The sequence below is a fragment of the Capsicum annuum genome, chromosome 5 (genome assembly GCF_002878395.1).
Source record: "Capsicum annuum cultivar UCD-10X-F1 chromosome 5, UCD10Xv1.1, whole genome shotgun sequence".
NCBI lineage: Eukaryota > Viridiplantae > Streptophyta > Magnoliopsida > Solanales > Solanaceae > Capsicum > Capsicum annuum.
In genome coordinates this window covers 159,319,182-159,391,270 of record NC_061115.1, presented here as the reverse complement: position 1 = coordinate 159,391,270, position 72,089 = coordinate 159,319,182, and the positions used below count along the sequence as shown (strand labels likewise).

The window sequence follows — 72,089 nt, the reverse complement described above, 5'->3', positions numbered from 1 at the left end:
GAAAAAAACAAACTACCAATAATCCTTTCAAGTAAGGAGAGGAGTGACTTTCTAATTGCTAAGCTTGACATCTTAGCCACTGATTTTCACATAATCATGACTAGAGCATTCACTGCTATCAGATACATTCCATGTAAAATTAGTCTTTGAATTCATCCTTTTTGCAAACTCTGGCCTCGATTGAAATTTGGACTTAGAAGTTCATTAGTAATTATGTGGGGGTCGAGGACAATATTGAGGGATTGATGCTTGCCATTGTGCATAAGAAGATAGATTAGTATATGGTTGGGCTCTATATACTGGACATGGAGATGGTAGAATAGAATATAATAGGTTTTGAGAGTGATTATATAGAGCTTGGTTACAAACTTGGGCTTAAAACTGAGGGTAATGCCGATGTGGCCTTCTTGGACATGTCTGTTGTCCAACTACAATAGCAGATGCATCTTCCTCATTATTCTTTCCCCCAATACTTCCTGAACCCCTTTGCATTGCTTGAGTAGTCACTTTTAATGTTGCAAAACTCACAATACGATCGGTCTTAATTCTATCTTCTATCATCTCCCCCATTTTAAGGACCTCTATAAATGGCTTGCCTAATGCAGATAACAAGTGTTGATAATATGCTTCGTCCTATGCTTGAATAAATACCTCCACTATCTTACTTTATTTCATTGGTGGTTTCACCCTAACAGCTTGTTCACGCCATCTAATCGCATACTCTCTAAAACTTTCAGTACTCTTCTTCTTTATATTAGTTAGGGATTTCTCATCAGGAATCAACTCTACATTGTATTGGAATTGTTGCACTAATTCATTAGCCAAGTCATCCCAACTACTTCACTTGTCGATGTCTTAATCAACAAACCATTCTGAAGCTAGACCTGAAAAACTCTCGCTGAAATAAACTATAAAGAATTCTTCCTTCCCTCCAGCGTCCCTTAGCTGGTTACGATAACGCCTCAAATATGCCAATAGGTCCCCATTTCTATCATACTTCTCAAACTTCGGCATTTTAAAACCAAGAGGGGGATTAACACCTAGAAACATGCACAGATCCTTATACGAGATACTTTTATACCCTTCAAGTCCTTGGAAGTTCTTTATAGCCAGTTCTAAACTCTTCAATTTTTTGGTCATTTTCTTTTGTTCTTCTTTCATAAAGGTTTTTCAGCATTAAGAGAAAATTTAGGTGGGTGAGTGTAGCCATATGGACCAGTCGACTTAAATGTGAGATCAGGAGCATAATGTTGATCACCAAAAATATTCAATACAGGGTCACTTATAGAGTGAGGAAGCACAACTGTTGGATGGCCCTTAGAAGTAGGAGCTTTATGTGGGGGAGGAGCTGCAAAAATGGGAATTGTAGATGAAGCGAGTATATGATAGTTTTGTATTGAGGAGTGAGGAAATAAATATTGGAAGTGTTTGGATATTATTGCCCTACAGTAGATCCTGATACATATTGTAGCGTGTTAAAAAAATAGGGAACTGTGTATGTGACACTGAAGGCAAGCTAGAAAGATATTCCAGGTTTTCAGTGGGAAATGAAGGAGGTGGCAACCCATTAGCCCAAGCTCAATGCATTTCTATCATTTGTTGCCTTAATTTTTGAATCTCTTCATTAGCTCCTAAATTCTCATTCCCTAAACTCCGTATCTGATTAGTGACAACAATCCCGGTATCCTTATTGGCCATAACTTTCTCTTCGACTTGGTGCAATAGGAAGGATCAGCCAAAATGCCACAAACCAGTCACCTTAACTAACTGAACAAGAGATAGAAAATGTGTTAGAGTTCAACATTTTCGCAAAATCTTCTCTTTTTTTGTTTCACATTGTTTTCTATTTGAAAAGATCACTGAACCTAAGAAGGGCGCCTACGTATCTCACTCCCGAGAAAGGAGAATCAGGTGTGCGTAGTTCGTGAAGTTTTTTTACAACATGACCGATCAAACTCTCTTTCCTTTTTTCTTTTTCTTTTTCTTGAAACTTTAAGAAGAAAAGAAAATAACAAATTGTCAAAAGAATTGAAGAAAATCTTTTTGAATTTTTTAGCTTTAACATCCCTATCAAAATAAAACCTAGGATTACAAAATAAAAATCTTTTTGGATTTACGATTTTGAATTTTATATGAAAATGAAACTTGAACTTTTTAAAGAAAATCTTTTTGTAGTTTTTTTCTTTTAAAAGATGTATATGACACCTACTCTAAATGAAGAGTGAAGAAAATCTTTTGGAATTTTTTTAAATAAGAACACAGAATCCTAGAAGGGCTGCCTACGTATCTCACTCCCGAAAAAGGAGAATCAAGTGTGCGTAGTTCATCCAGATTGGACAATTAAGGACTAAGTAACAAACTGAACCTAGCTTAAGAGACATGACCAAAGACAGACGATGAACAACGTCAATAAATTTTTTTGGGGTTTTTAATTAGACATTTCACATAAAACTGACACCAACAACTATTGTCACGACCCAAAAATAAGGGTTATGATGGCACTTGTCGCTACATACCTTGAAAAGTAAGCCTATCACCCCAAACTGATAAAAAAAAGGAAAAGACAAAAAAATATCCCAAGGTAATGCTTCTAGAATGAAGTCAAACCATATAAGTAATCATAACAATGAGGAAAGAGCTTATAAAAAATATCAATCATGCCTAAAACCAGGTGTCAATAGCGTAAGAACTACTAATACAATCCAAGAGTCAAATACATCAGAAAAATAACCACAAAAGAAATAATATCTGTCTCCAAATACTAATAAAGACATAAGTACTATACAAAGATAGAGGTGAACTTCGTACGCATGAATATCCAACCACTACCTTGGAAGCTCCAACAATCGCCTGAGTCAAGAAATCTGAGGCGCACTCGAGCTAGGACCTGCACCGAAAGGGTGCAGTAGGCATGAGTACGGTCTACTTGTGCTCAGTAGGTATCATAGGCCGATCAAACAAAGTAGTAAATAAAGCGTACAAAATATACACTAAGGGCACGTCACCTGCAATCAGAAAATGTCTCAGAATGGTAGCCCACACCGCTTGCACTAACAGTTCTAATATATATCACATATATTACAACGACACACCAAGATATAGAACACAAGTATACAATATGTCACATATAAATAGAATAATAGAGAATATGTAGCTACAAGATCACCAAATACAATTAAAGAAAGATAAGACAAATACATAGATGACAAGTCAATAAGGCAATAAAACACAACATAAATACAATAAAGTAAGCGCAATGTATGTGATGATGATGATGCACGAGGTTGTCGCACAACCTTCAGGATCATCGCACAATCTCCGTATACACCTACAGAGCTAAATTTTCCCGACGTAGGACCCATAGGGGGTTCATCAACCCGTATATAATCTACATATCTCATATTTTCTTTCCGGCATATCCCTCGAAAAGGGTTTTATAAGGTGTTACAATATTTTTTTAAAATAAGTGTTGTTAGTGTTTCTCAGATGTTGCCACGGTGGTACCAATGTTTCATGAATGAGTATGATATAAAGATGTAATGCTCACAACCAATCACAATGAGTATTTTCACAATCAATGACATAATATATTTCCACAACCAACCACAATGATACAGTCCCACAACTATATGAGCCAATATCCACTTATTATTTTCGTTTCATCCATGAATTTCTACATGTCTCATATACCAATAAAGTATGAATATAATCACAATAAATCAATGGTACCACATTAAACAACCTAATACAATTATTCACATGTATTCAAGACTATCAATATCACATAGAATCCCTCACGGTCAAACATATCACATAATATCATAATTTCGATAATTACATCACATATAGGGATCCACACGAGCATAACACATAGATAGTCATTTTTCATGATTAGTTCCCACCCTTAACATGTATTTTGTATCATCATTTACTAGCCAATCCAGTCTGAAAGATTTAAGCCATAACCCACCTCGAAAGCCAAAATCGGTCCGCTACACTTGAACCCGCGACCTTAATTTTCACAAAAAATCCTGAACTCTTCTAAAAATATCAAATATGAAATCTACGTGTCAAAACAAAATCAAGTTGACTAGTCCTGAGCCAGGAGATTTTCCTTTGGATAGTTACAACGCTCGTTGAACGGTTCAAGTAGAAGTGAATAGGTAAGAAGTAGAAAGCCGACATCCATATTGACTACTTTGATTCGGGGTCAAAACGGACCCCCAAAATGAGTTTTTGAAAAAGAAGGGCAAAATCAGAACTTTACTTCAAAAACATGTTCCCCATATTTTTAGGAATCTACAGCTGAAAATCCAAGTTAAATCGAGTCAAAACGGGGTTCAAATCGAAGAAAAACCATTTTTGAGCTTTACCAGGTAAAATTTTTGAAATCCAGGTTAAAATCAAGAATCGGAGTTGTTTTAAAGGTTAAATTGATGAAAAACTAGTAATTATAAGATAAAAATATTATTCAAGTGAAAAGAGTGAAATTTTGGTTTAAAATCATGCCTTAAGATTTTTTGGGATTTTGCAAAATTTATCAAGAGATTACTAAGAAAAAGGATGAATTCTTACCTTAAATCCGTAATAAAATCAAGAAATAAGTGTTAATTTAGCTTCTCAAGCTCCCACAAACTTCACCTTTAAGCTCCCAAACTATTTAGTGTTTAACTCCCAAGAGGCAAGATGAAAAATGAGCAAAATAGGTTAAAAAAAAAAGTATTTATAGTGCAGATTTTCATGCAAACGAACTATGCAACCATACTAAATTCGACGCTCCGGAAGCGTTGGCAATATCAGAATTTCCAAAAAATGTTGTTTTTATAAAGTTGACCCCCGAAACTCAAAATTATAATTTTTCAAACTGATTAAAACCCGTAAAATCATACCAAACATGCTAACGCCCTAAAATTGACATTCTGGATTTGCTGGCGAAGTTAGATTTTCCATCTGAGGTCATTTCGATCAAATGTGGGTCCCACACCCATATTTCTAATTTTTCAACTTTTTGATCAATAGGTCGAAATGAGTTAGGGTGCATCGGGACCCGAACAAAGGTCTACCTAGCCTAAAATCGATATTTCGAAGCTGCTGCCGCAGTCCATTTAGCCATCCGTTGTACGGATCAAAAGATATCCACATAAGTCCAAAATAAGGCTCTCGAAGCCATAAAAAAACCCACAATATTGCATAAATGATACCAAAATGCATCGAAAATTATGTCAATCACTCTCACACTCCAGAAATATCATAATGCAACTACGGGGAGGGGTAAAATAGTCAAATCATACAAAATCACAAATTTCATATATTTCATCAAATTTTTAGGTCGTTACAACTCTGAAAGAAAAATCTTTTTTTTATATTTTCGTTATGTGAAATGTACAAAACATCTACCATCTTTTTTGAATTTTTCTTTTATAGAAAGTTCCTATTGAAAAAATCTTTTTTAAAGTTTTTGAATTATGAATGCTAGCTAATGAAAAAGTAAAAGAATTTTTTTTAATGTTTTTGTTTTTGACGAATGAGTTCAAACGGTAAAAATTGTTTTGAAATTTTGAGATTGTGAAAAACGAAAGCCATAAAGGATTCTAAAAAATTATGAAACTCTTTTTTTTACTCACTTTTCTTTTTTCTTTTTTCAATATTTCCTTGCCTACACACTTTCTGGCATATCCTAATACTTGTTTTCCCCAAATCAGTCCGTCAAATGACTCTGTTATCCTTAAAGATGCAATATTTAGTACGTAGGGATGCTTTAGGGGTAAGTCTCTTACAAAGGGCCATGTGGGTACCGCTAGCTCTCAGTATGATGCAGATAAGCATGACCTAAAAGCTGACTTATGTTGGGGTTCATTAACAAGGCCGTTCGGGGGAGCATATGGTCGATAGTGGCTGCGATAGCTTTCCACCCACTCCATACCAGCCGACGGATCCCCCTCCTAAAATAAGAGTGACTCAACTAGTGGTCGTGTACACAGCGTGTACTACAAAACTTGTTGCAGAAAAAGTTGACTCGAGTTATGCAAATGATGTCAGATATAAAGTGGTAACACATAAGAGGAAAAACTGTAAACACGTAGCAAGTAGGCACTTAACAATGATAAAACAAATACAAACAATAACACAAACAATGTCTATACACCCATAATGTCAAACCAAGCCGATATAACTCCAAAAATAAGCTCGAATTCTGGAAAGTATCCCCCGCAGAGTCGTTAGAGCTGTCACACCCCCTTTTTAATCAAAAAGAGATTCATTTTAAGTTTAAAAGGGTTTTATTATTAAGTGACAAAAATAAAAATGTATTTCGAAAAGTATTATTTACATTTAAACTCAGAGTCGCCACTTAGAATTAATCTTATGTGCCAAGTCACCTTTGAAAATCTTTTTTCAGAATAATTGTTGACTCTTTAAAACTGGTTTACGAACAGAGATTCCGGCTGAGAAATTTTGTTGACCAAGGGAAAGGTGTTAGGCACCCCTCGATCTCGTGGTTTGACCACGGTCGCTCTTGTAGTATATCGGCTAATTTTAACAATATGAAGTGAATAGACCTCAAAACGCATAACATAAACAAACCAAACAAACAAAAAATCCAAAAAAGGTTAATGTCCAGCCCAATTATTACAAGACAAAAAAAATGCGAAAATATAAACCTACTCTATTCTAGGCTAATCCTAAACTACGCTCCAATGCTTTACCCGATGCCTCGGGCCTTGATCACGAGTCTCCTTTGTGTACATGATACTTCGGGGCATTTCCCGGTAAATAAGTACAATGTGACCTCGGAGTATTTTCCATCAAATGAATACATTTGATGAAATATAATAGAAGTGGAGAAATCATTGAACACAGACATTTACACATTCAATGATATAGAATCATACGAGTTGCCTACCCTAAAACCAAAAATTTGCCTATTAATTTTGGCCTAAAACATGACACTATCGGGTTCAATAACATAATCAGTATTCATTTCAAATCAGATAACCATCAATAAATCAAACTAATCAATATTCACCTTTGTTAGTTTTCAATTCTCACCCCTCTTTTGTTCTCGAATTATCAATTTCAAATCTTAAACGATATAACGTTTATCACACAATACATAAGCAATGGAACCAACAATGAATAAACACCAAACAACTATTCACCACCAAAAAGGACCAAACAATCACACAAATGTTCAATCGATAACACCGAGTATCATAAAAAAGGAAATAAAAGAGTAAAGATTAGAAATAGACCTCAATTTAGAGTTTTCAAAAAGTGTTGCTCGATACAATAAAGAACCCGCTTCCAATAACCTCAACTCAAATATCTTAATGAACCAATTCCAATGGGAAAATCTCAAAACCCAATCCGAACAAGACTTCACGAAAAACAAATGAAAACCAAAATTGAAGCTTCAAAAGGGAAAACCAGAAGCCCCATATGACTGTTTCCAGTGAGACTTAATCAGAGTCAGCCTAAAACGATCGATTCGAATGAGTTGGTGGCTGAAATTAACGTTTTTCGATGGGATTTAAACTGAAAATAGGGTCGGGAATGACTATTTGATGTGGGATTGGTCAGAATGGAGTTGGACTTCCTGTTTCTCTTACACTGGAGCTCCGTCGAGCTCGGTAATGACGACCATTTGGAGAAAATCAGATGGCTATAGCGTTTTCCATTGAGAACTCACCGAAGAGGTCTCTCTCGCGTTTCTCTCTATTTTCCCCACTGTTTTCTCTTGATCTCACTATCTCTCTTATTTTTTCACTCTCGTCTCGATCTCTCCCACTTAATTTCCTCTTTCTTTCACTATTTTTGCTCCCATGCCAGTGCGTGTGTGCCTATAGAGCTGCATGTGTATTATGTGTAAAAAAGGGAGAGGTAACAGTGTATCCTCTATGGAGTCTCTATGAATGGAAATTGGGAGTACCTATGTATGTGTATATGTATATAGGGGTGGGCATTAGATTTGTTCGGTTTGATTGTTGAATATCGGTTCAATTTTTTGATTTTCAGATTGACGAAAATGAAAACCATAACCAAACCAAAATTATTTCAGTTTGGTTCGGTTTTTACAAATTTGTTTCGGTTATTTTGGATTTTTATTTCGATTTTAAAGATTAAAATAGTGAGCGTTTAAAATTGGTAATTTTTCTAGAAAAATAATCTTTTTTTCAAACCTATTTTTCATTTTCAAATATAATTAATTCAACATGCATGAAATAACCATAAATATCTACCTCATTAAGTCATCACGCCGCAGGCACGCCAACGGTAGCAAATGCCGACAACAGTGACAAACTAAGCAAATAAACTGAGCAAACGACTGTCGTTGGCGATGTTGAAATTTCAAATGAATTGACAAACTGAGGATGGTTGAGCGCTGTTGCAGCCTTCACATTAATGTTAGGGTCTAAAGCAAAGCAGTATATTAGGATTTAGGGTTACTAAATGATTATAATTTATATATTTATATGTTATATCAGATTATATTATATTTTTAATATATTTACATATATATTAAATATTATATATATATATTATAATATATTATTGATATAATTTTGGTTTTTCGGTTTATCCCAATTCTTTTTTTGTAAATCCAAAAACCAAACCGTTTAATCAAATTTCTGAAATTTGAAATTGAAACCAATCCGTAAAACCAAAAAAAAAACCAAAATTAAATTTCAGTTCGATTTTTCAGTTTTTTTGATTTAAACCAAAATATGCCCAGCCCTATATGTATATATTGATGGAATAATCCCTGTGGGTCCTTCTTATGTGAAGTGTGTACATTTTTTTATTTTTTGTATATATAGTGGTGAATGTGAGGGTGAGTATGTAATTCCAGTGGGGTCCCCTTTGTGTATTCTATTTTATGGAAAAGAAAGCGTGAAAGGGTTAGAGGGTAGGGGTAGGGGTGAGAGTGGTAGGGTGGTTAGGATGATATCAAATTTGTTAGGGTGAGGTGTCAAAAATGGTTAAGAGTTTATTGAATTTGTTATTGTGTGGAAATTATTACATGGGTGAAGGTACGTGGTAAGACGGAGGGTAAAGTGGTAAAAAAAATAATTTTGGAGGGACAAAATTACGTGTCTACAGTTGTATCCTTATAGAGAATTGCTTGTAATTCCTAAGGAATAAACGGGAAATAACTCTTACAAGATATTGATCTTTCACGGCTCCAAACAATAATTTTCTATTTTTCATCTTATTTTTTCTAGCATTAGGCAATATATTTTTATCATTTTATACCTTTCTAATCTAAAATTTCAATTTGTGAACTAAGTATAGTCTTAATTTCTCGTTGTTCTTAGGTGTATGGTTTTATTATAATCAAGAGGGTAATTGCAAAAGAAACTAACATCTATTAGTGTTAGATTTAAAGACATAGTTAGAAGGCTAAATTCTATGCTCAATTGAAATAAATTATAGCAATTTGGCTAAGTTTATAAGTAAAACAATTAATCGAATAAACATAAATAGGAAAAAAAAATCATAGAGTCAAATTAATAACAAAAAAGAAAAATGCAATTAACATTCCAAATCAATAAGAAAAACGCTAATCATGGGGATAAAAAGGAGGAAACAATTAAAATGATATTTTCATCCAATGATATATCTGTCTATCTATAGAGAGAGAGACCAATTACTATGAGTCCCATATGCATGAGGCTCATGTTTGATTTGGTAATTTGTTTAAAGATTCTGAACTTATTAGATTTATACTGGCGCTATCTTTACCAATAACGCACATCTGTTCTTCACTATAGTGTTTATATAATTATGCTAGTAAAAATATTCCTTCATTATATAGTGTCTTAGCGCTTAATAATTTTAGTTTATTTTGTTGAAAGAGTTGTATATCTTTATTTACATCCGATATCTCTTCTAGCTGATGTCTTGAGGTCATTTTTGGTCTATTTATTATTTTAGATAACACGTTGATTTTTAATCTGTCTTGGGTAAAGCTTGATCTTGGTTTGTCTGTGGATGTTGAAAAAAGGTTCATGTTTTGGGTTTAGTCGTTTTAGATTTTTTTTCTTTTTGAGGGGTTAATTCTATTTTCTTTAGTTGCTCTATTAATTATTCTATATTTTTGTCTTCTTGGCTAGCTTGTTGTTTTGCTTTTTCTAGATTTCTATTAAGTTCTAACAATAACAGTACTATAATATTATTTTATTTTATAACTATAGATTCAGTTCTTCCTTGAGGTTGGTAGTCTGATAATCCTTCGGGGTTTGGTTGATTTAAGCAGCCTTTTGTAATATGGCTATGTAAAGTTGATCATTTACAGGAATATTATTCATGAGAGTGTTATTTCTTCTAATTGACTAATTTCTTTTCTTATTTTTTGTAGTACTAGTTTTATTTCCAAATTTCTTAAGCTACCATCTTTATCTTTATTAATTAAATCTTTAATTTTCTTTTCTAGTTCCTTTTGTTGAATATTTAGGAAATCAAAATTTTGTTCTATTTTATCTAACAGTTTCTTTTGTTTGTTTTGCAGATCTTCTAATATCTCTAGAGTCTTCAATATTTTAGTATTTTTTTAAACCGCTTCTCCTAGGTTTATTATAAAGTCTATAATAATATTTAATTGTGGGTCTTCTCATGTAATATATGTTCTCCGCTGTTAAAATTACACCTGATAAGATAATTGTCTCTAAAACGTCTATATTTCTTTTCAATAGGAAAGTTTAGATCTAGACACTCTAGGTTCTTTAAGTTATCTATTTTAACACTATTGTTACCCTAACGGGAATGTATCGCTAATACATTATTTTCTAATGGCTTTTATTCTAATATTTCTATATTCCATACAATCTCTAATACCTTATAATCTACACTTTAACAAGTTTATATGCTCTACACAGTTTAATAGATTTATAGGGTCTGAAATTATAATTGCTTCTAATAATTCTATAGTTTCTAATACCTCTATTTGATTTATTAGGGTTTTTTCTATTTTTAGAATTTTGTTTCTTTGTTTCACTTCTTTATATAATTTATTATATGGTCTTTGTATTAGTCTAGCAACAGGATGTGTTTTCATGTAGCTTTCAAAAGTACTAGGGCTTACTTTATCCTAAAGGAATAATTTCTCTACAATGTTCTCTATGAAGCCTTAATTGTTTATTATATCGTTCTATATCACTTCTAATACCTTCTAATTCCAACTTTAAGGCACTTATATATTCTTTTAATAGTCTTGATTCTGGCGTTTTCGATGATTCTAATATTATCAAATAATTACTTAAAATTTTATCTAATTCGATCGGCTTTTCTTTTATTATTATTTCTCGATTTATGTATCAATAAATTAGTTGTATACTTCTAGCCCACGGGTGTGTTCTCATTTATTTCTAAATTTGAGATGTCCTATTAATTATATTCTAGCTGGGATATTATGGTAATTAGCTGATCTCGTCTTATAGGGTCTTCTTTTGTTTTATTAAATCTCTTATATTCTAAATATAGATTATTTAATTTTTCTTCAATCTCTTTGTAGGACCTAGTATTTCTAGGAAGTCTTCTCATTAAGCTAGATAAATAGCGTTTTTTTGTCACAAACTTTCTTTTATTTTTATTTGGTCTTTGTAGTAAAATATTTTAACTTGTACTTCTGTTAATCTATTATCTATTTGTCTTAGTTCTTGATAAATCTCTTCGTCTAGATCTGGCAAAACTTTGAGTAAACTAATATATAACTGTTTTTGTTCTACCAAAACATTATATAAACTTTTATATTCTTTCTTTAAGTTTACAAGATACCAATAATATTCTGAATCTAATATTATTTCCTTTTCGCAGGGTCTAGGTTTTCTCTTATGAATTCTAGAAATATTGTCTGATACCATATGTATTTAGGTCTCCTAGAATCTTGCAACTCTGATACCAAAAAATATAGCAAAATACAAATATAGAAATGTAAATATATAACTGATAAATAGATCACAAAATAGATAATACAAATAATATATAATCAAATATAAGTAAACAAATATCAGTAAACAATAAGATTAAAGCAGCAATGTTGAATTAGATATATTTCTTGAAAATATGGTATAAAATCCTACTTAGTACTCCCTCCTTCGTTATCCCTAGTCATGTGTAGTAGTGAAGTTATCAAAATAAAAGTATATTTTTCTTCCAAAATACTCTTTTTTATACCCTGTTCGTCTCTTTCTCTTCAGTTTTAGGTATTCTAGCAATATCTTCGCTAATCACACCTCGAAACAACACAACAGTCCTTTTAAATCTTCTGTGGACTTTACAAATCCCTAGGAATTTACAAATTAATCCATCGTTACTGCTAAAACACTAGAGACTAACCATATACTGGGGGTATATTTAACAAGTAATTTACAAGAATTCATAAAAAAATTTCACATAACAAACATAATTTACATAGTAGGGAGAAAAAGATACAATGATTTCAAATAACAACTACTTACATGTCTTAAGGTGAAGAGAGGTTTCCCTTTTGGTAGCCCCTACAAAACTTCGCAGCTACGGAGAAAAGAAATTAGATAATATACACAAACTTACTGACTCTCTCTCTTTTTTTTAACAAACTTTAAAAACTAAGAAAGATTTACTCTTGTATTATCTCTACTCTTAAGTTCTTGTGCTCTTTTTTCACTCTGTCTTCTTAAGTCTGATGAAGTGGATTTATAGGTGCCTGGAGGATTTCAATTTTGGACTTCAAATATATTTAAGAAACTTTTGCATACCAGGTATACTTTGTAGGCTTCATCATCACATGGTCATGTTTTCTCTTTAATTCATATCCATCCATTTGTTTTCCACATAGCATCAATCTTTCATCCTTGACGTCATTGCTTATGTCTTGAATTTTTTTCTTTTTATGAGTATCGCCACTGCTTACGCTTCCAAATTGTGTAATGCTTCTGGATCGAAACTCATTCCAGAGTCATCGCCTGCATTTGGGTCTTGAGCGAATTGATCCATAGCTGAGTTATAGTCATCTTCCATTATTGGATCATATTCTTTACTTTCTTTACTTGATAGTCCTAGTCTTATTCTAGTTCTAGGTCTTGTCTCTTCACCTGAGAAAATCTTGGTTCTTGGCTTAGGCTTTGGACTTTCTATTACTATTTCTTTAGGCTGTTCCACTAGCAATTTTTGATAGAGTCTACTACTATTTGTTCTATATTTCTTTTACTACTTTTCTTTCTTCGTAGGTAAAAACCTTTTTTATTTTTGTCTTGGGTAGGCGCTGATGTTCCTTCATCTAATGTTTGAGTACCTGTTGTTTTGAAACTGGCAGGGAGAATTCTCCCTACACTTTTTGGCAAAGTGTCAGCCATTTACGGATTTGATGAGTCTTTACCAGTTACTGTTTGAGCTGGACTAGCTGTATCATTCCCGATACAGTAGTTTTTTTTTGCATTCATTGGGAAATACACACCATTCTTATCCATTTTTAAAGGAGATGGAGAACTCTTCGGAACCATTTGAGTTTCATAGGTTTGCTAAGTCTGCTGGGATAGTTCATAATGAAGAACTTTGATACGATCTTGTAAAATGTCTATATACTCTATCATTTGTCCTTTTTCATTTATAAGGTTTTCATTGTCTTGTCTTAGAGTCTCATTTGCGTGATTTAGTCTTCTAAAAGCTTCGATCATTGAAGAAATTTGATCACAAAATATAATTTTATTTGTGTCCTTTTTATATTATATTGGGAAACTTCTTTCATATTTGGTCTAGTCCATCACCTCTATCCATGTCTGAAATACTCCTTGTGTTTGTCCCCTAAGAACAACATAAAATTTAAATCTTTTAGTGCTATTTTTCTCAGTAAAATAATAACTTACTAGATATTAGTGTCTGTATCAGCACAGACCCAATATATGTTATTTATTGTCTTAATTTATGTGACATAGATAAAATTAAAAATATTTTAAGTTATTAAATTATTGTGATTTATAGTATTTTGTACATAATTTTCAGATAATATATTTTTTTTTTGGTGTTCTAATTTTTGTGGTGCTGATGAAATTTGGAGAGTCAACCAAATTTGTTATATAATTTTTAAATATTTTAAATTTCTAGTTGTTATGATTTATAATACTTTTATTGTAATTTTCACGTAATATAGGTTATTATTTTTGTCCAATTTATATGGCACAAATGAATTTCAAGAGCTGGTCATTGGGGGGTTTACTTTGCATGTGTGTAGTGTTTATGCACCGCAGGCGGGCTTGGATAAGGAGGTGAAAGTGAGTTTTGGGGAGGATTTAGATGAGATGCTGAGAAGCATGCCTAGCTCAGAGAAGATTGTCATAGCAGAGGACTTTAATGGGCACATTGGGGTTTTACCATGAGGCTATGATGATGTGCTGCGTTGATGGAGTTTGAGAGGGCTTTTGGGCTGGTGGTTGTGAACTCGAGTTTTTCGAAGAAATAAGATCACTTGATTACCTTCCGAAGCGTGATAGCCAAGACTTATATTAATATTTTGCTGCTTAGGAAGGGGGTAGGGCCTTTTGTAAGGACTGTAAAGTCATCTCGAGTGAGCATCTTTCGACCCAGAAAGGCTTCTGGTGATGAACTTGATAATCAAGAAGAGCAAGAAGAGAAGGGTCGGGGAGGGCCGACCTAGGATTAAGTGGGGAGGTTTGACACCAGTTAGTGCGCTGGAGATAAGAAAGAAGGTGGCGGGAAGAGAAGTATGGGAGTACGGGAGGGACGTGGATGTTATGTGGGATAGGGCTACCAGTTGCATCACAGAGTCTTCAAGAGAAGTGTTGGGTGTTTCAAAGGGTTGGGCAGGACGACATAAGGGGGACTGGTGGTGGAATGAAGAAGTTAAAAAGAAAGTGGAGAGTAATAAGGGGACGTATGTTAAGTTTATTGAGAGTAAAGATGAGGAGGAGAAATGGGTGGATAGAGAGGTGTACAAAGTAGCGAGGAAAGAGGCCAAGTTAGCAGTTACGGCGGCTAAGACAGCAGCATTTGAGAGCATGTATGTGGGGTTAGAGGAGAAAGACGGTGAAAAGAGATTGTATAGGCTAGCTAAAGCTAGGGAAAGAAAGGATCGTAACCTCGATCTAGTGAAGTGCATTAAGAGAGGGGAGGGGAGAGTTTTGGTACAGGATGTCCACATTAATAAGAGATGGCAGGATTATTTTCATGGTTTATTGAACGAGAAGGGGGACAGAAACATTGAGCTAGGGGAGCTGGAGCACTGGGAGGATAATCAGGATTTTGGTTAGTGTAGATTTTTTAAGGTTGAGGAGGTCAGAGAGGCTATTCATAGGATACGGAGGGGCAGGGCGACAGGGCCTGGCGAAATTTCGATGGATTTTTGGAAGTTTACTGGTGGAGCTAGTTTGAGTTGGTTGACTAATTTGTTTAACGACATTTTCAAGTCTGCAAAAATGCCTGAGGCTTGGAGATGGAGTATGATGATTTCGTTGTATAAAAACAAGGGTGATATTTAGAGTTGCAACAACTATAGAGGTATTAAGCTGTTGAGTCACACTATGAAGATTTGGGAGAGGGTGGTTGAGTGGAGATTGAGGAGGGTCGTGTCCATTTTGGAGAATCATTTTGGATTTATGCCTGGTCGCTCGACGACAGAGGCAATCTACCTAGTGAGAATATTGGTGGAGAAGTATAGGGAAAGGAAGAGGGATTTACACATGGTGTTTATCGACCTGGAGAAGGCTTATGACAAAGTCCCGAGGGAGGTTCTTTGGAGATGCTTGGAGGTGAGAGGGGTCCCGATGGCGTACATCAGAATGATTAAGGATATGTACGAGGAAGGAAAGACTCACGTGAGGATGGTGGGATGAGACTCTGATCATTTCCCAGTAGAGACAAGGTTGCACCAAGGATCGACTCTCAACCCATTTTTATTTGCGCTGGTGACGGATGTGTTGACGTGGAGTATTCAAGATGAGGTGCCTTGGTGTACGTTATTTACAGATGATGTAGTGCTAATTAATGAGACGCGGGGTGTGTGAATAAAAAATTGGAGGTTTGGAGGCAAACCCTCGAATCTAAGGGGTTTCGGTTGAGTAGGTCTAAGACGGAGTATTTAGAATGTAAGTTTAGTGACTTGAAGCAGGAGGACAGAGTGGTGGTGAGGTTGGATTCCCAAGATGTTTGTAAGAGGGATAGTTGTAAGTATCTTGGGTCTATGATTCAGGGGAATGGTGAGATTGATAAGAATGTCTCTAAACGTATTGGAGCAGGTTGGATAAAGTGAAGGCTCACCTCGGGAGTGCTGTGTGATAAGAAGGAGCCCTTAAAGCTTAAAGGAAAGTTCTACAGAGTGGCAGTTCATCAGGCCATTCTGTATGGTACGGAGTATTGGCCAATCAAGAACTCCCATATCCAAAAATTGAAGGTAGCGGAAATGAGAATGTTGCGTTGGATGTGTGGACTTACTAGAGGAAATAGAGGTAGGAATGAGATTATTCGGGAGAAGGTGGGAGTGGCTTCGGTGGAGGACAAGATGCGGGAAGGAAGGCTGCGATGGTTTGAGCATGTGATGAGGAGGGGCACGGATGCCCCAGATCGTAGGTGTGAGAGGCTAGCTTTGGATAGTTTCAGGAGGAGTAGAGGTAGGCCGAAGAAATACTAGAGAGAAGTGATTAGGCAAGACATGGGGCTGTTACAGCTTTCTGAGGACATGACTCTAGATAAGAAGGTGTGGAGGTCGCGGATTAGGGTAGAAGGTTAATTCGTGTGTGGGTTATAGCTAGTAGTTAGGGAGCTCTGGTGTAGCGGGCTTAGTAAGCTTATGACTGTGCTCACTGGTAGGAGCCGTTAATGTATACTACTATGAGGGGGTGGCCTTTTATTATTTCATATTTACTGTTTTTTATTTTCATATTGCTCTTGTTTTCATGTCTCTCTTAGCTCTATTTGTATTATTTCTCATTTCTTATCTCGGTTATGCCATCCATTCTGCTTCAGGTATTACTCTGACCGTGTTAACTATTCTTGATCTTAAGCCGGGGGTCTATCGGAAATAGCCTCTCTACTTTTTCAGAAGTAGCGGTATGGACTGCGTACATTTTAGCCTCCCTAGACCCCACTTGGTGGTATTTCACTGAGTTTGTTGTTGTTGTAAATGAATTTCAAGAGCCAACTAATTTTTTATATGTTCTTTTAAATGTTTTAAGTGATAAATTATTTGGATTTACCATACCTTTTAGGGAAAATAGTCTCAAATATATCTAAACTTTGACGAAATTTGTTGTAACACATCTGAACTTTGCGGGGTCCTATTATCCCCTAGCTATCTATCAATATATTTTAGTGACATTTATAAGTTAATAAAAAAATAAAAAATGCTAAAAAAATTATAAAAGGGAATTTAGTGTAAATAATTGTCAATAAAATACTCTAATAAATAGTCTAGGGGGTCATAGTACTCCCACAAAGTTTGGGCGTTTATAATAAATTTCGTTAAAGTTTAAGCAAATTTGAGAGCATTTTTCCTACTTTTTACGTAATTTTTACATAATATATATTACTCCTTCTGTTTCAACTTATGTGATACAAATGATATCTCAGTAAATCAAATCTTTTATAAGGATTCTACACATTTTGGTTCTTAATTATTATAATTTATCTTTTAAAAAAAAATGAGTTTTACATGATAGATGTTACTTTATTTTTCTACATTTATATAGATGAAATTTCGAGAATTAACTAACTTTTTATATGTTTTAAAATATTTTATGTTTTAAATTAAAATTTATAATTGTTTATATAATTTTCAAAAATATAATAATTTTATTTTTTTATTTTTTTTTAAAAAAAAAAAAGAGAAATGGGATGTCCCAAGCAATAAACAGAATATGTTCTGGCCTTTTTATCCAAAATTACAATAGTAAAGTCATATAAAGCAAATTTGTACAATATCTTTAAAATATCAATACTAATAAATTGATAGACGTACCGTTACCATGTAAAAAAAGGGCAAGACGCACACATGTTGACGAATATATTTGTGTTTCTCCACTCTTCTATATAGTACTAATATATATATATACATTCTTTTATTATATAAGAGCGAGTTGGGCGATTGAAGCAGACTGCTCTTCGTTGACATGCCTACTTCAGCTGCTTGCTTCGTAATTTTACTATATCACCTTTAATTAATTATTATAAGTTATTTACATATTAACAAATTAGTAATATTTGATAAAAAATAAAATAGACATTTATGACATGTCTGATTCAGCTTCTTCAATCATAATTTTACTAAATACCACTCTAATTAATTATTATAATTCATCTAAATATTAAAAAATATATATTTAATAAAAAAAAGGTAAAATAGATATAAAATGATAAGTTAACTCTCGATGTTTTAAATTAACTTCACGTCTTATATGAGGCCCACTTAATTTCTTTTCACAAGTATTTTTTATAATAATTTTGTTATATCACTTCTAATTAGTTGTTGTGAGCCATTTAAGACATGTTTGTTTCGCTGTTTTAATCGTGATTTTACTATATCACCCCTAATTAATTATTATGGTCTAGGCATTATGTCACTTAAATTGGAATATAAACAAAAGTTTTATAAATCACAATAATGAAAAATTTATATTAATTAAAAAATGTAATTGACTATCAATGCCACAAAATTTTTGACAAGGAGCATATATTATTTGAAAATTACATAAAAGGTACTGTAAATTACAATAGTTAACATCTTAAAATATCTCAAAAAAAAAAGTAATTTGTTATATATTTAAAAAAAATACGTAAAAAATATTATAAATCACAATAATTAATAACTTAAAATTTTTAAAAGATATAAAATATTTGATTGACTCTCAAAATTATATCAATGTCACTTAAATTGGAATAGAAGAAAAGTATTATAAATCACAATAATTAAAAACTTAAATTATTTTAAAAATATAATTGACTATCAACGCCAAAAAAATTTGAACAAGGAGAGTAACATGTATTATTTGAAAACTATACAATGTGATCGTAAAGAATGCTAAAGGAAGATCGCAATGAGCAAGAATCTTCAAACTTGTATTTGCTGAATGTCTACACACTCTCTGGATTGAAAGAAACTAGAGAATATTTGAGGAAAAACAGAGGACATGTGACAGCCTTGCAAAAGAATTAGCTTACACTTGCATTACCAGAGCTAAACCAACAATCAATACTCTTTAGCATAATTATCGTTTCTAGCTAGCTTGACTATTGCCTCGAGTGGTCTTTTGTTCCCTTCTTGTTGATTGATTAAGATCCTTGTCTTTCCCTTTTCCTGTGAGTATAGCCAGCTGAATTTGTTAAGTTGTGCTTTGATCTGTAATGGTTACTTTGGTAATTAATAAAATCATGTTAGTTACCAAAAAAAAAATCTTAAAATATCTAAAAACATATTAAAAGTAAGATTAATTATCTAATTCTTTTTGTGCCGTATAAATGGAGATAAAAAAAATAGCATATATTGAGCCCGTATTATCTGAAAAACAGTAATATAGGCCCATCAAATTTTTATTTTTCACACTCTTTATCAATTTATACAATTGTAGAGTTTAATTTTGATCGTGAATTAAATTTTTAAAATAAAATTATATATTTAAATAATAAAATCATAATTATTGATAATTTAAAATATTTTAAGAATATTTGCAAAATTTACTTAAAAAATAAATTTGTTTAATTCTCAAAATTCAAAAGATGTCACATTAATTGATATGATTATTATTATAATATTAATTTAGAATAGATGCTGGACCCGTGCATTGCACAGGCTTCTTCTCACTAGTATATATATACTAGGCAGCTTAAGCCGTGCTATGCACGGCCTAATATTAATTTTTAAAAATTTTACATTATGTATAATTCTATAATTTAATTAAAATCTTTATTTATTTGATTGATAAATTTTAAGTTAGGCATATATTATTATACTTAGATCGATGAAATTTGTATAACAATATTTTAAGTTGTTCAAATTTTTGTGACGTTGATAATCAATTATATTTTTTTAAGTAGTTTATTTTTTTAATTACTGTGATTTATAATATTTTCCTTCTGTTTTACTAATTAGAAGTGACATAGTAAAATTATTATAACAAATACTTGTGAAATTTTTTTAAAATGGTCCCATATAAGATGTCAAGTTAATTTAAAATATTAAAAAATAATTTATCATTTTATATCTATTTTATCTTTTTCTATTAAATATTATTAATTTTTTAATACTTAAATAACTAATAATAATTACTTAAAGATAATATAATAAAATTACGATTAAAGCATCTGAAGCAGGCATGTGGACCATGAACAGCCTGCTTTAGCTGCTTATTGTGACGCTATCGCACATGGCTAAATATTTAAGGATAAATTTATTTTTAAAGTGGTGTTGATTAAATAATTTCAAATTGCTGAGCTAAAATAAGTTAGTATATATATTATAGAGAAAATGGTCTATAACCCCTCCAACCTTTACCTGAAATCTCAACTACACACTCGAACTTTATAGAAGTCTTATTACCCCTTTGAACCTTTGATAAAAGTCCTATTACCCCTATGAACCTTTTATTTTTGATATTTTGTGATCCTAAAATGCTGACCTATCCAGGAAGGTGTATACACTTCCCTTAGGCGCATAGGAGTTGTCTAAAGTACACAAATCTGCATTTTTTAAGCCACGTGTAAATCCAGTTTTTTTTTTTTTGATTTTCTTTTTAAAAAATCCTCATTTGTTAGCCATTAAATCTTCCATCTTATTCCTTTTTTTTGCCATTTTCAAAGCATGAAGTTTGGGTTTTGTTGTTTACCATTTCAAAACTTTCAATCGTAACCTCCATTCTAAAATTGAAGCTCTAGGGTTCATAATTTTCTTCAAAAAGATTCAAAACAAAAAGGTTTTTTGCCTTATACGTTTTGTTTCTTCTTTTTCTCTTTCTCAAAACAAAAAGGTTCAAGAACTCATCAATGGTGTCCAAGATTAATTTCTCATCTTCCTCATCTCCAATTCATTTTCTTCTTCATCTTTATCTATTTCAATTCATGGATGTGTCCAAATATAAAACCCACAAAAAAAATTCATTATTTCACTTTAAACAGGAAATTCAAAATTCCATGAGAAATGATACAAAATTACAAAAAAAGGATAAAAATAGAGTTGATGAGGTTCGTTCTTTCTTCTCAAAAAAAAAATCCACACCAATAAGTCTATAGCACTAAATTTTCTTGAAGCAAAAAAACAAAAGAAAAAATGAGAGAGAAAGAAAGAGCTTCCTTTGCAAAATCAACAACAACAAAAACAATTTATTCGATCTCTGACGCTTCTTCCAACTTTTCAACTCCTCGATTCGACTCTAAAATTAAGAAAATCTAAAATAAAATTAACAAGATATACTTTTTCATTTTCAATTTCAAATTAAGAAGAAAGATTATTGTAGATTCTTTTTGATCAGTTTAGATCTGATTCGGATCCTATGACTTGAAATTCACGTAATATTTTTTTGTGGCCATCTTCTTCACCATCTTGTTGCCTCTACGATCGTCAGAAAAATGAAAGGTGAAGAATTTATAGATAAGGGAAAGAGAAAAGAGAAAAGAGAAAGGAGAATGAAAAAGGAAAGAAAAAGGGAAATATTAAAGGAAAAGGGAAAAATAATTAATTTTTTATAATAAAAATAGAATATTAGGTGGTAATATTACGTGGACACGCGTGATAATCACTTCCCAATACATATGTGGTTGTGAGTTTTTAAGGGGTAATAATTTCAATTTTAAATAGATCAGGGGGGTCATAGGACTCCCTAAAGATAAAGTGTGTAGTTGAGATTTTGAGCATAGGTTGGAGGGATTTTAGACCATTTTCTCTATATTGATATAATATATTTGGATGATAGTAAATCATCTCATTAAGTGTAAAGTAAATATTTGATAAATATTACTTATGATATTGTTAAATTTTAAATGGTGTTTATTAAATGATTTAAAATTTTGTATGTAAAATAAGTTTTATATATTTGTGTGGTAGCATAGTAATAATATATAATTAAATTGGGTCAATAAATCTTTACAAATATGTAAATTCAAAAGTTTATAATAATAGTATATAATTATAGATATTTTTTCCATTTATAAAAGAAACGAAAAGGTTTATCATTTATTAATTCTATCTCTTAGAATTTTGTAATTCCTTTTTATGAACTAAAATTTACTTGTTTAGTAAAATTATATGAAAGTTGGAATAGTTTTGATAATTTTCACAGATCATGACCTTTTTTATGTTTATAAAAATAATACTATTACAATTTAAGAAATTAAAATTAATTACACATTTGAATAAAATTAAGGACGTGCACACCTTTTTTAGGTAAACGTGTCAATTATTTAATATGTATGGAGGACAACTATTCTTTTTCTTCTTTTTCTTTTATATTATACTTATATATTCCCCAAACACCTTTGCTGTGTCTTTGCTCCTTTCTTCAAGTTTTTAGTATGTTCTAATTGTTTTTATCACTCTGCTATTCATTCTCTATACAAAATTAAAGCATTCTCTCAAATTGATTGGTCTTTGGTATAGCTTAGGGTGCTCTTTTTCATTTATGTAAGATGATTAGATTTCTTTTTTTTTTTTCTCATTAGCCCTCTTCTTCTTAGTTAAATATTTGTGGGTCTTCTCTATTGAAATGTTGGAAATGGCACAAAAAATTCTATTTTTATCTGTGTTAATAATTTCCTTCAAAAGTGTTCATCTAATTAATTTGAAAATATGGTGTGAATAGGTTATTTGCATGTGATTTTATTTGTCTTGATATTTCTTGAAGTTTTCATGTGTGAACAGATTCAGGACTATAAAACTGCATATTCAAAGCAATTGTATATGGGTGTTTTAATAATTTTTTGGTTAGATATTGTTTGAATTGTTGTTGTTCAAAGTTGCACCATTCTTAGAATCTCCATCATTGAAAAAGCCTACAGTTTATCGCATAGGCAATTGCTCCATCTCTCTCCTATTTTCATCTTTTTTCCTATTTAATTTAATATGATGTTGAAGAAATCACAAAGACGGCAGGACACACAAGGAATTTCAATGAAAAGTCTTTTGGAGTTGTCATTTTATTCCTTGTAATAATGTAAAAGTTTTGATATATCTCAATTTAAAAAAAAAAAATTATTTGCCATGCAATCAACCGACAAATCAGCTGAATTAGCAATTAGGATCTTTGTTCTTGCTGAGAGAACACAAATTGAAGAAAAAATTGAAGCTCAACCTTTGAAAAATTATCTTCAAGAAGACAAGCAAAAGCAGCAGAAAATTAAAGCGGTGAGAGTAAATACCCAATTAAGCAGAAGCAACAGAAAATTAAGGCAGTGAGAGTAAATACACTATTAAAATTACCTGTTGAGATAACACAAAAAATTTGAAGATCAGCCACCTGAAAATTAGTCTTCAAGAAGATAAGCAGAAACAGTAGAGAAAAAAGTTGTATCTATTCAAATAGGAGTAAATCAAAAGTGATTTCTTCGAGGATAAAGAAGAGAAGCTGAGGCGGTGAGAGTGAAAATTTTATTCAAATTATCAAAATACCCTTTCATATATAAAAAAGCTAAATGAGCAGCCTTTTCTATAATAAACATATCAAGGTTTTATTGTCCGAGAGTGGAAAAAACACATGTATATTGCATGTAGCTACAACATATTTAAGCAACAAAAAATAAAAAATACCTAAAATACCCTTAAATAAATTGTTAATTTTAAGACGCACACATGTTGACCATGACATGTGTGCTAACTCATGCTTATATAGAATAACTAGACTTGGTAATTATCCCAATATTGACATTAAAATTTCATAGTTACAACAAAATAAATCTAATAAAGATGACATTGATTCTTAATGAAAGTCACTAAGGTTTACATAGTCAAATATATGGAAGAGGAATAACTATAGAATAACCAGTGAGGCATCAAAATTAATGAAAAAAAAAAAAAGAAATAAAATTATCTGATTTCACACTTGTAGATTGATTGTCTGCTGTCGTAGATAGTTTTTTATTTTTTTTGTTTTTCACTCAATATTTGGTATCAATATTAGAGGCCAATTAATGTCATATTTATGTCAGAAAGTCCTACATTGGTTTGTCATAGATAGTTAAACATACATGCTAAACGAAAATTTTCAAATGAAAGTTTTGGAGTTTGACACTTCGTTTTGGTTAATTTCCAAAATGAGGATTTTAACTTAAAGATTCTGCAGAACCGACTATTGGTTTTTATTGACAAATTTGTATAATAACAAGTGGGAAAATTTTATCGTGGGAGAGGCTTATCACATCATACTTGTGGAAGTGTATTTTTTTAATTAAAAAAAATTATGGGTCCCACATTTTTTTATTAACCAATTTTATATTCATATCCTACACACCTAGCCCCCAAACCCTCCAACCCCATCCCCAGTCGTTCTCTTTCTTTCCCTTTTCTTTACTCGCTCTTTGTTCTTCACTATGTCCCATTATTTTATAAACATGTTTTTTGTGTAATTTCTATGAAAATTGATCTAAGATTTTCATGAGTTGATATAAAATTTAAATATTCGTGATAGGTTATAATTTTTTTTGGAGTGCGCTATGAAAATATATTTTTTCCGCATATATTTAATATCAGAGGCAGCGTCAGAATTTCAAGTAAGGGGATTCAATATTCAAAGAAAACTAAATCGAAAGGGGTTCAACACTTACTATAACCACATAAAAAATAATTTTAATCATGTATAAACAGTATATTTTTCTGTCGAAAGGGGTTCGGACGAACCCCTAAAGAGGGTTGGCTCCGCCTTTGTTTAATATCAAAGTGATTTTTAACTTCGTAGATTTAATTATTTATGAAATGTGTGATAACAACATAACTGAAAGTTGATAAGAAAGTGAAACTCATCATTCCTTCTACCTTCACCTCTTTGTCTTTGAGGTACTCCTAAGGTCTCAAAGACAAGGTCGGAAATACCTTTGAGATAGGGGGTTCGAATGAACTCCTTCGACGAAAAATTCTATTATATATACATGGCTAATTATATATATATATATATATATAGTAGATGTTGAACTACATTCTATTAGTTCGTATGTTCACTTGTGAATTTCCTTAATAAAAATTCTGGCTCCTCCACTGCTCGAAGACATTATTAAAAATTAATAAGCTTTAATTTTTACTCTTAATAATAATGGGTGATAAGCAGACAGCTATTCGACATGTCTGCTTGTGCTTCCTGCATCAATTGCTTCAATCGTCATTTTACTATTTCATCCCTAATTGATTATTATAAGTCATTTAAGTATTAAAAAACTAATGATATTTAATTTAAATTAGAAATAAAATGATAAGTTAAAAAAGATAAAATAAAAATAAAATAATAAATTAACTCTTGATGTTTTGTGCGAGGCTCATTTATATTTTATTCACAAGTATTTTTAATAATAATTTTGTCTTATTACTTTTAATTAATTGTTATAAGTTATTTAAGATATGTCTGTTTTGTTGTTTCAATCATAATTTTATTATATCACCCTAATTAATTTTTATCATCATCTAAGCATTAAAAAATTAATAATATTTAATAAAAATATAAAATACACACAAAATGATATGTCAATATAAAATATTTATTTAACTATCGAAATTATATTAGTGCTACAGAAATTATGATAGAACAAAGAAAGACATAAAGTAACATATATTATTTAAAAATGAGAAGACACATAAACTGGCACTAAGAGAGTATTAATATTTTATTAAAAAATTATGCTAAGAGCATGATAAATCACATATTTAACAACTTAAAAATATAAAAGATCTAAAATATTTAATTGACACTCGAACTTATATTAGTGTCACTTAAATTGAAATAGAAGAAAAAATATTATAAATCACAATAATTAAAAACTAAAATTATTTTAACAATTGACTATCTAAATTATATTTGTGTCTTATAAATTAAAATAAAAAATTAATATATATTGGGCCCGTGTTGAGCACAAACCTTCAATGTCTAGTTCTAATTAGAAGGGAAAAATCAACCTCCTAATAATAGAGGAAAAAGAGAGAAAAATATTGAAAAAAAGAATAGAAAGAAGGACAGAAATATAAGTGGGTTTGAAATTTGTTATACACCATATCCATACATGGGTGAAGAACAAAGAGGGAGCAAAGAAGACGGGAAAGAAAGAGAACAACTAGGGTTGGGGTTGGAGGGTTTGGGGGGGGGGGGGGGGGGGGGGGTTTGGGCAGGGGGTTGAGTGTGTAGGATGGATATGAATATAACAATTGATTAATGATAAAAGAAATGTAGGACCCATGATTTGTTTCATTAAAAAAATACCCTCCCACAAGTATGATATGGTGAGCCTCACCCACGATAAAATTTTTCATAACAAGTGCAACTTGCGGCAGCTCCAAATCTACCTTGTATGTATCAACATTGATTGAATAGTACATGTGGATGAATTTGGTGGTACTCACTTTCTGTTTTATATTATTTGATTTGATTCTTATATTAATACTAGCGGCTTACGCCGTACTACGCATGGCCCAATGTTGATCCTTAAAAAATTTACGTATGTATAATTCTATCATTTAATTAACAATTTTATTTATTTGGTTGATAAATTCTAAGCTAGATATATAATATTATATTTAGATTGATGAAATTTACATAGCGATATTTTAAGTTGTTCAAACTTTTGTGACATTGATAGTCAATTATATATTTTAAATAATTAAGTTCTTAATTATTGTGATTTATAATATTGTTTTCTATTCTTTTAATTAAAAGTGACATAGTAAAATTATTGTAAAAAATACTTGTGAATTTTTTTTAAGTGGTTTCATATAAGATGTCATGTTAATTTAAAATATCAAAAAATAATTGATCATTTTACGTTTTTATCTTCTTCTTTTTATTAAATATTATTAATTTTTTATTACTTAAATTACTTATAATAATTAAATATGGATAATTTGGTAAAATTACGATTGAAGTAGTTGAAACAGTCAGGTCATAAATATATATTTTAGTTTTTTAATTACATATTATTAATTTTACTTATATATAAGAGGGAGTTTAATTTTTTTAATGCTTAAATAACCATAATAAGTAATTAGGGATGATATAGTAAAATCACGATTGAAGCCGCAAAACAAACATGTATTAAAAGTGATATAACATAATAACTATAAAAAATTACTTGTGAAATTAACCTGAGTGAGCCTCATATAAGATGTCAAGCTAATTTAAAACATCAAGAGTTAATTTATTATTTTATGTCTATTTTATCTTATTTATTAAATACCATTAATTTTTTAATACTTAGACAATTTATAATAATTAATTAGGGGTGATATGGTAAAATTACGGTTGAAGCTGTTGAAGCAGACATGTCAGAAATGTTTATTTTACTTATTCGTATTAAATATTATTAGTTTTCTGATACATAAATAACTTATACTAATTAATTAGAGGAGATACAATAAAAATACGGTTGAAGCAGCTGAAGCAGGCAGCTGAAGTAGGCATGTCGATCTGCTGCCTGCTTCAGCACCCAAACTCCCTCTTATATATAAGTAATATATTATTATTTTTTATTTATCCATTTCAGTATATCTAGAGAAATTTGTAATTGTTTCTCTTAGACAAAACTACTAGTTGTAACTTTTTCTGGCTTATATATATACTAGACAAGATACTGTAGTCCGTGCCAGTACGGGTCCAATATATGTTATTTACGTTATCTCAATTTATGTAGCACAAATAACATTTGGAGTGTCAATCAAATTTTTATTAATATAAATTTTTAAATAATTTAAGTTGTTAATCATTGTGATTTATAGTATCTTTTATGTAATTTAGTAATTTATGTTACTCGTTTTGTCCCAATTTTAGAATTTAGTGAGTCAGTCAATTTTTTTTTACTAATATATTTTTTTAAAATATTTTAAGTTGTTAATCTTTGTGATTTTAGTATCTTTTAATTTAATTTCAAATAATTTATGTTACTTGCTTTATCTCAACTTATGTCACACTATTAGAATTTTAAAAGTCAATCATATTTTTTACTTTATGTTTTTAAAATATTATAAGATGTTAATAGTTATGACTTATAATTATTTTTTTGCATAATTTTTAAATATATAATATTTTATGAAAATAATAAATAAATTAAAATAAACAAAGTACTAAATTTTTAAAACATGTTAAATTAGAAAACATCATTTGGATCAACAAATTACTAAATTAAAACAATAAAGCATGTAAATTATAAAATGTCAAAACTATCCAGTATTTACATGACACAAATATAATTTAGATAATCAATTAGATTCTTAATATATTTTTAAATATTTTAAATTGTTAGCTATTGTAATTTATAATATTTTTTATGTAATTTTCAAATAATATACGTTACTCTCCTTATCCAAATTTTTGTGGCATTGATATTCAATTATATTCTTAAAATAATTTAAGTTTTTAATTATTATGATTATAATATTTTTTCTTCTATTCCAATTTAAGTAGCATTGAAATAAATTCGAGAGTCAACCAAATTTTATGATTGAAGAAGCAAAGTGGATATGTCCTAAATGACTTATAATACCTAATTAGAAGTGATATAGCAAAATTACTATGAAAAAATATTTGTGAAAAAAAATTAAATGAGTCTCATATAAGATGCCATGTTAATTTAAAACATAAAGAATTAATTTATCATTTTATGTTAATTTTATTTTTATTAAATATTATTAAATTTTTAATACCAAAATGACTTATAATAATTAATTAGGAATGATATAGTAAAATTACGGTTGAAGCAGCTGAAGTAGACATGTCATAAATGTCTATTTTACCTTTTTTTAAATATTATTAATCTTTTTATATGTAAATGTCTTACAATAATTAATTAGGGGTAATATAGTAAAATCATGGAGCAAACATACTTGTGAATTTTTTTAAATAAGTCTCATTAAGATGTCCTATTAATTTAAAATATCAAGAATTGATTTATCATTTATATCTATTTTATTATTTATTAAATATTATTAACTTTTTACTACCTGGATGACTTATAATAATTAATTTGAGGTGATATAATAAAACTACGATTGAAGCAGCTGAAATAGACATGTCATAAATGTCTATCTTACCTTTTTTAATTAAGTATTATTGATTTTATTATATATAAATGACTTAAAATAATTAATTAGAGATAATATAGTAAAATCACAGAGTAGGTGAATAAGCAGGCATGTTGACGAAGAGCTGCCTGCTTCTTCACTCTTATTAATAGTATTAATAACTAGATAACTATTCACATGCTTTGCACAGGCCCAACGTGAAAGCCAACGTATAATACCTATGTTTGTCTCAAACAATGAAATTAAAGAACATGAATCTACATAATAGTATGATAGGGCACAACATTATAGACATTTTGAGCACCAAAATTTGACACTATGCACCATAAGGCCCGAAATGTAAATATAAATGAACATCGACTTAAAACGATAATTTTTAATATAATAACTATTTGAAGTACTCTCTAAGGAGCCAAGTTTTACAAGATAGTTATGTACATTTTTTTTAAGAAAGTGTGATGCATCGTGTAATCGGTTCTTTTGATTGTTGATGATAAGATTGAGACCTGTTATGAAAGGTAGAGAAGATGTAGAATTAGTATTCATAGGATTATGCGATTAAAAAAATGATTATATAAAATTTGGTTGAAATGGTCGTGCATATATATATATATATATATATGAAATTAAGTGTATAACTATGCAAGTAAAAGGCACAAATATAAGTAAAACTGTCGCTTTTTTTCTTATGCAATGTTTGGTTCGATGTATTAAAAATAACATGATTACATAATTTCTAAAAAAAAATTTTTTACATAATACCCTCAATATATATGTTGATAAGGATGCGGAAAATTTTTTCAAGGAATAATAGTGTCTTTAATCATGTTAATACATGCATTAGATCAATTTCATTACTAATGCCATGGATTTTGAGGTATTAATAATACACACATCAATACTCAATAGAGTGTATAACTAATGCAAGCATTAGTTATACATAGGGTGAAATATATACCAAATAAAGTACTACTAATACACATTAAACTAATGCATGCATTAACTTTTCCAATGCACTCTACCAAATGACCCCTTAGAGTATAGCGATTGAAACCAAAATGGTACATAGAATGTATATCTCATCCATTCAACACATGATTTTCATCTCATATTTATTTTCTTATTAGAGCAATAGATGCAACAAGTAAAAAAGTAGCATTCCAACAAGAACGCCAACAATTGCATCATTTGCTTGACATGGTCTGCTTAAATGATGTAAAAGAATAGAATAAGTATAGAGGAATACAATTTCTTTCACATAGTACTCGTAACATATGACGATACCACAAAATATAGAAGCTAAAATGCAGTAGTATTTCCATTTTGATAGTAAATCTTCAATACTTTTAAAGATTAGATGATATTTTATATCAAACCTGTAAATCTTCCTTAGGGAGAAGGAGCAGGGAAACATCGTATTGAGTAGTGAACTCTAATAATCTTGAATTATCATGTGGTAATGCATGATAACCGAGACATGTAATCTGATATGCTGGCTATTAATAGTTGTTGTAGAAGTTTTCTAGTACCTCGATGTTAAAGTCGCGTTTAGCAAAATTTGAATCTGGAGCTCTAATTAGCAAGTAGAGCTTCTTCACATTTGGCTAGACTCTGAGCATCTTTTTGGAGAGAACTACAAGAGTGGACAATAGAAGTATTAGCAACACTAATATTATTCACAAAGCATTATTGTACAATCTAAATGAGAGAAATAGAAAAAGTACTATTTGCTAATGTTAGGTAGCCAGTTATACCAATGATGAAAATGGTCTTACTCTCGAGAAGCTGGAGGCCAATGCTACGCGATTTTATTGCACTATAAATATTTAAACATGAGATATTATCAGGTTGTCAGTACTAGAAATGGATAACTATTTATTGTGGGAAAATTATACTTCCTACTCAGTGTTCGATATCTAATTTGTGCCTGACTAATTCAAATTTGCATCAAAAAGTATCAATAATTGCAAAAATAAACATACAAAGAACATTTGATAACAATATATACAATTGCATGAGATGAATCAGCGAAACTAAACAAAGAATAATTTAAGCAATTACATGAGATGAATTAGCGAAATTGAACAAAAAAAACTGATAACAATTTAAGTAATTAACAAAGAAGAATAGAGAAATTAACAAAAGAGGAGAAAAATAGATGACAATAACCAAATCAAGAAGAGAAGTAGCGGGTTTGGCTGAAGACAACGTTTGTCAAAATAATTCACACGCGTAAGATTTTTAGTGAACAAAAATGAAGCGAAGAAACATCTAGTTCTTTTTAATTATGTGTTCAGTTATAGTTTGGGTAAGTTGGGGTCCTGCCCCAACCAACTTCTTTGGTACAGTTACAATTTCTCTTAGAGGCTTCGTAGACAGTGTTTAGTTGTCATACGTGGTCATAGTTGTACATATCCCCTTATCATTGTTTGTAAATTGCAACTCCTCCGCACAGTATATATGTTATCCACATAGCTGACACTCATACAGTTCTTGTTCGACATGCCTAGGCTTGGGTAGGAGCGTGACAAAAGTGGTATTAGAGCCTTACGTTTAAGGTGTCCTAGGGAATCTACGAAGCTGTGTCTAATAGAGCCCCACTTATGGATGTGTTGTGTGTTATATTTATAATGAGGGATCTGATTGGGCATTTAGGATTTTTAACCTTTTTTCATGATCTAGATCGTGCGACAAAGTTAATTTATAAAGAGTCATTTCTGATTGACATTCTACTTAATTGCCATACAGATTCATCCTATTAAAGGCAACCTCAAATCAGGCCAATGAATCAGATACTAGTATTTCCAATAGGAAGCTTATAGCTAAAAGCCCGGCCACGGACTTAAACTAAGATTTGAAATAGTTTGGTGAGTTTAAGCCTTCAAGTTCATACTTGCTTGTAGAATAAAAGTTTATAGAGATTCAGGTGGACTTACCATTATAATTACATCAGTGTTGGTTATTGCAGTAGGACCTATAGGGAAATTATTCATATGATTATTCAGTTAATGATTGTTTAACTACAGACATAGAAAGCGACGTATGCCGATATAAATACTGCAAAGAATGGATTTTCAAGTTTGAAAGCTTCTCCGCGTGATCCCTTTAGTACTTATAGAATTCGAGTACATGGAGAATGCTTAATATTTTCTTGGTAATATACTCATAAGTTTTGGGATAACGTATACTTTCAGAGTAGAGGCAATCAAATTGGGTCTTTATGAGTTTAAGATACACTAATAGCTTTTAATATTAGCTAAATGTACCTTATCAATGTTAATTAAAGATATCCATGACTGGTCAACTAGGCAAAGATGCTTTATAATATATTTTTCAGGCAAATACACGGATCATCCCCATAGAATATGTGCATTTGATTATGTTGAGTAGGAAATGACCTGGATATTTGAATCCTTGGTAGGCTAGCAAGTTCAGGGATAAGTGTTATCATTTTGTAGGAATATATGGGTAGGGATTACCCCATTGTGATTTGTTTAAAAAAAACAAAAATGGTGTGTGGTCAAAGGTTGGAGTTGGAAATATCGAGGAGCTAGACATAAATTAAGAGTTATCATTTGTGCCTAGAATAGATCAAAAGACAATATTGATTAATTGATTATAAGAAGGAAATTGTTACATTTGAAGAATCGTAAAATATTATTTGAACATCTTAGACTACGTATATATGTGAAATAACGTGCCTAGTTAGAATATGACTTTTATGAATTTTTTTTATATAGAAAGAGAATTATATAACTTTAGTGGATTGTGGTGATATATCGTGAGAAATAATATTAGTATCACTTTGAGGTTTGGTACCCTTTTTATACGATAGTGGAAGTTGGCAGTCAATTAGTAGGCCCCCTCGATAAGAAATACATTGATCTAGAACGATGCTTGAGAATGCACTTGCGTAGGAGGACAAGAATATATCTAGAGATGTATAGATTGCCAATAGTAGATTATAGATGTCTTAAGATATAACAGTTATTTATTCACTTGATTTCACACGATCGTACTCATTTGTTAGGTATCTTTGCAGCCTAACTAGATACTTCTTGGGTATTGAGGAAGTTTATAAGGTTTTCTTCTGAAGGAAAGAATGGAATATATGTGTTCACCTGATACATGTTCATCATAAACTTACTAATCACAGCTTGGCTTAGAAAAATGTAGGATTACCCTTAAATATATTGTTGTTCATTTTTGTTTTTTTTATATGATTATAGAAATTTTGCCAAGCATAGTTGAATCTAAGTTGTTAAGTCCAAGGTGACTAATCTTTAGGTGTCATAGAGAGATAGCAAAATGACTCTATAAGTATATGGTAAACAAGAATTTTTGGGTTACGTTGTCTTTAGCATCCCGCTTATCCATTTGTCCACCAATTTATATGTGCTATTGGATACCAAGTTCCATGATGGCACCTGATATTGATAGAAGAAAAACGGTTTAACTTGCTACTCTAGTAAGAGGTTTATAAAGTATTACCCTCTGTCATTGCCCTATTAGATAACTAAATAAACTAATAGTAATAGTGTCCAGTTCTTGTGTTCTAACATATATGAAGGAGGATATTCTAGGACTGAAAGAAAGGATAACCAGGTTACATAGACCACGCTCCCTCTTACAAAAATATAGGAGAATATGGATAGAAGTAGCCTTAGTGTTATTTGAAACTAGCAGAACTATGCTCGTACAAAAATTAGGACTAGATGACTCTATGAAATTTCTCATAGGTTACAAAGGTTATAGATCTCAACAAGATTAAGTTGTCATGAATTCAATATGTATATGTTATAGCTAACTTGCTAGCAGGATAATATGTATTGTGTGTATGGTAACTTAATTGTTTACGTACTACTTATTTTCATAGGTTATTAGTATTTGTTATTCGTTTATGAGGGGTTAGTTATATACATGTTATTTATAATATAGATTCTTGTTTATAGGTTTTACATATTTTGTGAATCATTGTTTATATATTACATGTTTTATATAGAACGTGCTTATAAGTTTGGTTCATAAAGTGTTGATGCACAAATTACATATTTCAGAGAAAATTTGATTATAGTCTACATGCATGCTCATTAGTGGCTATTCATTTAAGGTCCTAGGGTTATTATTTACATGTCACAATCGTCATATGTTGTTTGTTTTTACATCACATATTCTAAAAGCATAATTGTTCAAGTGTTATACATTTCATGAGTTTATAGGATTAGAATGTAAAGTTTTTTTGCTCATATGATAGATATTTAATTCTTATAGGTTATAGATGTATCTTCTCAAAGATTATATTTCACATGCTCATAGGTCATAATCAAGTTATTTACATATTATGAGTTTTCATAACGTTAAAATTTATGTATCAAGCACTTCCATAGTTTACTTGTTTACATAAGGATACGATAAATGTTACGATATAGTTCATTTATCTACATGTTATGTATATATCCTAGATTGTTTTCATAGCTTATGGGTTGGATAAATTATTTGTTTATATGTGGTATAGTTATTTGGATATAATATGTTTCTGAGAGTATGCATTTAAGAGTATCAAGGGTCTATTTGTTTGTATGATATACGATTTTTTGTTTATGTGTAAATATTCATTTATGAGTTTTATAATGGAGACATTTAGGGGCTATGATTAGCTTACCTACTCGCTATGTACTTTTACAATTCTAGAACCCATGTACTAAGTGCTCTTATATTATATCTTCCTATAGATCAGAAGTAACTTATTATTTATTATATGTTTCACTTTTTATAGCGACATGTATTAGGTATTAAGATTATACCCGTCTATATAACCAAATGATAGAGTTCGTGCTCTAGTACATCTATTCATATGCTAGTTTTTTTTGTTTAGCCCACATGTTCATAGATTTCAGAGTTTACTTGCACATTGATTACATGTTCCTATATTATACTATTTCATAAGTTACACATCTGCCAAAATTTATATATTTATAAGTCAAAAGTCTTTTTTGTGGCTTAGATATCTATATGAGCATATGCACTTCATGCTTATTTGCTAACGTGTTACAGTTACTGTATGATTTGATTGATTAGACAGGTATTACCTAGGAAAGGCATTACATGGCTCCATAAAATCGACAAGCTGAGCTCTAAGTGTATAAGAAAAAGTAAATGATGTATGACTCTTATATTAATATACAGAGACAATCCAGTTGGCTTAAGTGCGATGATAGCCTCCAGATAGAGCTATAGTGCACCCAACATTTCTTGTGTGTATACCATCCTAACATTTTGAGGATATGATTTATACTTATTCTCCCTGAAATCTGAACTGTTTTGCTCTGGTGAGTTATTTCAATACAAGGGCAGAAGGCGAGATACTTAACTTATTTTAAGAACCATCTGAACGTACATGATGCGTAACTATGATTCTAGAAACTTGCATAAATACATCTTTGAAATGCAGAGTATAAGGTAAGTTATCGTATTATTTATAGCTATCATTCAATTATAAGGCCAAATGGAGCCTCGTGTATTATTTGTTGGATATTATCTTTGTCGTGACATTCTGTGAAGCGTATGTGAATATAATTTGGCTTGTCTTTGTTGTGACGCTCTGTGAAACGTATGTGTATGTAATTTGGCTTGTCTTTGTTGTGACGCTCTGTGAAGCGTATTTTAATATGTTTTGGCTAGATGACAGGTTCCAGTAGGCCTATTTATAAGGAAAACTCTGTCGAAATTTTTAAAAAATTTAGGAGTTAGCCAAATTTTAAGACCTTAAGATAGATTAAGGGAAGTGAATGTTGAGTAAAGGATCTCCTGAATGTTTTGGGTATTGTAAAGTCAAAGTATGGTACACGCATCATTCGAGGACGAATGATCCTAAGTAGGGAGATTGTAACACCTCGATTAATTTTAAAATATAATTTAATATTTTAGATGAGTATAACTCTTAACCCATAGAGATTTATTTGGTACATATATTTTTACAAAAATTATACTTGGTGAGTATATATATGTGTGTACGTATGTAAATATAGTAAATGCAATGTGTATGGTTATGGCAGATTGGTTAACAACTAAATGAGAGGTTTTTATCTAATATATATATATATATATATATATATATGTATATATAGATATAGATATATTTGATGCAGTGGGGACCTCTTTAAACTCTTTTTAAAAAGAATAGTTGTGAACTAAAGGGAAAAAAATAAATTCTCTTTACTTGGCCATGTCTTCCAAAGTACGTTTCAACCTAGGGAAATCCTTTTGTTTCCCTTTTCTTTGCTCAACAAATTTGCAAGAAAATTGGGGAATAAATAAAGAACATACTAGTACTAGTACCTAAAGAAAAGAGTAGCCAAGGTCCCTTCTCTCTTCCGTTTCCTTTTCATTTTCTTCCAACATTAAGGGATTGTTTTCAAATCTATGGTTAGGATGAAACCCAAAAGGTAAATTCTCTACCTCTTTCTTGAGTTTAATTATTGATAAGTATTTGAGGATATTGAATTTGGCTCTTTGTACTAGCTCTTCAAATGGGTTAAATAAGTTAGGGTTCTAAAAAAAATAAAAGAGGGGAAAAGTTAAAATTGGATAGAATTGATGGAATTATGTGCAAAGTGAGCTATTTGGCAGTGAAGTAAGTTGTTATATACATGGATATGTTTGTAGAATTTTCTTCATTAAGCATAAGAGTTGTTAATTGTCTAAGTACTATTGTTGAAGGTTGTGGAGCTTTATATCCACTAGGCATTCGATAAAATGTCGTAGTGATCCAATTATTTAATTTCATAGTTAAGTATGACGTGTACAAATTATGGCTCTGTAGATTGAATCTTTGGAGTCGTTTGAAACCCGCAAATCTACTTTATTTATGAAGTCCTCGAAATATCCTACCGTAAGATAAAGAGTCAGCTCGTTGTATATTGTGGAACCCAAAATTGAGGTATGTAAAGCTAAAACCTCCTTCACCTTTAAGGAACGACTTGTAAGCATTTGTTTCTCCAAAAAAATAGCCGATATAGTCTACTTGATATATGTGAATAGGGTTTTCAATTTCTATATGCCAAACACATGACCACATATCTTTTTCATTCAAAATTACGCGCATTCATGTTTCTTGCATCAAATTGTTGAGGTCAAAATATTTGTGCTACTCCTGCCAAGTTAAGTATCTATAGAGTTTGTTCGTCTTCATTAGAAATTCTTAGAAGTCACCTAGTATACCGTCATATGCTATAGATTATAATAAATGGCCATATTTTAGTCGTACTAATATATTAGATCACATAACGATATAGTCATATAATGATATAAAGTACAAACGTTGTAATAGTTTAGTACTATCAAATAAATCAATTGTATATTGAAAGCACTACTTAAATAAATAAATAATATTTGCCGTAATATATACTTGCATAGGCCTATGAAGCACTATTTGATAAAAGTTAACGACAGAAGGGTATTTCTAGGTTTGGCTTGGCACACGCGCGACGAAATTCTATGCACAGAATTGAGACCAAACCACTATAGCGAACCTGAATGTGTGGCATACCTACCCTTGTGGCATCATTTGTATTTGGAGTCGGTTGGACTAGTTCCCCTGACTCAATCCAATATATGGCACATATGGCCTGCGGGAAGACCCTTATAGTGAGTCCCAAGGAGGGGCGTACCCTGCATCAGACCGTGATTACAATTATACATATAATCATAGTCAGGAGTATCTAGGTAACACATATGGTACACTTGACATAGAGTGCCCTTGATGGGCCGTCATATGATTATTTGTATTAAAAGTAGGCACAATACATCACTTAGGCAAATTGTCAGGTCCTTAATAACGATGATTTATTCATAAGCGGTTATATGATAAGTTAATAAGGTAAATACATAGGTAACAATCTTATATGGTGTATTTTTCACCCATTCTTTCATAAGTTATAGTTTCATATAAGAGGTTCTAGTATGCAGTCATCCACAGTTGCTCATTCTATTGTTTGACTCATTGACCATTCTTATACGTTTAATTGTTATTCTATCTGCTTTACATACTAGTACATATTTTATATGTACTAACGTCCCTACGTTCGGGGGCACTATATTTCTGTAAATACAGGATCAGATGTATCGATGAACAGACTTCTATACTAGGCACTCGTCTGTATTCAGTAAAGTAGTGAGTGAGCTCCTCTCTTACCTGGAGCGAATAAACGTCTAGTACTTTTTAATTATGTTTTCAGTTATAGTTTGGGTAAGTTCGGGTCCTACCCCGACCACCTTCTTCGGTATAGTTACAATTTCTCTTAGAGGCTTCGTAGACAGTGTTTAGTTTTTGTATGTGGTCATAGTTATACATAGCCCCTTATCATTATTTGTAAATTATAACTCCTCCACACAGTATATATGCCAGCCACATAGCTGACACTCATACGGTTCTTGTCCGCTATGCCTAGGCTAGGCTTAGGGCATGACAATGTGGATAAGTACTTTTGGATTGTACTGAGTATATAAGGGTGAATGCACAAGTAAATCAATATCTTAATATTATTATAAATTTGTAAAAGAATGCATGCTAAAGTTAGATGACTCACATAAGCTGGAACATCTGAAAACTGAAAATCATAATCATGAATAGCAAAATATGTTACATAGATCTAGTAAGTCATAACATTTAGATTCTAAAAGTTGTACTTGTATTCTACCTTTAAATCATGTTGTCTAAGTGTAGAAAGGACTCACATTTATATCTGAAAGCTGACATCTGTAACTAATGCCTCATATAAAGCAGTGTCTGAATAAAATTTGTGAGCCTTTACACTTAGTTTCTAAAAGCTTTTCTGTTATTCTTTACTCTTTTCTGTAATCTGTAGGAAGGTTCTTCTAACCAACATACACTATGTGAGCTATCATAGTGTCCAACGTCTAGTTCCCTTATGGGAAAACCTCACGTTGAGGAGAGGTATCATATTCTTTTCAAGGAGTATAACCTAATCTAAGTGATCACATCTGTATCTGTCATTCATATAGAAATGGGAAAAATCTAATATTTTGAACCTACGTTGGCTCGTAGTTCTGGGGCATGTAAATATACCCAACTCGGTGCTAAATACTACTCCCTTTAATCTGTATGCTCATTTTGTAGGAAATCCACTTTTAAAAACTAATAAAAGGGTTTACAATGAAAACCTCTTGTAAATCTATTTACTATAAACTGTAGCTAAATTTGTAAAGTGGATTCCATATCTAAGTTGTGATCAAAAGATCAAATCTTTGTTCAACAACTGAATGTAACAAATCATAAGATGCTTAAAAGCATAATCCTCTTGAAATAACAACATTCAAACTAGGGCTAATAACCCATGCATCTATTTCATGTCAAATCATCGTAAAACTCATGCTAAGTAATGAAAATATTGATAATTCAAGTCTAAATCTGGAAATTTCTACAATACATATAAAAATACGAAAGTAGTCATGCAATTTAACATCTAAATCACTTGAAATCTCATAATCTTGCAAATAACAATGTTGGGTATGAACCCTAATTTTAAAATCGTGGGTAATCATACAAAATCATGTAACTTTGTAATTAAAAGTTAGTTTTGGGTACAAGGATGAAGGAATTATCCTTGTTGAAAACCCCACATACCTTAATTGATGATTAGATGAAGAAACTTGAACTTTGAGTTCCTATTTGTGCTCTTGAAGATTGATTTTTGAAGTTCTTGAATTGAGAATCTTTAATTTTGAGCTATCTTGAAAAAAGAATGGTGGAATTTGGATTTCTTGAGAATGAAAGTTTGATGTTCTAGGGTTTCTTTGAGAGAAAGTTGATAAAAAGTGAGCATAATAGGCTTAGAATAGATTTAATCCTTAGTTATTCACGATTTGGGGGCTTGAAAAAAAGAATAAATTGCCCTTTTAAAATTTTACTCGAAACTGAAAATCCTGATTTTGCCTCCCACCGTGACGTGACGTTATCGCGGTGACTTACCGAAAAAAGGACGATTACCATTTTGGCCTTTGGCGCGACATGGCGTAATCGTGTTGCGTCACTAGAAAAGGACGAGTGTCATTTTGCATTTCACCACGATGCGGTGTCTGTCCAATTGGAAATTTTGGCGCGATACAGGCTAATCGTGGTGAGCTACTGGAATGGAATGAACAGGAAATGAAGCTTCACTACTACACAGGCAAATCACAGTGATTCACTGGAATCGGACAATTGCGAATCTGTCCTTCACCGCGACGCGGTGCTTATCGTGGTGATCTACTGCTTTTACTAAAATCACCATAACTTCTTAATATTATTGGATTTAGAGCTCGAAAATTCTACATGTATCAAAAGTTATTCATTTTTTAAGTTGACCCTTAACATTCTAGAAGCTAAACTGAGCTAGAAAAAAGTACAGGGTATTATAGGGTTTGATGACACCAACTTGGGTATGTCAAAGAATGAACTTACAATTTAACAGATAAGAAAACACGTTGATTTAATACAATATAATTGTCCCAGGATCTTATGGTAAGAGACTAAGAGGTAATCAAAACGTATGTAACTTTACAAATAATTAGATCAATTATAAAATCGTTCTTCCATCCCCACAAACTAAACAATCCTGTAACCAAGTAATATGTCCTATAGCAAGGCAATTCAAGCAAATGTAGAAAAACACAAACAATACCAAACCCAGTGTAATCCGACAAAGGGAGTATGGGAAGGATAGTGTGCACTCGGACCTTACCCCTATTTTGTGATGGTAGAAAAGTTGTTTCAATAGGCACACTACACAAAACAGATGAAAAGGAGGCCAATGGCAACAAACAGGAACAACAACCCCCAAAAAACAATAATCAAGGCTAAAAAATAACCAATAGAAATAGAAATCTAAGAGCACGAAAATACCCGAAAAAGAAAAGCAAAGCACTTGACTACATAATGATACTAACCTTCTATCCTAATCCTCGACCTCCACATGTAACACATTATTCACTGTAGTAGATACCACAAATCATATCAAAAATATTTTTTTCGGGTCTACATATAAAAAAAATTAAATAAAATATAAGTAGTACCTTATATGTTGCTTGGGTACATGAAAACTCTAACCTTAGCTCCCTGGAAAAGGCGAACACAACAAATTCACAAAAATTTCTACACAAACAAAGTTTTAATTACAACACAATTAAATTAATTATGTTATTGCAATTTAAATGTACCAAACATAGATTTCGGTGCCAAACTGGAGATGAATTTATCTCTCACAACACCACTATTTCCATGAGGCCTACAAACTTTACCCCAAGTACAACGATAATGTGAGTTATTCTTCTTAGTTTTTACCTAGTATATATACGCGCCATGGGTTCTCCCAATCAAGTGCCATTGCGCAAGCATCAAACCACACTCCAATAATAGCTCCATGAGCAGGTAGACAGATCATATAGTCTGCGAACTCATTTGGTCTGCAAGAACAAACATACTAAATAAGGTCTAGGATAGCTCTAACATACAAATATCAAATGTCCACAGATGAGAAAAGGGAAATTACTTTGTTCTAGCAAATATTCTATGTCAATTAGTCCGTGATGAACCAAAAACACAAGCCGCTAGCACAAAATGCCAAATCAACATTACTGAAAGCATGAGATGGATCTTGAATTCTGCACACAGTAGGAATTTTAGTGCAATCGAATGTCTTTTTTACTTATAGCGCATTTTTTCTTTAGATGTTACCTATTGCACGTTGAGCCCAAAAGGTGAAACTTTAGGGTTTATTAATCATTTGGACCATCATGTACGCTATTCTCCTTTCTTCTCTTCTCTTCTTTTTTTCTTCTCATTATCTATCATACTCTCTCTCTTACCCGCCCATACTTCGATATAGCTTAGAATAAACAAGGAACACTTCCAGAAAAAACTTAAAAGTTTAAGAAATTGATATCATTTAACTTCTAGGTGTATTGGAAGGGATAAAATTCTATCGTCTTAACTATATCAACATAAGGATGCTAAGTTCTTCCTCAACAGAGTATATTAATTTTAAACCTACGAACTATGTAGTTTGCAACTCAAGCTTTAGGAGAAGAATCTAGAAGTAAAATAAATAAAATTCTACATATGTTCTTAATTAAGATTCTATTCCTATCAAGAAATATTGAACCACAAATTACAAGTAGGGAAGAAAATAAAAAGAAACAATTCACATCAAATAATTTTAAAATTCGAAAGTATGAAAGGAATTAGAAGAAATTTTCTAGGGAACATGCCTGAACTGAAACACACGGATTAGATGATAAAAATTAAAAGTGTGATAAAAAAAATATGACAACAGAATCAATCATGAAATTGAAATATTAGAAGAAGATTAGGGAAAATGTGAGTAAAAACAACCTGAAATTGACATAATATGAAACCAATTAGTGTGAGTGGTGACACCCAAATGATGATGAAAAGTAGATGAAGAGAAGCGTCCTTTTTTTTTATTAGGAATGAGAGACTGAGGGACAATGATGCTTCTAGAGTATAATTTAACCACTGACAATTATTACTGTGCCTTTAATTGAAGCTAAATTTATGAAAATGTCATTGGTCGTTCACCTAACTGGCTGTTCTATAGAGTGGAATACACGTGCTAAGTTATTCTTCTTCACTAGTGTTCGTGAATAAAATGAACTGCTTTGTTATTTTTTACTATTTTTTATTAGGGAAAAGGATATGGGTTGTTCATTTTTTAAAAAAAGACCCACATTTAAAAAGGTGGATATGGGTTGTTCAGTCGCCTAAATCAATTTCTTTTTTTAGTCATTTGGCCTAATTGGTCACATGCAGTCTTTATACTCAATCGATACACTTTTATACCAAATTGATACACTTTTATATTATATTGATACACTTTTTAAAAAAGAGAAGGAAAATTCTATGCAAACACATGCAGTCCCTATACCCAATTGATACTCTTTTATACCACATTAATACACTTTATACTACATTGATACACTTGCAATGCCCATATATTCAATTGATGCTCTCTTATACTAGATTGATACATTTTTAGAATGCATGTAGAAACTATATAGAGTTGTATAAAATATGTATCTAAATAATAATTGTAGTTAAAAATTGTATAAAAATATTATAATTATTAAATAGAATATGTGTATATATAGAAACTGTATCATTATTATATATAGATATATATCTTTAACAATTGTATTATATTAAAGGTATATGATATTGTATTTTATTATATAAATAAGTAAAACTAAACAAAACAAATAGTATGTTATTTTAATAATGTTGGTGAATGCAAAATAATCTGAAAAGGAAAAAAATAATTACTCAATTGTTTAAAAAAAAAAAAGTAGAATCTTTAAAAAAGAAAAGTACTAAACTTATTACAATTCTTTCTGAGTGCTGATTGATAGATCCATACAAAAATTGGAAGAAAGTGCAAAAATTAGTCACAAAGAAAATGGAAAGTGAGGTTCCATAGGAGAAAAAGAAATAACGGGGAGGTGAAGTACGTGTAGCCGTCGTGATAGTAGACATCTTGGGCTAAGCAATACCATGATTGAGTGGCTATTTACTAGGTTTTTACATTTAGGTGCTAATTTTGTAGAATTATTTTAGTTTTATGTGTTATTTTTGTTCTTTTCTCCTTTTTATTGTGGAGGCAATTTTATCCTCTGAGGGCCCAGCCCATTTTTCCATAAACACCATGACATCATTTTGTGTGTGCATATGTAGTTGCCACATTTTATTAAGCATAAATAATATAATCATCAATTCTTTTTAAAGTAATTATACTCTCTTCTACTTTTTTAATTACTTTACTTTTTCTCCCTATTAATATACATAATATAGCCGATATATACATAACATTTTGTGTATATATTGAGATTTTTGTAATATATTTAGGGAGTTGGAATTTTTTGTAATATTAAAAACGTAAGTTGTGTATTTGTATAATTTTTAGTTTTATTTATTAATGTGGACCCTCTTTTGTAGAAATCAACTTTAAGTGTTTTGAACAAAAAATGAGCTTCAGTATTAGATGAAAATTCTCAATTAATTGTTTGAGTAAATTCACAAAAGGATCACATTGCAGTTTCAATTTATATGGTTGGAAAATTACGCTTGAGGAATGAAATCAATTCAAAAGTATTTGCATTACATTTTCACATGAATAAAGAACGCCAATGCTGATTCCGACAGGTATCAATAGTCAATAGCAACATAAAGCGAAGGGGAAAATACCAGCATAATGAGTTCATAAAGAATATGAGACTAAAGGTTGTTTAAAGCAAATAATGACGAAATAACGGATAGTAAGCAAATAATAACGAAATAACGGATAGTAATAGAACAGTAACGGTCAAAACTTAACTATAACATCATTACCAAGAATAAAGTATAGAAATGAAAAAGCGAAGGAGGAAAACAAATATCTATAATCTATGTTTACGTCTATAATCTATATCTAAAATTTATAATCTATATTTAGTGGCGGACTCAGACTTTTGGTTAACGATGTTCATATTTTTACTTGGGTAAAGAACTGTTTAAAAAAACAAAGAAAATAAAGCACTGTTAAACCTGCCAAGGTCAAATCCGAGTTGTTGATACGAAAATGCACACTCTTGACCGCTGGATTATGCTTCTCTAGCTTGTCAAGGGTGTGCAACAACATGTATATAACTATAAATATCTATATTTAACCTATATACTCAAAAATATACCAGCATCTTCAATGAACGTATGAAAAAATTAAAAAAACATTTTTGAAAATATATGGTAACAAACAAATATTAGGGTGAGAAGAATTAGACTTTTTTTTTTTTAATCTAAACTCCTAACATTTAGGAACCATACGTGTAGTAGCTCCTTATTTTTGAATTTTTTTATTCTTCTAAAGTTGGTAGTTATTTATGGGAAAAAAAATATAAATTTACCATATTTAGATATTTTCTTTGAAAAGGTTTTGAACTTTTATAAATTGAAAATTCTTCTACAACAATATTGTGGATTTTATTAAATTTAAATCTGTACAAAATTTGGATTATATTAAATTCAAAATATATTAGTTCCAAATAAATATTGTGGATTAATATAATTGGATTAAGTATTTAAGTCCAAACATATATGGGGTTAATTAAAATGCAATTTTTATTGGGCTAGCCCATTGATTTGGGCTACAAATGATGAGCCCACTTTAATAAGCCCAAAATATTATCATATTCTAGAGGCTCAAATAAGCGTCACGTGTCAAATGACGTGGCATACTAAGTCAAGTGAAGGAGTCAATAGGATCATGCCACATGTCAAAATGATGCAGCAGCCATGAAATAAAAGTCCATAAAAAGGCGCCACATCACTTAAATCTGATTGATCAAAGGAAGTCTATATTCATCATGACTCTTTCTTTCCTATAACTATAAATAGGGGTCTCATAATTCAGAAAAGAACCCCTAGAACTCGAACAAGAAGCAAGAGAAAACTCATGGATCAAATGGCGCAATTTCTCTAAAAAACTCAAGTATTCAAATCAAGTTCATCAAAATTCAAGATCAAGACCGCAATATGCAAGAACAAGCTCAAAAGCCCTTGAATTCAAGCACAAGTCAAGATCAAGACCCTCAAATCAACAAATCAAGTTCAAATTCAAGATCAATCTTTAAGCCCTTGAATTTATATTTGAAAAGGCGAATCATAGGATTCATAGAGATTGTAACACTCGCATTGAAATCAATAAATTGATTGTTGCAATATATTTTTTCTTGTCTCAAATTATTTATTTTTCAGTCTCGAGAATTTTATTATCCAATAAATTCTGGCACGCCCAGTGGGATAATTTCTACCTCTCATCTCAACTTTTCATACTTCAAAGTTTAAGAATAACAAAATGACTTCCAAGAAGGTTAACTCTTAATCAATTGCTTCCAAGGCTGCTAATTCAAAGTTCTCTGCTAAAGTAGAAAGCATCCTTGGTGTTACTTTCGGAAGCTTGGGAGCTGTCACAAGGAGCAAGACAGGCTTGCTAGGACAACAAATACATCTAGCGTCGTCCGCACTAACTCCAGTTTTTGGATCTTCAACCTCAAAAATAACGAAGTCCAATACAAGTGCTTTGGAAGGAGGAAGAAATATGGTGGAATCTCTTAAGAGGACTTTAGCTCTACTTGAGCACTTTGATTCCAAATACTTTAGCACAAAGAGCAATGGACGTTCAACAAATGCGTCATCCACCCATACCACATAAGCTGGGCACTTCGAAGATCAACTTATACGACAATCCATGTTACTCTCTGACATCTTCAGTGATCATGCAAGAAATAGTGACTGATGCCTCGTCTATGGAGGAGCAGCTTGCAAATCTGAGAAAGGCAATTGAGAGCCTAACCAAATATGTTCAGAATCAAGATGCTTGAATTGATAAGATAGTGGATAGGGTAGAAGGTTTGATAGACGGAGAGTCTAGCCATGCGCCTGAAAAATCTCCAGAGGTTCATGAGACAGAACATTCTGTAAAATAAACACCACTAGCTAAAGAGGTGTAAGTTTCTTCTAAGGGAATGATCCCGATTGAGCAATTGAAGGAATTCATTGAAGGGACCCTCAAAGACAAGTATAATGTTGTCACCAAGTCTTTTCTTGCGTATTCCAAGTCCTACACTGCAAGGATACATAGCCTAAAAATGTCTGCCGACTATCAACCCCCCAAATTTCAATAATTTGAGGGAAAAGAAAACCCAAAACAGCATGTCACACACTTTATTGAGACATGTAATAATGCTGGAACTTATGGTGACTATCTTTTCAAATAGTTTGTTCGTTCCCTAAAGGAAAATGCCTTTAATTGGTATACGAACCTCGAGCCTAACTCCATTGATAGTTGGGAGCAATTGGAGCACGAGTTCCTAATAGCACAAGGCGTACAGTGAGCATTGTAGAGATCATAATTACTCAACAAATAAAGGACGAACCAGTCATTGATTTCATCAATCGATGGAGAAATGATAGCCTAAACTGTAATGATAGGCTCAACGAAGCTTCTGTAATAGAGATGTACGTCCAAGGAATGCATTGAAAAATTCTCGACATCTTGCAAGGCATTAAGCCTAAATCCTTCGAAGAGTTAGCTACCCATGCTCAAGATATGGAGTTGAGCATGTCTTCTACTGGAAAGGGTGCAACACCTATCCATGACCCTCGAAGGGGAAAGGATAAGCAGAAACCCAAAATATGGGGCAAGTTTGTCTCCAAAAATGACAACAAGGAGTCCATGAATGTCGATGTATCACCTGTGAAGGTCACCACAAAGGTGAGCAAGAAGCAAAGTGTGAAGGCGACTTCTGGAACACGTCCAAATCAAAAAACTTTAAAGGAGATACAATAAAAGGAATATCCCTTCCTTGATTTTGATGTTGCCGAGATTCGACGAACTCCTTGAGTATAAGCTCATTGAACTCCCAGAGATGAAGCAACCTAACGAAGCTGAACAGACCAATGACCCTAATTATTGCAAATGTCATAGGCTTGTGAGTCACTCACTCAAAAAGTTCTTTGTCTTTAAGGACAAAGTCATGCAATTGGCAAGTGAGAAAAAGATTTTCTTCGATGATAAAATAGCCAATTCTCATAAAATCTCTATCACTTTTGGCTCGCTCGAACCTATCCAAATATGTATCAAAGAGCATAATAAGAAAATATTAGAGCCTGAAAGGTCTTCAGTTGATGAAGGCGATGATGAAGGTTGGACTCTGGTGACCAGGCACAGACGCAAGAAGATGAGTCTACAAAAAGAGACGTTCGAGCAGCCAACCAGAAGGAGAATGGTGAAAAAACCAAGGAAACAAAAGTTAGTTGAACTTTCAAAGAAGATGAGGGTGGCGGAGCTTCACCACCAAAAACCACGGTGTCCAGTAACTTTGGAAGAATTCTTACCAAGTAGGTTTCTTGCAAAGATTGCTCGAGTCAACCTTGAGGCATCTTGTTTTAATACTGTCAAAGAGGGGGAAAGGGTAAAAAACCACCCGTGGAGGTTCTTCTATCTTCTTAAAAGCCTACAGAGCCACTTAGCCAAGAGGCACATGTATGTGATACAAAAATCACATTTACAAATAGCGACATTCTGCTTGGAGGAACCCTACATAATTGTCCCTTGTACATGGTAGGTCAAGTTCTAGGAAAAAGGATAAATAGAATCTTGATTAATGAGGGATCCGGAGTTAACATCCTGCCTATCGTATAATGAAGGAACTGGGCATCTCTATCGATGAACTAGCCAAAAGCTGTATAATGATCCAAGGCTTTAACCAAGGGGGCCAAGGGCCATGAGAGCTATCAATTTGGGGATTTATAAGGATGATTTTCAATCAAATGCATTGATGCATGTGATTGATGCCAAAACTTCATACAATATATTAATTGGTAAGCCTTGGGTGCATGAGAACAAAATTATCTCGTCCTCCTACTATCAATGCTTGAGGTACCTCAAAGGCGGAGTAGAAATAAAGATAGTTGTCGATGACAAACCATTCACTGAAGCTAAGTCACACTTTGCCATACAAAATTCTACTTAAAGAATTATGTTATGAATGAGAAAAGGGTTGAAGATGTCACCAAGACCAAGTGTGATGATATTGTGTCTAAGAAGGTCACGGTGACTGTCAAAAAAATCACCACCAAAAATCCCTTCTTTACTTCGAATAAAAAAAAGCAATGCACCTACGAAAAAAAAGGCAACTTCCGTTCTTCGATACATACCAAAGGTAAAGAAAGAGAAGGTCACCCATCTGATGCCCAAGATAATATGCTAAAAGGGATAATTTTACCTATCAGGAGGATTGACACAATAAATTCATCCTCAAGACTAGTTAGAGAGTCTGTAGCTTAAAATTTACCACACGTTATGACACTCCCTACAAAATATACAAAGGATGGCTTCGACCCAAATGCATACAAGCTATTTGTAAAGGCTGGATACAATCCTAATGACCCATCAAGGTTGGGAAAACTTTCGTTGGAGGGTACAACCAGGCAGGCATGTGAAGGCCTAGGATACACGCAACCACCTCCAATTTGCATTTCCATAAGAAGGGTAGTCAGTAATTACATTACCATGGAAAAAGAATCCGTTGTTGCTAATAAAAGACCCTCTGTATTTGATCGAATTGGAGAATCAACCACAAGAACTTGTGTTTGAAAGGTTAGGTCCTCTAAATAATAAGAAAAATAACAAACATCGGAGAAGTCATCAAAGTACAATAATGCGCTCTTCGCCTAAGATCCATATGGATTTTCAAAGTTTGATTCCTTCTAGAATGAGGCGGCAGACAAAACTGGTAGTTTCATGAAACGAGGTGATAAAAGCAAAGGCTCATACTATGGTTTATACCAAGCAATGTGAGAAATATGGAGAGAGTGTTGGCTCCTCATATCATGCTACGACTCAGAATGAGAAAGATATCTCGTCTCAAAGGAAGGTGGATGAAGAGATAGAAAATACTTTCTGGTGTTATCATATATCCGTCAACGAAGATGATCCTCAAGAGGAAGAAGATATTGTAGATGCTTCATTGCAACTTGAAGAAGGAGTAAAGAACATAGTAGATCCCTTGAAAGAAGTTAATCTTGGAACCGATGAAGACCCAAGACCAACTTACCTGAGTATTTTTTCTAGAGATAGAGGAAGAAATCATGTATATAGATATACTCAAAGAGTATATGGATGTATTTACTTGGAGCTATAAGGAAATGCCTGGCTTAGATTCAAAAGTAGCAGTCCATCAGTTGGCGGTCAAGAATGGTGCTCGTCCTGTTAAGTAAGCCCAAAGGCGCTTTAGGACAGAATTGGTTCCATTGATCAAAAATGAAGTTAACAAACTCATTGAAGCTGGATTTATTAATGAAGTCAAATATCCCACATGGATTTCAAGTATTGTTCCAGTACAGAAGAAGAATGGCTAAATTTGAGTTTGTGTCGACTTTTAGGATCTCAACAACGCCTGCCCTAAGGATGACTTTCCAATCCCTATACCAGAATTGATGATTGATGTCACCACTAGTTATGAGGAAATGTCCTTCATGGATAGTTCATCTGGCTACAATCAAATCCGTATGGCGCCAAAGGATAAAGAACTCACTGCATTTCGTACGCCCAAAGGTATTTCTTGCGACAAGGTGATGCCTTTTGGTTTAAAGAACACTGGAGCCACTTATCAAAGGTTTATGTAGAACATCTTTGATGGCATGCTCCATAAAAATATTGAATGCTACGTGGACGATCTAGTGATGAAGTCAAGAAAGAGAGACGACCACTTAAAAGACTGAAGAATGGTATTCGAGTTACTTTAAAGAAATCAACTTAGGATAAATCCATTGAAGTGTGACTTTGGAGTTACTTCTGGAAAGTTTCTTGGCTTCATTGTGAGACACCAAGGAATTGAAATTGATCAATCCAAGGTCGATGTAAATTTGAAGATGCCCGAGCTCAAAATACTCATGAGTTAAAAATCCTTCAAGGAAGGCTAGCATATTTAAGGAGGTTCATCTCAAACCTGACCGGAAAATGTAAACCATTTACTTATCTCATGAAGAAGGACGCTCCCTTCGAATGGGACCAATCTTGTAGTAATTCCTTTGAGAGTATTAAATCATACTTAATGAAGCTACTAGTTCTTGCGGCACCCATACCTGGAAAACTATTGATACTCTATATCGCGGTACAAGAGAGGTCAGTTGGAGCACAACTGGATCAAGAAAATAGGGAAGGCAAAGAAAATTCTCTTTATTATTTGATCAGAATGATGACGCCGAATGATCTAAAGTATTCTCCAATTGAAAAGTTATGTTTGGCATTAGCCTTTTCAATTCAAAATATGAAACATTACTTTCAAGCTCATGTTGTCTGTCTTATGTTTAGGGCAAATCCCATCAAGTTTGTAATGTCGAAACCAGTCCTTAGTGATTGACTTGCAAGATGGTACCTTCAATTTCAGTAGTTTGAGATTGTATACGTTCCCCAAAAGGCTGTAAAGGGACAAACATTGGCTAACTTTTTGGCAGACCACCCAATACCTGATGATTGGGAACTGAGCGATGAAATTTTTGATGAATATGCAATGGTTATTGAAGCTAGGCCCCCATGAAAGATGTACTTTAATGGTTCCACATATCGAGATGGAGCTAGTGCCGGTGTGGTGTTCGTCACTCCACAAAAAGAGGTCATCCCATACTCTTTTACCCTAACAAATAGTTTCTCTAATAATGTTGTTGAATATCAAGCTTTAATACTTGAACTTGAGATGACAATTGACATGAAACAACTACAATTACAAGTCTTTGGTGACTCCCAACTGGTGATCAAGCAGTTTTTGGAAAGCTATGAAGTTAGAAAGCCCAAGCTACGACTATATCATAATTATGCACATAAGTTGATGGGGTGGATTAGAGAGGTAACCTTCTAACATGTGCCAAGGAGATAAAATAAGCAAGCTGATGCCTTATCTGCTTTGGCCTCAACCCTAACTCTACCAAATCAGATATGAGTTACTATTCACCAAGAATGGGTAGTACCGTCGTCAGATGAGGATGTATAAAACAAGGTTGAATACCTCGTTGCGGTGTATGGTGCTATAAAAGAAGATTGGCGATAATCTATCATTGATTACTTGTGTTATGGGATACTTACAGAAGATCCAAGGAGAAAGACTGGCATTCATCGTCGTGCACCTCACTTCCTTTGCTACAAAGACACACTGTACAGAAGATGTTTGGGAGAGGAATAAACAATTCAAGCTTTGCAAGAAGCGCACTCAGGAGTTTATAGATCACATCAGTTTGGACCGAAGCTCCATTTTCATATTAAAAAGATGGGATATTATTGGCCAACGATGGTGAAAGATTGCTTGGATTATGCTAGAAGATGCAAAGCTTGTCAATTCCATGCAAATTTCATACATCAACCTTCAAAGGTACTACATCCAACTGTAGCATCTTGTCCGTTTAATGCTTGCGGAATGGATGTTGTTGGTCCACTATGAAAATCTTCTGGTGGATACTTATAGGCCGCGGCAGATTACTTCTCAAAGTGGGCCGAAGTTGTTGCTCTTAAGGAAGTAAAGAAATAAAATATTACAAACTTCATCCGAGTGAATATCATCTACCATTTTGGAATCCCTCAATATATAGTAACCGACAATGATAAGCCATTCGATAATAAGTTGATGAAAAAAATTGTGATCTCTTTGGCTTCAAGCAGCGTAAGTCTTCTATGTACCATGCTGTCGTCAATAGTCTATCTAAAGTATTTAATAAGACTTTATGCAATCTATTATAGAACGTTGTCTCCAAGTCCAAGCTAGATTGGTATGAACGAATGGAAGAAGCTCTATGGGCATATAGGATGACTTACCACACACTCGCATAAGCAACCCCATACTCACTTACTTTTGGAGTTAAAGCAGTCCTACCACTTGAGCGTCAAATACCTTCTTTGAGACTGGATATTCAACAAGGGCTCACCGATAAAGAAAATGCTAAGTTGCGTCTTGCGGAGTTAGAAGATATTGATGAGAAAAGGTTGGAGGCTCAACAAAATCTTAAATATTATCATGCCCGACTATCTCGTTCTTTCAATAGAAGGGTTCACTTGAGGTGTTTCTAAGTTGGAGATCAAGTCCTTGCAATAAGAAGGCCCATTATTACTTCTAGTAAGTCTGGGGGCAAATTCTCCCCAAAGTGAGATGGACCATATGTTGTACAAGAGGCATATTCAAATGGTTCTTACAAGCTTATTGATACAGATGACGTAAGGATTGGCCCTATTAATGCCAAGTTCTTAAAGAAGTACTAACCTTAAAAGGAGATGATACTCCTTAAGGCATAAGTATAAACTACATGTACACTCCTGGCCCGCAAGAGTATAAACTGTGTACGGCTAAAGAAAAATAATAAAGAAGTCCGCTAGGTTGAAAAGCTCGAAAGAGGTGGCCTAGGCAAAAGTTAGGATGCAAAAAAAATGCTCACATAGAACTACGTTGTGACTTGATCCTCTTTACTGAGGTACGTAGGCACTCTGAATTTCATTCTGAGTTCAGTTAATAAGTGTCAAAAAAAAATGTTCCTGCAGTATCTACCATATGGATACCAAGTATGAAACTATTCTAATTAAATTTTAGACTTACTCTAAATATTTGTGACTCAATGGGGGCAACCCGTCAAAAAAAAAAAGAGTTCCTTCAATGAGATTTGAAATGCTAAAGTTCTCCAAGTCTACAACTAGAAGGATCTAAAAATTTTCATGCCTTAAGGTAAACAAAATTTATTTCTTTGCACCTTAACCGGGCCTCTAACGAGTTTATCCTTAAAGGATATTGAAATTTTCATGCCTTAAGGTGGACAAGATTTGTCCCTTTGAACCTTAAGATTACCTCTCACGGGTTTATACTTAAAAGGATATCAAAATTTCTATGTCTTAAGGTGGACAAGGTTTGTCCCTTTGTACCTTAAGTTGACCTCTCACGGGTTTATCCTTAAAAAGATATCAAAATTTCCATGTCTTAATGTGGACAAGATTTTTCCCTTTGCACCTTAAGCTGGCCTCTCACAAGTTTATTCTTAAAGGATATCAATTTTCCATACCTTAAGGTGGACAAGATTTGTCCCTTTGCACCTTAAGATAGCCTCTTACGGGTTTATCCTTAAAGGATATTAAAATTTCCATGCCTTAAGGTGGATAAGATTTGTCCCTTTGCATCTTAAGCTGGACTCTCACGAGTTTATCCTTAAAGGATATCCAAATTTCCATGCCTTAAGGTGGACAAGATTTGTCCCTTTCCACCTTAAGTTGGCCTCTCACGGGTTTATCCTTAAAGGATATCGAAATTTCCATGCCTTAAGAGGGACAAGATTTGTCCCTTTTGCACCTTAAGCTGGCCTCTCACAGGTTTATCCTTAAAAGAATATCAAAATATTCATGCCTTAAGGTGGACAAGATTTGTACCTTTACACCTTAAGCTGACCATCGAAAAGGGCCCATACTTACTAATAAGAATCGAGTTACGTTAATAAATAAGAAAATAATGCGGAAGCAAAAATACTAAGATTAAAGGCAAGAAATTAAAGATAGGCAAAATTGGAGAATAAAATCCCCAATTTCGAGGTTAAGTGCTAAGAATCCTAATTGATCTTAGTATTCAAAATTAGCAAGTTAAGACTAATTATGATACTAATATAGTCAATTCAAGAACTTAGATCAAAAGTGATCTAGACCCCTATTTCAAAGAAACTAAAGACGGCAATTAGTATAAGATTAATCACCCTCTTTAATTAACTTTAATAGAAACCAAAGATATAAAATTAAGAATTAATTTTACCTCCTAAAGAATCTTTCTTATAGGGTTGCAAGATAAATCCCATGTAGCCACACACAAAGGTGTAAATAAGAGAAACTCTCAATTAATAATAATGTTTTCTAATTGAAAATAATAAAATTCATCCCTATATATAGGGAAAAAAACCTATCCCAAATAGCATGGGATTGGAATCTACCTTTATCAAATCTAACTAGGACTAGAAAAAAGCTATCCCAAATAGATTAGGATCTACTATTATCGATATAACAAATAAAATCCTACTAGGACTAGGAAAGCATGTAAAAATAATACCAAAAATTCTCTCCTAAGAAAATAAGGAAAAGTTTTCAAATTTACTCACAACCCATATGGGCTCAATCTTCTTCCTTTTGGGCTTGGACTTGAATCATGAAATATGTGTAGCACTTTGTCCATTCTTCTCTATAGTTCTTGGACTCATTCTTGGGCTCTTCTTCCATCATAAGCATCTTCTTGATTTCATTGAAACCCCTCAATCTTAATGCAAGTGAACTAGCTTGGATGCTATCATTCCTCTCTTCTTGAAAATAATCCATCCTCGAATTTGAATCTCGCATAATCAAGATGACATACAATAGTAAACAACATCCATTACTTAAAAACAACAATGGTAGGTCAAAACAAGATAGTGATCATGTGTCCACTTAACCCAATTAATCCTTGAATGTATAAAATCACCTTTATAAAGCATGTGGACATCGTCATCCCAACAGAAAATTCTCTTAATTGTATGAGCACAACAAAATTCACGTATGGATAATATCGGAGATGATATGTGCTTCTACAATTTAACTCTATCAATAAAGTACTGTAATGGGCTTGCCAAAGACGACATAACATCTAAAGAATATGCATCAAATTGAACACTTTTATGATATAGTCAAGCATCCTCAATTATACTTCTCAAATATTTTCCCATGTACCTATTCATATCAACATAAGAATTAAGAGTGTAGTTCATCATCTCAAAAAAGATTTTAGGTGTTCTAGCAATCCTAAGAATGTGAATAAACCAATCATACATACCTTTGGTCTTATATGGAAAAATAACAACACCTCATTCTATTTGCATGAGCGTTAGATTCACAACTGTATTTTTGATCTTTTTGTCACGAGTCTTATCTTGGAAAGATCCAAAATAATTCTCTTTACCTTTATACTTCTCATCAACATGCACTTGCTCAATAGGATATTTAGTTTGGACCACCTTAGGAATAAGTTTTTTCAGTGATGATTTTTTAATGTAAATATTCCCATGAGTATCTGCAAAAGAGTCAAAATAACTAGAAGAAGTGGTAGGAATATTAGAGTTAGAATAAGAAATAATCTTATTCAAACTCTCTTGTTTTTCTCTCTCTACCTCACAACCATCCCTCTCTTTTTTATTCACGTGATCGTCTCTCTTTTCTTTTCTCTTGACCTCAATTGATAGCTTATTCTCTCCACACAACACAACCTCTTCATTTTTCTCTCTTTGAATGTCAACGTGCACTCCCTTACTCCTTTCACTATTTTCTCTCTCAAAATCTTTCATTGCTTCTTTCACACATTTCTGATCTTCATAAACTTGGAATGGAGTTAAAGGTACAAGTTCATATTTTCTTTTGTTTAGCTTAAAAGAAACTCTATTCTTCCCCCTATCATAAATTACATTCCTATCAAACTGCCAGGGATGCCAAAGCTTGATATGGCAATCTTGCATTGGAATTACATCACAAAGAACATTATCAGAGTACCTTCCAATGGAGAAAGAAATCATGCATTGGTTAGTCACCTTAAGTTCACCGAAATTATTGTGTTTGATGCATGTAAGTTTTAACTTCTCCACCACGTAAGAACTTATCCTATTAGCATCACTTTCAAAATCAATAATCATAGAGCAAATATTATCCTTTGTCCCACACCTTGTATGAAAAATACTTCTCCTTAAATCAGTTATATTCACCTGATTAGGTGGGTTTTGGGTGACCTCTAATGCATCAAGTCGAGCAGAAATCCTTCTAAGTGACTCGGCTATGTCGACTTTTTGAGTCCCAGCATCAGTATCTTTTTTAGACATCTCCAAAATTTAAAGAAAAAACTCTCAATTTGACCCTTTTTTTATCTCACCCTTTCTTGCCCTTTTTCCACTCAAATTATTACCTTTGACCGGATCCTTTAGGATTTATATATACAACCCTATTAGCAACAAATTTTTAGAAGTAAGATGTAGAAAGAAAAGAATTTATCAATGCCCAGATAAATTGGGTTTGATGAGACAAGAAAAAAAGATCAATTGTGTAAATAGAAAAATTTTCAAATTTCCCCTCTTCTTGAATTTTCCTTGTTGATGTTGGAAATCAAGAAACACAAAAAAAATATGATTTTCTTTTTGATAATACCTTAATTTTCAAACAGATAAATTTTTTCTCTTTTTTATTACATTTTTTCTCTTTTTCTTTTTTGGCTATGTAGCTTAACAATGAAAAAAATATTTTTTTGAGTGTTTTTTTTTTGTTGAAACTCCCAAGATTATCAAGAATGAAATCTTGATAGAATCGCTTTGATACCACTTGATATGAATTGGGTTACGTTAATAAATAAGAAAATAATGTGGAAGCAAAAATACTAAGATTAAAGGCAAGAAATTAAAGATAGGCAAAATTGGAGAATAAAATCCCCAATTTCGAGGTTAAGTGCTAAGAACCCTAATGATCTTAGTATTCAAAATTAGCGGATTAAGACTAATTACGATACTAATAGAGTCAATTCAAGAACTTAGATCAAAAGTAATCTAGACCCCTATTTCAAAGAAACTAAAGACAACAATTAGTATAAGACTAATCACCTTCTTTAATTAACTTCAATAGAAACCAAAAATATCAAATTAAAAACTAATCTTACCTCCTAAAGAATCGTTCTTATAGGTTGCAAGATAAATCCCAAGTAGCCACACAAAAAAGTGTAAATAAGAGAAACTCTCAATTAATGATAATATTGTCTGATTGAAAATAACAAAATTCATCCCTATATATAGGGAAAAAAAACTTATACCAAATAGCATGAGATTGGAATCTACCTTTATCAAATCTAACTAGAACTAGAAAAAAGCTATCCCAAATAGCATGGGATTAGGATCTACTATTATGGATATAATAAATAAAATCCTACTAGGACTAGGAAAACATGTAAAAATAATACTAAAAATTCTCTTCTAAGAAAATAAGAAAAAGTTTTCAAATTTACTCACAACCCATATGGACTCAATCTTCCTCCTTTTGGGCTTGAACTTGAATCATGAAATATGTGTAGCACATTGCTCGTTCTTTTCCATAGTTCTTGGACTTATTCTTGGGCTCTTCTTCCATCATAAGCATCTTCTTGATTTCATTGAAACCCATCAATCTTAATGCAAGTGGACCAGCCTGGATGCTATCACTTAGAGAAGACCATCGCATAAATGCATCAGTAAAAGGGCCCATACTTAAAGAAGGCTATTGCATAAATGAATTGGTGAAAGGGCTCATACTTAGAGAAGACCATTGCATAAATGCATCAGTAAAAGGGTCCATACTTAGAGAAGACCATTTCACAAATGCATTGGTGAAAGGGCCCATACTTGAAGAAAACCATGCATCTTCAAGCAAAAAAACTTTCGGACTTAAGGTGACGGAGGCAAAGTTAAACTCTCACACCTTAAGCCGATGTCCATCGTCTTCAAGCAAAAATATTTTTGGACATAAGGTGATGGAGGCAAAGTTTAACTCTCGCACCTTAAGCCGATGTCCACCGTCTTCAAGCAAAATAAATTTGGACTTAAGATGACTGAGGCAAAGTTAAACTCTCGCACCTTAAGCCGATGTCCACTATCTTTAAGCAAAACTTTTTGGACTTAAGGTGACGGAGGCGAAGTTAAACTCTCGCACCTTAAGTCGATGTCCACCGTCTTCAAGTAAAATTGTTTGGACTTAAGGTGACGGAGGCGAAGTTAAAATCTCGTACCTTAAGTCGATTGTTGCATATTGCTATCTGTTTCAACTCTCCAAAAGCAAAACAAAAAAAAAAAGAGAAAACAAGAAAGTAAAAACACAAATAGAAAGGATGTTACTTGTCAGAGCGTTGTGATCTTAAAAGTTGTATATCACCAACTTGGATTGAGATAAGATACCTTGATGAGAATAAAGCCCTTAAAATATAGTTTGAAACAATCAAAACACTCTTTGGTGGTGATGGTTCCACATCAAGTTATAAATTATTTGGTGACGCGACGCAAATCTGGAATCCTCTGTCAAACAACATATAAGATCACCTTCAAACAAATCATCCAGAACAATCTAAGAAGTTTTAAAATCCAAATTTTGGATATGTTATAAATGCATGTTCAGGCATCTATAAGATCAAGCGAATCATAATTTCGATACTCTCACATTGAGATATAATTTTTTTGATGATGTCGCGTAAATCTGAAATTGTTGATGCATCAAAACTCAATGTTGATTTCGGGATAACGCCTGAAAATATCTCTATTGTATTAATTATAATTTTGGATATGTTATAGATATTTGTGTCTAGTTTCAGGAGAAGTAAGTGGCTTGTGATTTCATCCTTCCTAGTTCAAAATATGAAATTTTTAGTAAAGACACGCAGATCTGAAATTTTCAGCATAATAAAATTCAGGACTAACTTCAAAAAATTATCGAGAATTATATTGAAGGAATTTGAAGCTGAATTTTCGATATGTTATAGATCTCGAAGTCTAGTTTCTGAAATATGAAACAGTTCGTGATTTTAGTATTCGTAAAATTAGATATGAATTTTCTACCACTAATATGTTGTACTGAAAAAAGTGACAAAAATAAGAGAAAAGTAGAATGGAAAGAAATTACCTAAATATTGTTGATGGCTTGAAAACCCCACAATTGATATTGAAAAAGTGGGGAAACTACCTCCTTTTATAGAGTTGTAGGATGGATGTTTCCTTCTTTAATATAAATTCAGATTGGAATAACTTTCATCTCTAAATTCAAATTGAAGATTCTTTCCTTCTCCAATATAAATTCAGATTGGAATAACTTCCATCTCCAAATTCAAATTGGATATTGTTTCCTTCTCCCATACAAATTCAAATTGGAGGTTATTTTCTTCTCCCATACAAATTTAAATTGGAGATTGTTTCCTTCTCCCATACAAATTCAAATTGGAGGTTATTTCCTTCTCTCATACAAATTCAAATTGGAGGTTGATTTTCTTCTCTCATACAAATTCAAATTGGAGGTTGTTTCCTTCTCCCATACAAATTCAAATTGAAGGCTCTTTCCTTCTCCAATCTAAGTTCAAATCGGAAGAGTTTTATTCTTGATTAAGTAAGGCGATGAAAAAATCTTTGAAAATTTATTTGAAATTGGATATCATGCCTCACCAATGGGTCTTAAGTGTAGAGATTCATGAAAAAAATAAGAGAGTTTTGAGAGGCAATATCAATATGATTCGGCTTTAAATTTTTGAATTAGGTATTCATATGTATGAAAATCATTGAAGCACGAAGAAAACATGCTTAAATAATCATACTTCAATACTAGTCTCTAAAATATTAAATGTCTCGACAAGTCTAGAAGTAGGGGGCATTTGTGGGTGATGCAATTTTATTAAATTTAAATCCGTACAAAATTTAGATTATATTAAATTCAAAATATATTAGTTCCAAATAAATATTGTGGATTAATATAATTGTATTAATTATTTAAGTCCAAACATATATGGGCTTAATTAAAATCCAATTTTTATTGGGCTAACCCATTGATTTGGGCAACAAATGATGAGCCCACTTTAATAAGCCCAAGATATTGTCATATTCTAGAGGCCCAAATAAGCGTCACGTGTCAAATAATATGGCATGCCAAGTCAAGTGAAGGAGCCAACAGGACCATGCCACATATTAAAATGATGCAGCAGACCCATAAAATAAAAGCCCATAAAAAAGCATCACATCACTTAAATCTGATTGGTCAAAGGAAGTCATTCATCATGACTCTTTCTTTCCTACAACTATAAATAGGGGTCTCATAATTCAGAAAAGAACCCCCAAAACTCGAAAAAGAACCAAGAGAAAGCTTATGGATCAAACGCCGCAATTTTTCTAAAAAGCTCAAGCATTCAAATCAAGTTCATCAAAATTCAAGATCAAGACCGCAATATTCAAGAAAAAGCTCAAAAGCCCTTGAATTCAAGCACAAGTCAAGATCAAGACCCTCAAATTAACAAATCAAGTTCAAATTCAAGATCAAGCTTTAAGCCCTTGAATTTATATTTGAAAAGGCGAATCAGAGGATTCATAGAGATTATAACACTCGCATTGAAATCAATAAATTGATTGTTGCAATATATTTTTTCTTGTCTCCAATTATTTATTTTTCGATCTCGAGAATTTTATTGTTCAACAAATATACTAGCATCTTCAATGAACATATGAAAAATAAAAAAAAAATGATCTTAAATCATTCTTTATTATTTGCTTTAGAATTATTTTTTACATCAAGAATTTTTTTTGTAATATTTATTTACTTTAAGGTGCATTGATTTTGTAGATATCTTGAAAATGGATGATGATGATAATATATATAGACAGCTCATGATTTGAATTTTCAAAGGTAATTAATTTCACGTGATAATTTTTAATTTTGAATGATATAAATTGTTGTAGCTATTCATTCTTATTTTTTTTTCTTTTAACGAACTTTTCTTTATCTACGTTTATGATATGATATGTAGTTTATCAAACTTTACAATAAAGAAAAAAATAGTATGATGAAAACCATAGTTAAATCTGGCTGTGAAAAAATTCAATAATGGGCAAAGAGACACAACAAGAGCAAAGAAGAGAACGAGCAAACGTTTCTCCAAATGTATTCACAATAAGGAAGAGTTGATAAGCATTTCTCCAAAAGTATTCAAGAATGAAGTAAAATTTAAATGTATAGTACAATCCTTGAGTCTATTTGGAAGGACATACGAACCATGAGGTTTGGCTAAATTAAACTCACCTCTTGAGATTAGTTTTAAAAAAAAAAATTAAAAAGGTGGAATTGAGAATATTCATTATTATATGGGAATAATTTCATTTTTGGTTAATTTTTTTTCATCTTATATATATTTAACATTACTTGAATTAAGTAGTAGTGGTTGATAGATGTTCTCACCAAGGTAAGTTAAAGTTGTTAGGCGTTATGCTTTAGTTCTGTTAAATATGTGTTAGAATTTCTCCAAAAGTAATCACAGTACGAAAGTGTTCATAAACTTTTTTTCAAAAGTATTCATGAATAAAGTAAAAATTCAACGTACAACACAATTCTTGGGTCTACTTGGCAAGACATACGAAGCACGAGGTTGGCTAAATTGAATTACATCTTCAATATATTAAATTCATTAACCACTTGAAACTTCTGGTGGTAAAATATATATGTGCTTACAATAAAATCATATGTTTTGAACATTTTGCACTTCATTAAAAACCTTCATATTAGATAAAATTGTCTAATTTTAAATATTTAAAAGTTAAACGTCTCGCACGTGCGACTAAACTAGTAAATTGTCAAAAATGGGAGTTGAATGTGTTCGAAGAGGAAGGGAGGAGCAATATCACCATATTTAAATTAAAAGATAAAAAAAAAAAAAAAAACTTACATAAATTCCGACTAGTTTATTCATAATTAATACTATCTCAAATTTTTTTCAAAATTTCATGAAATTTCAATTTTTCGTTTTTCAGATACATAATATTAAAAGAGATACATTTTAAGAATCAATTAATTCGCTATAATTATGAAAAGTAATGATAATTAACACAATTAAAGAGTAATTTACTCTTCATATGTTTTAATTAATAGATAAATTAAAAGATTTTAATTGTTCTTGTTCCAAATTAACATTCCTAAATACTACAGAAAAAGTAAAATCAAAGCTACTATAAGAGTCCCGTAGAAGATGACCAAGTTCTCCCCCACAAACCTAGCTAAAGATATCTGCAGCAGTACAAAAGAAGAATTAATATTTAGACAATGAAATTGGAAATCGAAAAAAAAAAAACAATTGTCTGCAGCTGCTAACATAGCCAATTGGTGCAATTTTTTTAAAAAAAAAATCTTCAAAATTATCTTTAAATTTGGCATTATACGAATTGCCAAACCTTAGAGGATGTTGTGGGATCTCATCAATTACATATTTCATATCCTGAAAAAGAAATACAAATATTGATTACTCATTTAAAACGTATCATGATAAGACATGAGATATCAGTATAAAAAGGGACATTTGAAATACATAACTATAAGAGATACAAAATATGTATCACGTGCAAATATACATATTTTTAAAAGAGATACAAATAAAAACATTCTAACTATATAAATATATATGAAAGAGATACATATCAAAGAAATATATTAGGCGTAAAGATACAAGAATATCCACATGCAATATACATATACAACTAAGCTAAATTATGTATCTTTAGTTTAAAAACATCTATCTCAAATTAAAAAAACTCAGATTACAAAAATGATAAACCTTTGATAAAATGTCTCTCGATGTGATTTCAACAGAAATAACTTCGGTAAGTCGTCGAAAAATAACTCTGGCAACTCACTTCGACGAAGTGGGTTAACGGAGTTCATGGAGTTTCATCCTAAGTTATCTATTGAATTGTTGTTTATTGGGTTAAGGATTGTCGGTGATCGGAGACACCGTACACCGCCTTCGTTTCTTGTTTCTTCGGTGGATACTCCAACGGAGGAAGGGATGAGAAAGTTTTCTGAAAAATACTTTGAAGGAGAAGGGGGTTAGACATTAATGGTATTAAATTAGTGAAGAGAAGATATTAAGGTAAATTTTTAGAGCAATAAATATATCCTAATTTTTAGGGTAAAAATTATGTATCTGCAGATTTAAAGAGAGTATGTAAATAAGGGATATTTATAATTTTTATTACCTGAAATTGTTTTTGGTAATTTAAATATCTTGAGTTGTGATTTTATGAAATTTTTCATAAAAAAATATATGCAACAACTAAAAAATAATTTCGGATAATGGTGATTGGGCTTGGAATTCCCCTTTTCTAATCTAACTAGATATGCATGGCCCGTGATATAAACTACAAAAATAGCATACTTAAGACTTAAATTATAAAAAATAGCAACACTTTAATGAAATTATATTGTGTAGCAAACATAATATTACTTTAAGTGTGGTCCCCCACTTACTACCTTTGAGGAGTTATCATGTATAGAACTCTCTTTTTCATGCCACTTCTTTTTCTCTTTCCTTTAACTGATTTTTTAATTTAACTTTTATTGATTGAAATCTTTTAGATTCCTCTTTCAATTTTTTTCTTTCCCCTAAAATACTCTTATTTAAATTAATAGATTTCTTTTTCAAATCAAACTCAATTATGAATATTTTTATCTTCATGACATTCAAAATTTTAAAATATCACTCTCTTATGTCTCTAACTTTTTTATCTTGCTAGTTTTTTCATTTTTTTCGTTTTATTTTTAATTTAATTTTTTTCTTTTCCATTTTTTTCATTCCACTTTATTTTCTCTCTTCTACTTCTCTTTTTTTCGTTTTTTCCTTTTTTTTTTCTTTTTTTCTTTTTTTCTTTTCTTATTTTTTCCTTTCTCATATTTTTTTCGTTTTCTTCTTCTTTTTTTATTTTTTTCACTTTTGTGTTTGCACTTTTATTTCTAGTTTCTATTTCTCTTTCTTTTTTTTTTCCTTTTTACTTCTTTTTTTTCAGGTTTTTATTTTTCGTTTGTCTTTTTCTTTTTCTTTTTTTTTTTTTAATTTTCTTACTCTTCTATCTGGTACTTTGAATTAAAAGGGACAAACAAGTTTCCCAATTAACTTAAAATGATTTAATGTTGTTTGATATCGATTTTATGTTTTTAATAATTTTTTTGTCGATTTTGTTTTCAGCAAATAGTTTTTTGAATATTTAGTATATGAATTTTTAAAAAATAAAGGCGATTGTACTATTTCATCGAATTAGATGAAAATCAAACTGATCGAGTTATTATTTGTTCAAACTATTTTTGATACATTAAATAGTAATAATTTTTTTTTGAATTTTATCAAATTGTATAGTCGATTAATATGTTTGTATATTCGGAATAGTGAAATTGTAATCTACTGATTTTTATCTGTATATATTATTTTCGATTGTATATGTTGATTATGTTTGTATATTTACAGGTCTGCATATGTATTGTTTAGTTTCTGCATATGTATTTTTTTATTCGGCATATGTATTTTACAGGTTCCATATGAATTCATAGGTCATTATATGTATTTTTCATATTTTTTAACTTTGTATATGTATTTTATGTAAATCTATACATATATCTTTCATAACACATATGAAAATACCTTTTTTATTGAAATCAAATACATATATATTTACATAGAACTTTTAGCAAGTACATATACATAATTGTACATGTATTAGTTATTTGTAATGTAGCTATATCTTTTTTTACTATACATTTACCCAGATATGTATTGTTATTTACATACAATACTTCAAAAATGGTCACATTCATACAATACATTTTCAGTATTTTGATTACCTATATGTATATAGTTGTCATTTTTGTTATAGAGATTTTGTGTTCTATATGTTTATATATGCATATGAGTTATATATAAATTTCTGTAAATACATATGTAGGTATATAGATATATATGTTTTGTACTGTGAATACATATGCAGATCTGTATATATATTTATTTTATATATTTTTTTAAATATGTATATATGATATAGATATTTGTCTTTTAACAATAAAAGTTAGAGATAGAAAACTAAAAAAAAAAACACACAAAAAAAAAAGAAAGACAAAAACAAAAATGAAAAATTCAAAAAAAGGGAGTGAAAAAGAAAAAAATAGAAATGTAAAATAAAATAAATAAAATAAAAAATAACAGTAGAAAAAAGAGGAAGAAAACAAGAAATAAAAATATGAGAAAGGAAAAAAATAAGAAAACGAAAAGAAAAATATAAAGAAAAAAAATGAAAAAGAAAAAAATGAGAAATAGAAGAGAAAAATAAAGTGGAGAGAAAAAATGATAAAAGAAAAAGAAATCAAAATTAAAAAAATAAATAGAAGTTAAAAATAGAAGTGTAAAAATAAAAACGAAAAACAATAAAAAAAAAGAGAAAGAAAATGAAAAAAATAAAAGAAAAAAAAAACGTAAAAAAAAAAAAAAAAAAAAAAAAAAAGAGTGAATGAAAGAAAAAAAATGATAATGATACTTTATTTTGAATTTTTGAAGATTATAATATTCATATTTGAGTTTGATTTGAAAAAATAATCTACTAATTTAAATAAGATTAATTTATGGAAAAAGAATCTACTATTTTAAATACATTGAATAATTATTCCTTATTTAACTCAACTGATTTGAGTAAAAAAAGGATAGTAAATCTTGTTGTATATGTATTTTAATAGCAATACTTTTATAAAATACAAAATACAAGTTGTTATTTAATGTAATTATAAACAATTGCTATGAAATTCTTAATTATGAGTTTAAGTTTGTTACTTTTGAAATTCGCCCTATTTTTATTTCAACTTATGTGATGTAAATAAAATTTAGATAATTAACCATTAAACTAATTAAGTTTTTAATTATTATGATTTATGATATTTTTTTTACTATTTCAATTTAAGTGTCAATGATATAATTTCGCGAGCCAGCCAAATATTTTATATTTTTAAATTTTAAATTTTTAAAATTGTTAATTATCTGATTTATAATATTTTTTACATAATTATTCAATAAGATATGAATATCTTCTTCGTCTCAATTTATGCGGCATAGATAAAATTTTGACAATCAGTCAAATTTTAAAATATTTTTGTTAATTATTATTATTTACAGTATTTTTTTTTTAATTTTCAAATAATATATGTTGTTCTGTCTCATCCCAATTTATATGACACTGATATAATTTTGATAGTCAATTAATTTTTTATGTTGACATATAATTTTGTTATTGTTAATTTTCTGATACATAAATGACTTATAGTAAGGGGTGGTATAGTAAAATCATCGTTTGAAGGACAATTTAATTTAAAACATCAAGAGTTAATTTCGTATTTTATGTCTATTTTATCTTTTTTATTAAATATTATTTATTTTCTTAATACCTAGATGACTCGTAATAATTAATTAAAAGCGATTGATTATGTTACTACTATATAAATTAACATAATTTTATCATATCCAATAGTAATCATCGATAACTCACCGAAGTAGTATATTAATTAAATACGGGATATTGTATTTGCATATAGAAAATATGATATTATTAAACATTATTGGATAGTGCATTATGCTTATCTCTCACAATAATAAAATTTTATTATATATTTTTCTTTATTTCTATTTTACTTAATACATATTGACCCAAATAAATATTAAGAAAATGTTCATTAGAAATTTATTTTATTAAATTAAATTTATTAATTTTGTACTTTAAAAATTCAATGTTAAGTTTAAATATTAGTATTTTTATATAATAAAAAATAATTTTAAAATTTAAATTTAATAAAATAAATAAGTAAAAAAAAATTAATTTTGAATATAAAAGTCAATTAACATAATAAAATTAATGTACTTTAAATATCTAGTTGCAATTAATTAAGATAAATTATTATATTATTAAATTACTTAAATTTAAGATGTCATATGATGTTATTAAATACTATTGGAAGTCATTTGTTTATCTCTCAAAGTAATAAATTTTATTATATATTTTCTTTATTTCTTTTTTACTTGATATACATATTGAGCCCAACACAAATCTTAAGAAAATATTCATTAAAAATTTATTTTATTAAATTAAATTTATTAATTTTGTACTTTAAAAATTTAAATTTAAGTTTACATATTAGTATTTTCATATAAGAAAAATAATAATTTTAAAATTTAAATTTACTAAAATAAATAAGTAAAAAAAATTAATGTTGAATATAAAAGTCAATTAAAATAATAAAATTTATTTACTTTAAATATTTAGTTGCAATTGCATATACAAAATATGATATTATTAAACATTATTAGATAGTACATTATATTTATTTCTCACAATAATAAAATTTTATTATATATTTTTCTTTATTTCTTTATTACTTGATACATATTGACTCAACACAAATCTTAAGAAAATACTTATTAAGAATTTATTTTATTAATTTTGTACATTAAAAATTTAAAGCTAAGTTTAAATATTAGTATTTCAATATAAGAAAAAAGTAATTTTAAAATTTAAATTTACTAAAATAAATAAGTAGAAAAAAACAATTTTGAATATAAATATCAATTAACATAGTAAAATGAATTTACTTTAAATATTTAGTAGTAATTAATTAAGATTAAATTATTATATTATTAATTTGCTTAATTTTAAATAATTTAAATTAAATTGCAAAGTTGAAAAATACTGTGGGACCCACCCATATTTAAATGTAGCTTGGAGCGCAATCCCTCCAATCTTGTAAATAAAGAGAATAATGTGGCCTTTTTTTGAGGATATGATCTTTAATTAACTGAAAGATTGTAGGCATTTTTTAAAGTTATTAATAAGGTATAACTAACATATTTACATAGCACAAAAAATAAATTCTTTAAGCGGATTTTTTTTCTAAAAAAACTAAAATATCCTCAATTTTTCATTAAATTTCAAGAAGTAGCCATGTTGAAGTTGGCTCTCTTATATATAAAATTAGGTAGAGATGGCCCGTGCTAGTTGAAAAGTTTTTGCTAGCTAAAGGCTATATGTTATGTAGACATTTCAAGTATTTTTTTATTGGCAAAATGTTTTTTTGGACCCTTGAACTATGTCCGTTTTGTAAGTTGAACACTTCTACTTACATGTTTGTCATCTGGACCCCTGAACCCACTAAAAAATAATATTTTGCATTCTTTACCGTTGACTTTGCCTATATGACATTGAAATGGCTGACTAGGACTAAGAAAGTGTAGTCACTCGCTTAGGGTGCGAGTGGGGATCAATTTTTGGTCATTTTCATATTAAAATAATTTTAAGAAAATAAAATTAATACTAAAATTTTAAAAAAAATTAAAAAAGGACCTACCTTTTTTTCCTCGATATTTTTAAATTAAAATATTTTTAAAAATAAAAATAAAAATAAAAAACCTCTACCCCAATCCCCTCTCCCCATTCAGCCACCCACACCCCGCCCCCGCCCCCCCTCAGCCACTCACACCCCCCCCCCCCCCCCCCATTCAGCCACCCCCCCCTACCCCCACACCCCATTCAGCCACCCACACCTCACCTCACCCCCCATTCAACCACCCCACCCCACATGCCGACCATCACCATTAACGCCGGCAAGCACCAATGCATTGCCCCTCCCCTCCCCGACAAAACCTCAGCAAAAAATTCTCTTTCTTCTCCACAAAAATCATCACACACTACACTACTGACCATTAAATTTCTTTTTCTTCAACTAATTCACAAAAATTTCTTAAGTTCCTTTTCTTCAACCAATTTAGAAAAATTTCAAGAATTCTCAACATTGAATTTTAACCAATTCATAAAAATATTCACATTGAATTTCAAGAATTTCCAACATTCTTGAATTACCCAAATCACAAGAAATCCCAAAAAAAATAAAAATTAAATCTTTGCTTTGAATTTCAAGAATTTTCAACTTTCTTAAATTACCCAAATCACAAAAAATCCACAAAAATTGAGTTTTTACATTGAATTCAAGAATTTTCAACTTTCTTGAATTACCCAAGTCTAAAGAAAGCATAAAAATTGAGTCTTTACATTGAATTTCAAGTTTCTTGAATCACCCAAATCACAAAAATCTCTAAAAATCTCTTCTGTCCATGCTTTTAAAATTTTTTGCCCTTCACTTTTTAATTTTTCCGTAGAGCAAGAAGAATAAGAAGATGAAGATGATAAAGGAAAAGAAAAATGAGAAGAGGAGGAAGAAGAATAAGAAAAAGAAGAAGAAGAAGAAGAAGCAGAAAAAGAAAGAACTGGAAAGGGGAAGAGAGAAAGAACCGAAAAAGAAAGAGAAAAGGGGAAGAGAGAGAAAGGAGGGTTGGTTTGTTTGTTTGTTTATTTATTTATTTATTTATTTTAATATTTAATATTTTTTATATATAAAGATGACGTGGTAGCTGACGTGACAGATGTGGCAAGTGATGTAAGTGTGTTACACTCACAAAAAAAGGATTTAAAATATTATTTTTTAGTGGGTTCAGGATCCAGATGACAAATATGTAAGTAGAAGTGTTCAACTTACAAAACGGACATGATACAAGGGTCCAGAAGAGCATTTTGCGTTTTTGATTTTGTGGCTGCACAATTTTGCATCAGATGTTTACGTGATATGCTATTTACATAATGGAGATGGTGCAGTTCTTTGTTCTGCATTTCAACTTCTTTGCAGCACAGTTTTGCAGCATTTGGCAAAAAAATACCTGCACAATTATAAAAGAACAGTAAATAAAAAAAATATAGTTGTGCAGACAAATATTGAACATTATGAGGAGATTATAAACGACAAAATTAGTTGATGAGTTAACAATAATAATAGCTGAGCTATTACACAACTTGAACATAGTATTAAACAATAGCAGTTCATAGTATGTTCAGTTTTAAAGGGAGGTTCTGGTAAATAGAACTATTTAGCCACGAGCATTGCAATACAATAAAATTAAAAGGTATTGCTGCATTACAAGCAATTCAAAAAGTCCGAAAACACAATCAATGTGATGTACAACCCAACACAACAAATTGCACGGAGAAGAAACCATCATTTATCAAATTGGAGAAAGAGACAATATGAAACAAAGAGAGAACTATCTAAAGTAGCAAAATGATTCAAACAGTAGGCAAGAATATGTAGCCGGAGGCTACTATCGGGTAGTATAAAAAAGGGTGGTATACTTATATGTAAATTTCCTTTCTACTAGCCTGATATTGCAACAAAAGTGATTTGGCCATTTGTAAAAAGTAACCAACAAAGTGGACGATATTAGCATCTAGAGCACTTGTTGTGGCTAGACTTTCAATTATTGCAAAGAAAAGGTAAGATGTCTCAAGCTATACAATTCTTCTTTCAAAAATTTAAGATTAGAGGACAAAGCTCACAGATACCCTTGCAAGCAATGTCCAGATGATCTGAGAGGGGATATCAAGATTGATTTTTGCTACCCCTAGGTGCTCTCATATTCCAGAATTGATGGGAATTAAAAATGTTTTTGAGAAATATGGTAAAGATTTTGTTTCAGAAGCGACTGATCTACGATCCAATGCTGGTGTAAATCGAACGGTATTTCATATTTCCTCTCTTAAAACTCATGGATTTCTTTATAATTAATAAATGAATCTTGTATTGTGTGCTTGGAGGGGTCTAAAAGAAGTGGGTAATTGTTGTTACAGCTTATCGAAAAGCTCTCTGTGAAAATTTCATGTGGTAAAGTCAAACTAAAAATGTTGCTTGCTTATTAACTAATTACTTAATACTTAATACTTATTACAGCTTTTCAACTCATCAACTTATTACTTATGGGTGGTATATTAGGGGTAGTTATCACCATGAACATCCATCAGATGTGCTACAAGTCTTTAGTAGTAACATAGTTAAGATTTATCATTGTTAGACGAATATTTTGAAATCAAAAATCAAGAGGCCATAGTATACTGCACGGAGCACATCGTTAAGCACTAAACAGTTGTTGTTGAGTTCAAAGTCTATGAAAAAGTATGAATGAAAAATGGAGGAAAAATGGAGGAGAGAAGAGAGACACTAATTTAGAAAGTGTACTCCAGAATTGGAAAGTTCACTCATTCTCCCACATTGATGGAAGAAGAGAACTTGTAAATGTTTAAAATAAGGAACACTTACTCCACATGGAAAGTGAGGCAAGAAATAAGAGATGCCTCGCGCCATCGTCATCGTCACTCGACTTTGGATTTCGGTTTGGATTTGAAAAATGATCGATCGATGCGATCTATCTTTTTTGGTCAAAGTTTATTTGATAGAAATTCAGTTTGAAAATACCAAAGGAAAAAACACAACTTTTTTCTGTGTTTTGACACTCCATTTATATGCATGCATGCAGATTCTGAATAGTGTTTCGAAACAGTGCAGTGCTGAAACAAAGGGATGCAACCCTTCAACAAAATGACACACTGATTCATGAAATGGTATGCCTGTTCGGAAAAGACACATTCTTTGGACGAACAGACATGGCTTTTCCAGTAAGGTCACACCTTTTAAGTGAACCATTGCCACTTTTCAGAAGAGGCACATGTTGGCTATGTAAACCTGCTTTCATCCATAAGTTTAGGTACGAATTTTCTGAAATACAAACTTTCTTCTTGTCTTGAAAAACTTTTTGTTTGATCTATCAAACCGTTGAGTGAGTTCGCTGAATCCAACAATTTGAGGTACCACTATTGTTCGGATTGAAGGCCATTTTATCCTGAGAGGAAGAT

The 72,089-nt window shown here is 31.3% G+C and overlaps 2 long non-coding RNA genes across 4 annotated transcripts; both read right to left on the bottom strand.

Annotated features, from left to right (window-relative positions):
- Nucleotides 1–19,001: 19,001 nt before the first annotated feature.
- On the bottom strand, nucleotides 19,002–23,531 carry LOC107843499. Of its 2 annotated transcripts, none has more exons than XR_001666408.1 (2): nucleotides 23,390–23,531; nucleotides 19,002–19,333 (listed from the first exon to the last, which is right to left on the bottom strand). It is a non-coding gene; the product is annotated as an uncharacterized LOC107843499 (long non-coding RNA). The 2 variants fall into 2 exon arrangements; XR_007055959.1 differs by having other exon boundaries at nucleotides 19,002–19,321.
- Nucleotides 23,532–37,415: 13,884 nt separating this feature from the next.
- Nucleotides 37,416–42,728, bottom strand: LOC107845002. Of its 2 annotated transcripts, XR_001666669.2 has the most exons (5): nucleotides 42,567–42,728; nucleotides 41,517–41,638; nucleotides 41,249–41,291; nucleotides 41,123–41,165; nucleotides 37,416–37,846 (listed from the first exon to the last, which is right to left on the bottom strand). It is a non-coding gene; the product is annotated as an uncharacterized LOC107845002 (long non-coding RNA). The 2 variants fall into 2 exon arrangements; XR_001666670.2 differs by lacking the exon at nucleotides 41,123–41,165 and having other exon boundaries at nucleotides 42,567–42,723.
- Between the last annotated feature and the right edge of the window lie 29,361 nt (nucleotides 42,729–72,089).